The sequence below is a fragment of the Arachis stenosperma genome, chromosome 5 (assembly GCF_014773155.1).
Source record: "Arachis stenosperma cultivar V10309 chromosome 5, arast.V10309.gnm1.PFL2, whole genome shotgun sequence".
Lineage (NCBI taxonomy): Eukaryota > Viridiplantae > Streptophyta > Magnoliopsida > Fabales > Fabaceae > Arachis > Arachis stenosperma.
Genome location: NC_080381.1, coordinates 77,250,638 through 77,322,726, shown reverse-complemented (window position 1 = coordinate 77,322,726; position 72,089 = coordinate 77,250,638). Strand labels below are relative to the sequence as shown.

Here is a 72,089-nt window from a genome sequence, read left to right as displayed (position 1 = left end):
TGTTCTCTGAATGAATGCTTGAACAGTGCATATGTCTCTTGAATTTGTTGTTTTAAGAATGTTAAAATTGTTGGCTCTTGAAAGAATGATGGAAAAGGAGAACTGTTATTGAGGATCTGAAAAATCATCAAAATGATTCTTGAAGCAAGAAAAAGCAGTGAATACAAAAAAAAAATTTCGAAAAAAAAAGAGAAAGAAGAAGAAAAAAAAAGAGAAAAGGAAAGAAATAAAGTTGTGAACCAAAGCAAAAAGAGTGTGCTTAAGAACCCTGGACACCTCTAATTGGGGACTTTAGCAAAGCTGAGTCACAATCTAAAAAGGTTCACCCAATTATGTGTCTGTGGCATGTATGTATCCGGTGGTAATACTGAAAGACAGAGTGCTTTGGGCCACAGCCAAGACTCATACACTAGCTATGTTCAAGAATCAATATACTTAACTAGGAGAATCAATAACAATATCTGAGTTCTGAGTTCTTATAGATGCCAATCATTCTGAACTTCAAAGGATAGAGTGAGATGCCAAAACTGTTCGGAGGCAAAAAGCTACTAGTCCCGCTCATCTAATTGGAGCTATGTTTCTTTGATATTTTGGAGTCTATAGTATATTCTCTTCTTTTTATCCTATTTTGATTTTCAGTTGCTTGGGGACAAGCAACAATTTAAGTTTGGTGTTGTGATGAGCGGATAATTTGTACGCTTTTTGGCATTATTTTTAGTATGTTTTTAGTATCTTTTAGTTAGTTTTTAGTATATTTTTATTAGTTTTTAATTAAAATTCACTTTTCTGGACTTTACTATGAGTTTGTGTGTTTTTCTGTGATTTCAGGTATTTTCTGACTGAAATTGAGGGTCCTGAGCAAAAATCTGATCCAGAGACCAAAAAGGACTGCAGATGCTGTTGGATTCTGACCTCCCTGCACTCGAAGTGGATTTTCTGGAGCTACAGAAGCCCAATTTGCGCGCTCTCAACGGCATTAGAAAGTAGACATCCTGGGCTTTCCAGCAATATATGATAGTCCATACTTTGCCCAAGATTTGATGGCCCAAACCGGCGTAGCAATTCGGCCTCAGAAATTCCAGCGTTAAACGCCGGAACTGGCATAAAACTTGGAGTTAAACGCCCAAACTGGCATGAAAGCTGGCGTTTAACTCCAGAAAAGGTCTCTACACGAAATTGCTTCATTGCTCAGCCCAAGCACACACCAAGTGGGCCCGGAAGTGGATTTTTCTGTCATTTACTCATTTCTGTAAAACCTTAGGTGACTAGTTTACTATTAATAGGATCTTTTGACATTGTATCCGTACCTTATGACCTCATGACATTTTTACACGTTTCTTTGTGTACATTCCACGGCATGAGTCTCTAAACCCCATGGTTGGGGGTGAGGAGCTCTGCTGTGTCTTGATGGATTAATGCAATTACTACTGTTTCTTATTCAATCATGCTTGCTTCGATTCTAAGATATCACTTGTTCTTAACCCGGATGAATGTGATGACCCGTGACACTCATCATCATTCTCAATTATGAACATGTGCCTGACAACCACCTCTGTTCTATCTTAGATTGAGTAGATATCTCTTGGATTCCTTAACCAGAATCTTCGTGGTATAAGCTAGAACTGATGGCGGCATTCAAGAGAATCCGGAAGGTCTAAACCTTGTCTGTGGTATTCTGAGTAGGATTCAATGACTAAATGACTGTGACGTGCTTCAAACTCCTGAGGGCGGGGCGTTAGTGACAGACGCAAAAGAATCACTGGATTCTATTCCGGCCTGATTGAGAACCGACAGATGGATAGCCGTGCCGTGACAGGGTGCGTTGAACATTTCCAATGAGAGGATGGGAGGTAGCCACTGACAACGGTGAAACCCTACATACAGCTTGCCATGGAAGGAGCCTTGCGTGTTTGATGAAGAAGACAGTAGGAAAGCAGAGATTCAGAAGATGGAGCATCTCCAAAACCCCAGCCTATTCTCCATTACTGCAATACAAGTAACCATTTCATGTTCTTTTGCTTTTTACAATCAATCCTGATAATTTCTGATATCCTGACTAAGATTTACAAGATAACCATAGCTTGCTTCAAGCCGACAATCTCCGTGGGATCGACCCTTGCTCACGCAAGGTATTACTTGGACGACCCAGTGCACTTGCTGGTTAGTTGTGCGGGATTGCAAAAGTGTGATTGCAATTTCGTGCACCACAAGTGCACTGGGTCGTCCATGTAATACCTTACGTGAGTAAGGGTCGATCCCACGGAGATTATTGGTTTGAAGCAAGCTATGTTTATTTTATTATTCTTAGTCAGGATATCAATTAAAATTATCAGTTTGAAATAATTACTTGTTGTGCAGTAATGGGGAATATGTTGGGGTTTTGGAGATGCTTTGTCCTCTGAATTCCTGTAATGTAATATTCAACTCAATAGCATAATGCAAAGTTCCTTCCATGGCAAGCTCTATGTAGGGTGTCGCTGTTGTCAATGGCTACTTCCCATCCTCTCAGTGAAAATGGTCCAAATGCTCTATCACAGCACGGCTAATCAGCTGTTGGTTCTCGATCATGTCGGAATATAATCCATTAATTCTTTTGCATTTGTCATCACACCTAACACTCGCGAGTTTGAAGCTTGTCACAGTCATCCAATCCCAGAATCCTACTCGGAATACCACAGACAAGGTTTAGACTTTCCGGATTCTCATGACTGCCGCCATCAATCTGGCTTATACCACGAAGATTCTGGTTAAGGAATCTAAGAGATACTCATTCAATCTGATGTAGAACGAAGGTGGTTGTCAGGCACACATTCATAGATTGAGAAAGGTGATGAGTGTCATGGATCACCAACTTCTCCATAATTAAGCACGAATGAACATCTTAGATAGGAACACGCATGTTTGAATGGAAAAACATAAACAATTGCATTAATTCATCGAGACGCTGCAGAGCTCCTCACCCCCAACAATGGAGTTTAGAGACTCATGCCATCAAAGAGTATATAATTCAGATCTAAAAATGTCATGAGGTGCAAAATAAGTCTCTAAAAGTTGTTCAAATACTAAACTAGTAACCTAGGTTTACAGAGAATGAGTAAACTAAGATAATTGGTGCAGAAATCCACTTCTGGGGCCCACTTGGTGTGTGCTGGGACTGAAACTTAAGCCTCTCACGTGCTTGGGCTGTTTCTCGAGTTGAACGCCAGGTTGTAACGTGTTTTTGGGCGTTGAACTCCAACTTGTAACCTGTTTCTGGCATCGAATGCCAGACTACAACATGGAACTGGTGTTGAACGCCAGTTTACATCATCTATCTTAGTGCAAAATATGAACTATTATATAATGATAGAAAGCCCTGAATGTCTACTTTCCAACCCAATTGAGAGCGCGTCATTTGGACTCCTGTAGCTCCAAAAAATCCATTCCGAGTGCAGGGAGGTCAGGATCCAACAGCATCAGCAGTCCTTTTTCAGCCTAACTCAGATTTTTGCTTAGCTCCCTCAATTTCAGCCAGAAAATACTTGAAATCACAGAAAAACACACAAACTCATAGTAAAGTCCAGAAATATGATTTTTGCTTAAAAACTAATAAAATTCTATTAAAAACTAATTAAAACATGCTAAAATCTACATGAAAATACCCCCAAAAAGCGTATAAAATATCCGCTCATCACAACACCAAACTTATACTGTTGCTTGTCCTCAAGTAACTAGATAAATAAAAGAGGATAAAAAGAAATCAAGAAGCAATAATATCTCAGAGTTTTAAGTGAAGCTCATATTCTAATTAGATGAGCGGGGCTAGTAGCTTTTTGCTTCCAAACAGTTTTGGCATCTCACTTTATCCTTTGAAATTCAGAATGATTGGCATCCATAGGAACTCAGAATTCAGATAGTATTATTGATTCTCCTAGTTTAGTATGTTGATTCTTGAACACAGCTACTTTATGAGTCTTGGCCGTGGCCCTAAGCACTTTGTTTTCTAGTATTACCACCGGATACATAAATGCCACAGACACATAACTGGGTGAACCTTTTCAGATTGTGACTTAGCTTTGCTCAAGTCCCCAATTAGAGGTGTCCAGAGTTCTTAAGCACACTCTTTTGCTTTGGATCACGACTTTGACCACTCAGTCTCAAGCTTTTTACTTGGACCTGCATGCCACAAGCACATGGTTAGGGACAACTTGATTTAGCCGCTTAGGCCTGGATTTATTTCCTTGGGCCCTCCTATCCATTGGTGCTCAAAGCCTTGGATCCTTTTCACCCTTGCCTTTTGGTTTAAAGGGCTATTGGCTTTTTCTACCTCTTTTGCTTTTTTTTTTTGCAAATTACTGACTTTTCATTTTTTTTCGCAAGCTTGTTTTTCACTACTTTTTCTTGCTTCAAGAATCAATTTCATGATTTTTCAGATCATCAATAACATTTCTCTTGTTCATCATTCTTTCAAGAGCCAACAATTTTAACATTCATAAAATTCAATATCAAAAATATGCACTGTTCATGCATTCATTCAGAAGACAAAAAAGTATTGCCACCACATATAAATAATTAGAATTTTCTTTATTAAGAACTCGAAAAAATATTGCCTCTTTATTCTAAAAATCTACTATTTTATTCATGTTTGATGATGATGAGAAAAATAAATTATAGCTTAATTGGAGATAAAATCAAAATAGAGATACTAATTACTACTGCTAATATATAACTTCTAAGGTAAATTCATAATAAGAACAGTTATCACAGAGTTAAGGTAAAGATTAGGACTCAACAACCTTTATTTTGGGAAGTGGGTGTTTCTCTAGTCTGTGGGATGCTTGATCCTTCAAGAGATAATTTCTGACGCTTCAGTTCCTTCAAGTCACATCCTTGCTTTTCCTGCTCCCTTAGGTGCCATGATCTTGATGAGTTTTAGCTTAGTGATCATGGCAAATCACACCAAACTTAGAGGTTTGCTTGTCCTCAAGCAAAAGAAAGGATAGGAGAGGAATAGAGGGAGAGGCAATTTCGAAATTCAAAAGATATGATGAGTTGAAAAAGATTTGAAAAAGAGTTGGATTGGAAAAAGATTTGTGTTTATGGATTAAGATACATTTGATATTTTTGAAAAAGCTACACTACAACAAATAAGGGTTTTCGCAACGGTCAAAAATCGTTGTCGTAGATCGAAAAACCGTTCCCAAAACTTTAGGCAACGCTTTGGCAACGGTTTTTGACCTGTGGTATATGCGGCCGTTGCCAATGCTCAAAGGCAACGGTTTTTTACCTAAAGCAACAGTAACAAAAAAACCGTTGCCATAGTTACTGGTATAGACAACGGTTTTGACAACAATTTTTAAAGAACGGTTTAGAACCGTTACTGGATAGGCAACGGTTTAAAACCGTTCTCTTTCATGACGTAACGGTTTAAAACCATAACTGAATAGGCAACGGTTTTAAACTGTTATAGTTTTATTATTCACAAAGCCAACGGTTTTAAAGCGTTGCCATTAGTGTCATTTTTTGGCAACGGTTTTAATACCATTACCATTTTATAGTTGTCTTTGACAACGGTTTTAACACCATTGCCTTCTACGACTTTTAACAACGGTTTTTTGTAATATAATTCTTTATTTACAAGAGTTTTCTCATGAAAGAAATTAGTTCCAACTTTTTTTTAATTTAGTGTCAATAAATAACCTAAACCATTTGAATCAAATTACTAAAGAAAACTAATTGAATATTTACCATCAAATTTTACTTATAAAAATTGTTGTAAGATCCACAATTACATTATATCATTATTGCAAAATAACATAATACTAATCTATGTCATAACTACTTTTACTTATATCATCATCATTTTTCAAAATACAATAATACTATAGCCTAAAGATGGCAATTTCTTCATTTTTCTTCACCAAAGTTGGTGTGGTAACTCAGCTTGAGTGGACTCTCTTGGCTTCAATGGCAACTGCTCCATATAAAGAATTAGAAAGAATCTTAAATCTGATCTTTATCTGTATAAACATTTTTGGCAGATTAGAAAACCTGAATACTAAGCATTAAAAAGACAAACACAAAGTTATGTACCAACATGTCTGGATCATATAAATCATGGATTTGAAGCATCAATTGGGAACAGGAACTTGTAATAATTTCCAAGCTACTTGTTGAGAAAAAGTTTTACCTGTGTACTTCTTCTATGCAATATCCAAGCAACCGCATAAGATTTTTATGTCAAACATGGCCTGTAGCTTCCACTTCAACCCTGAATTCTTTCTTTCCTTGTCCCCTGTGAACTCAGTAACCAATTCAATTAGTTAGGTTGATGGAATTTGCCTTGGTTACTAGTCATGCCCCTTATCCACTTGAATACCATTTTACTTCAAGTCTTCAAGGTTAATTTCCATAGTTGGACGAGGTTGAAGACTTGGAATAAAAATTGGTTGTTACACTTGTGTAGTATTTCCAACCTAAGATTCTATATCAAATAAATTCTTGCTCAGCATCTGAAATAAGATCTAGAATTCAATGAGAAGTTGTGGGTAGTGGTACCAAATGAATATAGTAACATAGAAGTAAAGGAGAAATTAAAAAGAATATATTTTCACACCTGATCCTGCTTTTGCTCATCTATATTAGGAAGAGCTGAGCTTATACTATTAGGGCCCTGAATATCAGAACAAATTACTTAATGGTATAAAGTTCTAAAAATATATGCAGTAGACCAGACACAACGTACACAATTTATATGTGCAAAACTTACTGTCATCCCATTCATAAAGCTAGGATTAATAGATCCAAATTGAAAAGGAAATGACTTTGATGCATCTCCTATAAAAAATACATTTGATATTCAGAATACCTCAGTCTCAAGACTGACAATTAATAGCTACTAAGGAAAATATTTTAGCATAAAGAACTTTTACAAACCCAAGATACAAGTCATAAAATGTTGAGTTAATTCCACATAATTTCAAGGAAAAAACTCATCAGTCTTACACCATTCATCCAATTTAGTACTGCCTAAGCATCAAATCTTACACCAATTTCATAAAACAGATAGAACAAAAGTAGTAATAATAAATATACAAGATTGCAACACTAACCTTGGATTTTGGTTGAGTGGTTTAAAGAAATATCCCATATTTTAAGAACATTAAGCAAATTTAGATACAACAACAACAAAACCTTCTCATACTAGATAGGTTGGTTCCTAATTTTCAGATGCAAATGGCAAAGTAATATATTGGTCAAGCTTTTCACAGACACACTTTCAGTACAGTTTCCTGATGATTGATAATGTTAAGGAGTGAAGATAGTGAAAGAGATAGTTATTTATGTAAGAAGGTTCAGTATTAATCTAGAATTAAACCTGGAAATAGCATTTCTTGTGTAATTTGATTAGTATAGGACACTGAAAGGGATTCATTTAAGGATGAGTGATTTGAACATATTTTAAAGATACTCAAAGGTACCAAGATTACTACAGAATTTATTCACACTAAAACAATTGTTGAAAATATGACAATTTTAGTACTTGAAACTCTCTTGCACTATAATACTATATATATGATCCAATAAACTTTGTAGGCATTCTAAAATTAAAACTATTAAACTTTAAAAATAAATCCCCTACCTCAGAGTGTCGAACTAGCAGGAATTAATTGCGACGAACTTAATCCATGGCAACAGCAGCAACATTTCCGATCACTTTCCAGCAGTAGAAGCGGCACTGGCGCAGGGAAAAGGCAGGGCAGTTCAGACCAACGGCTCCAGCAACCTCCTCTGGCGAGTTCTGTCCCTTTCTCCATCGTTGTTTTGTATCGCAGTGAACCATTAGTAGCAGACGTCTCGATTGGTACCAGCGGCGAGTTCCAACAGTTGAGGATTGAATGAAGTTGCAGCGGTAAGGAAGACGTCCATGACAGCAGCAGCAACCCTCTTTTTGCGGTGACGGCAACAGAAGCATCGTTGGCGGTGAGTGTGACTCGACGGTGAGTGTGGCGGATTGGAAGAATATGGTGGTATTTGCGGCTCAGGGGAAGGCAGAACGGCGATAGCGATCGTGGCTCCAGTGAAGGTGACGGCTTCTTCTACTCATCGCGGTCCTTGGCTCGCATCTCCCCCATCTCAATCTCGGGCTTCCCTCAGCGACACAGAACTGACGGCGGCTCAGACGGCAGCGGTGACCTTGAAGCACGACGGCGACGAGGCGTTGGTGGCGGGACAGCTCTGTCGCAGACTCTGTCTCCCTCTCACGCATGTCGTTCTCTTCCTCACATCCGACTCTCTCTCTCGGTCACCCCTCTACCTTCACCTGACAATGACAACAACAACGGTGGAACCCTTCCTGGCGCCATCCCCTCCCTCGCTTCTCCTTCCTCTTCTTCTCCATTTCCCCCTCGAGCTCCCCCTGTTTCTCGTTTCTCCCCTTTTCTTTCCTTCTGTGTGTGTGAGTTGTGTTTAATTTAGGGCACAAAGGAAATTTGGGATAATAGGGTTTAAATTAAGAATTTTTAGAATTAGGATAAAATATATATAAGTAATATAATATTTTTTTATAAAATATTTGAGATCAAATAATAATTTAAGATTTGAATATAATATTGTAAAGATTATTTTTGGAGCATATAAAATTTTATTTACTAATATATTATTGACTTTAAATAATTATTTTTTATTTAAATTATAAAATAAACATACTAATCACATTTTATAAAATACAGTTTTAATCCGAGAATACCAATTATTTAGATTATATGATATAATTTTTTGTTATTTTTTTATTACTAAAATTTTAATTTTAATTTGTATAAAATAATTAATTATAATAAAAATTGTACATAACTATTAATTGTCTTAAATTTAAAGTATTTATAAAAACCAATTTAATCATTTCTAACATATTAATCTCTAAGAGTTCAATTTAATAAAATAAATCGTAATTTATTCATAATAAAAATTCTTTAAATTAAATTATCTAACACTTCCATTATTGAATTTTAATTTTAAATCACATGAAATAACTAATTATAAAAATTATATAAGATTATTAATTAACTTAACTCCATATATTAATAAAACTAATTTAATTACTCTTAAAAGATTAGTTTATAAAAATAAGGAGTTCAAAATAAAATAAGTCACAATTTATTTATATAATTATTTGAAATTATTTTTATTGGTATTGTTTAATTTGTATAATTATTTAAATAATATTAGAAAATTGTTGTTTCATAAACAATTGTTGTAATGGTTGTAAAACCGTTTTTTAAAATAGTCAAAGAGAACGGTTTTATTTTGTTAGTATAGCGTAATAAAAATTTTAACGTCAACAACAACACTGTAAAAACCATTGTCTAAGACCATCTAATAGAACGGTTTTAAAGTGTAGCATTTTGGCAACGGTTTTTATGCGTTTCTTTTGTATAATTATTTAAACAACAATAAAAAATCGTTGCTTAAATACAAATCATGGTAACGGTTATAAAACCGTTTTTTAAAGTAGTCAAAGAGAACGGTTTTAATTTGTTGCTACAAAATAATGAAAAATTGAATTCAACAGTAACACTATAAAAAACCGTTGTCTAAACTTATCTAAGAGAACGATTTTAAAGCGTTACAAAATTTGGCGTTGCTAAAGGCCATATTTGTTGTAGTGAAGGGATTTTAGAAATTAGGATAAAAAATTTTTTGGAATTGAAGGATGAGAGTTTGTAACATGTTTATGCAAGAAATCATGAATTGAAACGAAAAAAAATAAAAAATTTGAAGTAAAAACGAATTTACCTCCTCCCCACCATCCTGGCATTAAACGCCCAAATGCTGCATGTTTTGGGCGTTTAACGCCCATGTGCAGCTTCTCCTGGGCGTTCAACGCCCAGCTGTTGCTTCTTTCTAGCGTTGAACGCCAAGAAGTCCTTTGTCACTGGGCGTTTTTCTGAACGCCCAGGACGCTGCAAATTTGGCGTTAAACACCTAGAAGGTGCTTCTTTCTGGCATTCAACGCCCAGAAGATGCTCCTTTCTGGCGTTTAACGCCCAGATGGCTATCCTTACTGGCCTTGAACGCCCAGTGTGTGCTTCTTTTGGGCGTTCAACGCCCAAAACAGTTTTTACTAGCTTTTTCGCACCAGTGAGCTTCCTTTTTTGCTGTTTTATCCTCTAATTCCTTCTGTAACTCTGTGAACTTAAGCAGTTGCTATTTTACCTTGAAGATACTTGACATATACCTGTAAAAATTAATTAAGTAACAAATAATCTTTGTAAATGGCTGGGTTGCCTCCCAGCAAGCGCTTCTTTATTGTCTTTAGCTGGACTATTACTGAGCTTTAGTTAAGTCTCAGTTTTGAGCATTCTTGCTCAAAATTGCTTTCAAGATAATGTTTGACTCTCTGTCCATTAACAATGAAATTTTTGTTAGAATCATTATCCTGGAGCTCTACGTATCCATATGGTGACACACTTGTAATCACATATGGTCCTCTCCACCGGGATTTTAATTTTTCGGGAAATAATCTGAGCCTAGAATTAAATAGCAGAACTTTCTGCCCTGGCTCAAAGACTCTGGATGACAATTTCTTATCATGCCATCTTTTTGCTTTCTCTTTGTAAATTTTTGCATTCTCGAAAGCATTGAGTCTAAATTTCTCTAGCTCATTTAACTGGAGCAATCATTTTTTTCCAGCTAACTTGGCATTAAGGTTCAGGAATCTGGTTGCCCAGTAGGCCTTATGTTCTAGTTCCACTGGCAAGTGACATGCCTTTCCATACACAAGCTAGTATGGAGAGGTCCCTAAAGGGGTCTTGAATGCTGTTCTGTATACCCACAGAGCATCATCCAAGCTTCTTGCCCAATCCCTTCTACGGTTAATTACAGTCCGTTCTAGGATTCTTTTGAGTTCTCTATTTGAGACTTCAGCTTGCCCATTTGTCTGTGGGTGATATGGAGTGGCCACTGGTGCACGAAATTGTGATCTTTACTTTTCACAACTCAAACAATCCCCGGTAATGGCTCCAAAAACTTGGTGCTCAATACCATGGTCTAATCATAATTTCACAACTTCGCACAACTAACCAGCAAGTGCACTGGGTCGTCCAAGTAATAAACCTTACGCGAGTAAGGGTCGATCCTACGGAGATTGTTGGTATGAAGGTCACCTTTTAAATCTCAGTCAGGCAGATTCAAATGGTTATGGATGATTTATGAATAAAACATAAAATAAGGATAGAGATACTTATGTAATTCATTGGTGAGAATTTCAGATAAGCGTATGGAGATGCTTTGTCCCTTCCGTCTCTCTGCTTTCCTACTGTCTTTATCCAATCCTTCTTAGTCCTTTCCATGGCAAGCTGTATGTTGGGTATCACCGTTGTCAGTGGCTACAGTCCCGTCCTCTCAGTGAAAATGTTTAACGCGCTCTGTCAAAGCACAGCTAATCATCTGTCGGTTCTCAATCAGGTTGGAATAGAATCCAGTGATTCTTTTGCGTCTGTCACTAACGCCCAGCCTTCAGGAGTTTGAAGCTCGTCACAGTCATTCAATCCTTGAATCCTACTCAGAATACCACAGACAAGGTTTAGACCTTCCGGATTCTCTTGAATGCCGCCATCAATTCTAGCTTATACCACGAAGATTCTGATTAAGGAATCCAAGAGATAAACATTCAAGCCTTGTTTGCTTGTAGAACGGAAGTGGTTGTCAGGCACGCGTTCATAAGTGAGAATGATGATGAGCGTCACATAATCATCACATTCATCATGTTCTTGGGTGTGAATGAATATGTTAGAACAAGAATAAGCTGAATTGAATAGAAGAACAATAGAAATTGCATTAATACTCGAGGTACAGCAGAGCTCCACACCTTAATCTATGGTGTGTAGAAACTCCACCGTTGAAAATACATAAGAACAAGGTCTAGGCATGGCCGTGAGGCTAGCCCCCAAAGATGTGATCAAAAGATTCAAAGATCTCAAGATGATCAAAGATCCAAAGATGAAAACACAATAGCAAAAGGTCCTATTTGTAGAGAACTAGTAGCCTCGGGTTTACAGAAATGAGTAAATGACATAAAAATCCACTTCCGGGCCAACTTGGTGTGTGCTTGGGCTGAGCATTGAAGCTTTCATGTGTAGAGACTTTTCTTGGAGTTAAACGCCAGCTTTTGTGCCAGTTTGGGCGTTTAACTCCCATTCTTGTGCCAGTTCCGGCGTTTAACGCCGGGCAGTTTTGAGCTGATTTAGAACGCCAGTTTGGGCCATCAAATCTCGGGAAAAGTATGGACTATTATACATTGCTGGAAAGCCCAGGATGTCTACTTTCCAACGCAGTTGAGAGCGTGCCAATTGGGCTTCTATAGCTCCAGAAAATCCACTTTGAGTGCAGGGAGGTCAGAATCTAACAGCATCTGCAGTCCTTTTCAGCCTCTGAATCAGATTTTTGCTCAGGTCCCTCAATTTCAGCCAGAAAATACCTGAAATCATAGAAAAACACACAACTCATAGTAAAGTCCAGAAAAGTGAATTTTAACTAAAAACTAATAAAAATATAATAAAAACTAACTAAAACATACTAAAAACATACTGAAAACAATGCCAAAAAGCGTATAAATTATCCGCTCATCACAGCACCAAACTTAAATTGTTGCTTGTCCCCAAGCAACTAAAAATCAAATAAGATAGAAAGAAGAGAATATGCAATGAATTCCAAAAATATCTATGAAGATAAGTATTAATTAGATGAGCGGGGCTTTTAGCTTTTTGCCTCTGAACAGTTTTGGCATCTCACTCTATCCTTTGAAATTCAGAATGATTGGCTTCTATATGAACTCAGAATCCAGATAGTGCTATTGATTCTCGTAGTTAAGTTTGATGATTCTTGAACACAGCTACTTTATGAGTCTTGGCCGTGGCCCAAAGCACTCTGTCTTCCCGTATTACCACCGGATATATACATGTCACAGACACATAATTGGGTGAACCTTTTCAGATTATGACTCAGCTTTGCTAGAGTCCCCAATTAGAGGTGTCCAAGGTTCTTAAGCACACTCTTTTTTCCTTGGATCACGACTTCATTATTTTTTTCTTTTTCTTTTTCCCCTTTTTCTTTTTTTTTTTGTATTCACTGCTTTTTCTTGCTTCAAGAATCATTTTTATGATTTTTTAGATCCTCAGTAACATGTCTCCTTTTTCATCATTCTTTCAAGAGCCAATCATTCATGAACAAAAATATTGCAATCACATCAGAAACCAAAATATTGCAATCAGAAACCAAAATATTGCAATCACATCAAAATAATTAATCTGTTATAAAATTTAAAATTCATGCAATTCTTCTCTTTTTCAATTAAGAACATTTTTCATTTAAGAAAGGTGATAGATTCATAGGACATTCATAACTTTAAGGCATAGACACTAAGACACTAATGATCATAAGACACAAACATAGATAAATATAAGCATGATTTTTTGAAAAACAGGAAAATAAAGAACAAGAAAATTAAAGAACGGGTCCACCTTAGTGATGGCGGCTTGTTCTTCCTCTTGAAGATCTTATGGAGTGTTTGAGCTCCTCAATGTCTCTTCCTTGCCTTTGTTGCTCCTCTCTCATGATTCTTTGATCTTCTCTAATTTCATGGAGGAGGATGGAATGTTCTTGGTGCTCCACTCTTAGTTGTCCCATGTTGGAACTCAATTCTCCTAGGGAGGTGTTGATTTGCTCCCAATAGTTTTGTGGAGGAAAGTGCATCCCTTGAGGCATCTCAGGGATTTCATGATGAGTGGGATCTCTTGTTTGCTCCATCCTTTTCTTAGTGATGGGCTTGTCCTCATCAATGAGGATGTCTCCCTCTATGTCAATTCCAACTGAATAACAGAGGTGACAAATAAGATGAGGAAAGGCTAACCTTGCCAAGGTAGAGGACTTGTCTGCCACCTTGTAAAGTTCTTGGGCTATAACCTCATGAACTTCTACTTCCTCTCCAATCATGATGCTATGAATCATGATAGCTCGGTCTATAGTAACTTCGGACCGGTTGCTAGTGGGAATGATTGAGTGTTGGATAAACTCCAACCATCCCCTAGCCACGGGCTTGAGGTCATGCCTTCTTAGTTGAACCGGCTTCCCTCTTGAATCTCTCTTCCATTGGAGGCCCTCTTCACAAATGTCTGTGAGGACTTGGTCCAACCTTTGATCAATGTTGACCCTTCTAGTGTAAAGGTGTTCATCTCCTTGCATCATGGGCAAGTTGAATGCCAACCTTACATTTTCCGGACTAAAATCTAAGCATTTCCCCTGAACCATTCTAAGCCAATTCTTTGGGTTCGGGTTCACACTTTGATCATGGTTCTTGGTGATCCATGCATTGGCATAGAACTCTTGAACCATTAAGATTCCGATTTGTTGAATGGGATTGGTAAGAACTTCCCAACCTCTTCTTCGGATCTCATGTTGGATCTCTGGATATTCACTCTTTTTGAGTTTGAAAGGGACCTCGGGGATCACCTTCTTCAAGGCCACAACTTCATAGAAGTGGTCTTGATGCACCCTTGAGATGAATCTCTCCATCTCCCATGACTCGGAGGTAGAAGCTTTTGCCTTCCCTTTCCTCTTTCTAGAGGTTTCTCCGGCCTTAGGTTCCATAAATGGTTATGGAAAAATCAAAAACAATGCTTTTACCACACCAAACTTAGAAGGTTTGCTCGTCCTCAAGCAAAAGAAGAAAGAAGAGAGTAGAAGAAGAAGAAAATGGAGGAGATGGAGGAGGCTATGTGGTTCGGCCAAGGGGGAGAAATAGTGTGTAGGTTGTGTGAAAATGAAGGAGTGAAGATGGGTTTATATAGGAGTGGAGAGAGGGTGTATGGTTCGGTTATGAATGGGTGGGTTTGGGAGAGAATGTGGTTTGAATTTGAATTGTGAGGTAGGTGGGGTTTTATGAAGGATGTATGTGAGTGGTGAAGAGAAAGATGGGATTTGATAGGTAAGGGATTTTTGGGGAAGAGGTGTTGAGGTGATTGGTGAATGGGTGAAGAAGAGAGAGAGTGGTGGGGTAGGTGGGGATTCTGTGGGGTCCACAGATCCTAAGGTGTCAAGGAAAATTCATCCCTGCACCAAGTGGCGAGCAAAAATGCTCTTTATGCCAATTCTGGCGTTAAACGCCGGGCTGGTGCCCATTTCTGGCGTTTAACGCCAGCTTCTTGCCCTTTCCTGGCGTTTAACGCCAGTCTGGTGCCCCTTTTTGGCGTTAAACGCCCAGAATGGTGCCAGACTGGGCGTTAAATGCCCATTTGCTGCCCTTGATGGCGTTTAAACGCCAGTAAGGTTTTCCTCCAGGGTGTGCTGTTTTTCTTTCTGTTTTTCATTCTGTTTTTTTAGAATAGATTCGTAGACCAGGAGTACTGATCCGTTTTAAATTCAAACGCATTTTAGATGATCCTTTTCTATTTCTTCTATATGGTTATGAAATACCATTAACTCTATGTGTGTTATCAATATCTCTACGTGCGATTCGTTGATACAAAAACTTCTCGATGCTATTGCTATGGCCCTTTCCTTGTAGGACAACTTTATAGGAAAATAGGAAAGGGGCAGAATAAAAAAATTCATTATTATTCTCAGGAAAAATAGGATGCGTAAATAAAAAAAAAGATGGACCAACCTTTTCTTTGTCAAGAGTGGTATCCTTTATTCAAATTAAATTAATTTTTTTTATTTATTTGCTTTTTCAATTGATTTTGTGACTTTCCATGATTATCAACCTATAGAAAACATAAAATAACAAAGTAAAATAGATAAATATAACATTGGGTTGCCTCCCAACAAGCGCTTCTTTAATGTCAGTAGCTTGACAGTGGGCTCTCATGGAGCCTCACAGATGGTCAGAGCAATGTTGGAACCTCCCAACACCAAATTTAGAGTTTGAATGTGGGGGTTCAACACCAAACTTAGAAGTTGGTTGTGGCCTCCCAACACCAAACTTAGAGTTTGACTGTGGGGGCTCTGTTTAGCTCTGTTTTGAGAGAAGCTTTTCATGCTTCCTCTCCATGGTAACAGAGGGATATCCTTGAGCCTTAAACACAAGGGATTCTTCATTCACTTGAATGAACAATTCTCCTCTGTCAACATTAATCACAGTCTTTGCTGTGGCTAGGAAGGGTCTGCCAAGGATGATGGATTCATCCATGCACTTCCTAGTCTCTAGGACTATGAAATCAGCAGGGATGTAATGGTCTTCAATTTTTACCAGAACATCCTCTACAAGTCCATAAGCTTGTTTTCTTGAATTGTCTGCCATCTCTAGTGAGATTCTTGCAGCTTGTACCTCAAAGATCCCTAGCTTCTCCATTACAGAGAGAGGCATGAGGTTTATACTTGACCCTAAGTCACACAGAGCCTTCTTAAAGGTCAGGGTGCCTATGGTACAAGGTATTGAAAACTTCCCAGGATCCTGTCTCTTTTGAGGTAATCTCTGTCTAGTCAAGTCATCCAGTTCTTTGGTGAGCAAAGGGGGTTCATCCTCCCAAGTCTCATTACCAAATAACTTGTCATTTAGCTTCATGATAGCTCCAAGATACTTGGCAACTTGCTCTTCAGTGACATCTTCATCCACTTCTGAGGAAGAATACTCATCAAAGCTCATGAATGGCAGAAGTAAATCCAATAGAATCTCTATGGTCTCAGTGTGAGCCTCAGATTCCCATGGTTCCTCATTAGGGAACTCATTGGAGGTCAGTGGACGTCCATTGAGTTCTTCCTTAGTGGCGATCACTGCCTCTTCCTCCTCTCCAAATTCGGCCATGTTGATGGCCTTGCACTCTCTTTTTGGATTCTCTTCTGTATTGCTTGGAAGAGTACTAGGAGGGAGTTCAGTAACTTTCTTACTCAGCTGACCCACTTGTGCCTCCAAGATTCTAATGGAGGACCTTGTTTCAGTTATGAAACTTTGAGTGGTTTTGATTAGATCAGAGACCATGGTTGCTAAGTCAGAGTGGCTCTGCTTAGAATTCTCTGTCTGTTGCTGAGAAGATGATGGAAAAGGCTTGCCATTGCTAAACCTGTTTCTTCCACCATTATTGTTGTTGAAACCTTGTTGAGGTCTCTGTTGATCCTTCCATGAGAGATTTGGATGATTTCTCCATGAAGGATTATAGGTGTTTCCATAGGATTCTCTCATGTAATTCACTTCTTCCATTAAAGGGTTCTCAGGATCATAAGCTCCTTCTTCATATGAAGCATCCTTAGTACTGCCTGGTGCAGCTTGCATTCCAGACAGACTTTGAGAGATCATATTGACTTGTTGAGTCAATAATTTATTCTGAGCCAGTATGGCATTCAGAGTATCAATCTCAAGAACTCCTTTCTTCTGATTCGTCCCGTTGTTCACAGGATTCCTTTCAGATGTGTACATGAATTGGTTATTTGCAACCATTTCAATCAGTTCTTGAGCTTCTACAGGCGTCTTCTTCAGATGAAGAGATCCTTCAGCAGAGCTATCCAATGACATCTTGGATAGTTCAGACAGACCATCATAGAAGATACCTATGATGCTCCATTCAAAAAGCATGTCAGATGGACACTCTCTGATCAATTGTTTGTATCTTTCCCAAGCTTCATAGAGGGATTCTCCTTCCTTCTGTCTGAAGGTTTGGACTTCCACTCTAAGCTTACTCAATTTTTTGAGGTGGAAAGAACATTGCCAAGAAGGCATTGACTAGCTTTTCCCAAGAGTTCAGGCTTTCTTTAGGTTGTGAGTCCAACCATATCCTAGCTCTGTCTCTTACAGCAAAAGGGAATAGCATAAGTCTGTAGACCTCAGGGTCAACCCCATTGGTCTTGACAGTGTCACAGATTTGCAAGAATTCAGCTAAAAACTGATGAGGATCTTCCAATGGAAGTTCATGGAACTTGCAATTCTGTTGCATTAGAGAAACTAATTGAGGCTTAAGCTCAAAGTTGTTTGCTCCAATGGCAGGGATAGAGATGCTTCTCCCATAGAAGTCGGGAGTAGGTGCAGTAAAGTCACCTAGTACCTTCCTTGCATTGTTGGCATTGTTGTTGTTTTTGGCTGCCATGTCTTCTTCTTGTTTGAAGATTTCTGTTAGGTCCTCTACAGAGAGTTGTGCCTTAGCTTCTCTTAGCTTTCGCTTTAAGGTCCTTTCAGGTTCAGGGTCAGCCTCAACAAGAATGCTTTTGTCTTTGCTCCTGCTCATATGAAAGAGAAGAAAACAAGAAAATATGGAATCCTCTATCTCACAGTATAGAGATTCCTTGAGGTGTCAGAGGAAAAGAAGAATAAAAGGAAGAGGTAGAAGAATTCGAACTTATCAAGAAAGATAGAGTTCAAATTGTGCATTGAGGAGGAGTGTTAGTCCATAAATAGAAGGATGTTAGAAGAGGGGAAGAAATTTTCGAAAATAAATTAAAAAAATTTTAAAAACATTTTGAAAAATACTAATTGATTTTCGAAAACTAAGAATGGAAAAGAAATCAAGTGATTTTTTTGAAAAAGATTTTGAAATTAGAAATCAAAAAGATATGATTGAAAACTATTTTGAAAAATATGTGATTAATAAGATATGATTGAAAAGTTATGGTTTTAAAAAGACATGATTGAGAAGATATGATTTGAAAAACAAGTTAAAAAGATTTGATTTTGAAAATTAATGACTTGGCTAACAAGGAAAGATATGATTCAAACATTAAACCTTTCTCAACAGAAAAGGCAACATACTTGAATTGTTGAATCAAATCATTAATTGTTAGCAAGTATTTTTGAAAATGGAAAGAAATTGATTTTGAAAATATATTATTGAAAAGATATGATTTGAAAAAGATTTGATTTTGAAAAAATTTTGAAAACTTGAAAAACATTGGCATTAAAAACAAAATCTTCCCTCTTGTGCCATCCTGGCGTTAAACACCCAGAATGGTGCACATTCTGGCGTTTAACGCCCAAAACACTACCCTTTTGGGCGTTAAACGCCCAGCCAAGCACCTTGGCTGGCGTTTAAACGCCAGTTTTCCTTCCTCACTGGGCGTTTTGAACGCCCATCTTTTTCTGTGTAATTCCTCTGCTGTATGTTCTGAATCTTCAATTCTCTGTATTATTGACTTGAAAAGACACAAATTAAAAATTTTTGGATTTTTAATAATGAGGAATAATGAAACTAAGATTAAATAAACAATGCATGCAAGACACCAAACTTAGAAGTTTGTATACTATTGACACTAACAAAATGAGAATGCATATGAGAAACAACAAAACACTCAAGACAAGAGAATTTAAAGATCAGAGTAAGGAAATCATCAAGAACAACTTGAAGATCAATGAAGACACATGAATGAATTCGAAAAATGCAAGAACAACAGAAATATGCAATTGACACCAAACTTAAAATGAGACACTAGACTCAACAAGAAACATACAATATTTTTGGTTTTTATGATTTTGTAAATTTTTTTTATTTTTTCGAAAATTGAGTGAAAAAGAAAACAAAAGATATCGAAATTCTTAGTGAGAATTCCAGGAATCATGCAATGTTAGTCTAAAGCTTCAGTCTAAAGAAATTAGACATGGCTAGCCAAGCTTCAGTAGGACATTGCATTCAAGAGCTAAATTGATGAGAATCAATTAGCTTTGGTGATGATAATAACATCACCTTGAAACACTAGAATTCATTCTTAAGAACTCTGAAGAAAAATACCTAATCTAAGCAACAAGATGAACCGTCAGTTGTCCAAACTCGAAACAATCCCCGGCAACGGCGCCAAAAACTTGGTGCACGAAATTGTGATCTTTACTTTTCACAACTCAAACAATCCCCGGTAATGGCTGCAAAAACTTGGTGCTCAATACCATGGTCTAAACATAATTTCACAACCTCGCACAACTAACCAGCAAGTGCACTGGGTCGTCCAAGAAATAAACCTTACGCGAGTAAGGGTCGATCCCACGGAGATTGTTGGTATGAAGCAAGCTATGGTCACCTTGTAAATCTCAGTCAGGCAAATTCAAATGGTTATGGATGATTTATGAATAAAACATAAAATAAGGATAGAGATACTTATGTAATTCATTGGTGAGAATTTCAGATAAGCATATGGAGATGCTTTGTCCCTTCCATCTCTCTGCTTTCCTACTGTCTTCATCCAATCCTTCTTACTCCTTTCCATGGCAAGCTGTATGTTGGGCATCACCGTTGTCAGTGGCTACAGTCCCGTCCTCTCAGTGAAAATGTTCAATGCGCTCTGTCACAGCACGGCTAATCATCTGTCGGTTCTTAATCAGGTTGGAATAGAATCCAGTGATTCTTTTGCGTCTGTCACTAACGCCCAGCCTTCAGGAGTTTGAAGCTCGTCACAGTCATTAAATCCTTGAATCCTACTCAGAATAGCACAGACAAGGTTTAGACCTTCCGGATTCTCTTGAATGCCGCCATCAATTCTAGCTTATACCACGAAGATTCTGATTAAGGAATCCAAGAGATAAACATTCAAGCCTTGTTTGCTTGTAGAACGGAAGTGGTTGTCAGGCACGCGTTCATAAGTGAGAATGATGATGAGCGTCACATAATCATCACATTCATCATGTTCTTGGGTGCGAATGAATATCTTAGAACAAGAATAAGCTGAATTGAATAGAAGAACAATAGTAATTGCATTAATACTCGAGGTACAGCAGAGCTCCACACCTTAATTTATGGTGTGTAGAAACTCCACCGTTGAAAATACATAAGAACAAGGTCTAGGCATGGCCGTGAGGCCAGCCCCCAAAGACGTGATCAAAAGATTCAAAGATCTCAAGATGATCAAAGATCCAAAGATGAAAATACAATAGCAAAAGGTCCTATTTGTAGAGAACTAGTAGCCTCGGGTTTACAGAAATGAGTAAATGACATAAAAATCCACTTCCGGGCCCACTTGGTGTGTGCTTGGGCTGAGCATTGAAGCTTTCATGTGTAGAGACTTTTCTTGGAGTTAAACGCCAGCTTTTGTGCCAGTTTGGGCGTTTAACTCCCATTCTTGTGCTAGTTCCGGCGTTTAACGCTTTGCAGTTTTGAGCTGATTTGGAACGCCGGTTTGGGCCATCAAATCTCGGGCAAAGTATAAACTATTACACATTGCTGGAAAGCCCAGGATGTCTAATTTCCAACGCAGTTGAGAGATGGCCAATTGGGCTTCTGTAGCTCCAGAAAATCCACTTCGAGTGCAGGAAGGTCAGAATCCAACAGCATCTGCAGTCCTTTTCAGCCTCTAAATCAGATTTTTGCTCTGGTCCCTCAATTTCAGCCAGAAAATACCTGAAATCACAGAAAAACTCACAAACTCATAGTAAAGTCCATAAAAGTGAATTTTAACTAAAAACTAATAAAAATATAATAAAAACTAACTAAAACATACTAAAAACATACTGAAAACAATGCCAAAAAGTGTATAAATTATCCGCTCATCACAGCACCAAACTTAAATTGTTGCTTGTCCCCAAGCAACTAAAAATCAAATAAGATAAAAAGAAGAGAATATGCAATGAATTCCAAAAACATCTATGAAGATCAGTATTAATTAGATGAGCGGGGCTTTTAGCTTTTTGCCTCTGAACAGTTTTGGCATCTCACTCTATCCTTTGAAATTCAGAATGATTGGCTTCTATAGGAAATCAGAATCCAGATAGTGCTATTGATTCTCCTAGTTAAGTTTGATGATTCTTGAACATAGCTACTTTATGAGTATTGGCCGTGGCCCAAAGCACTCTGTCTTCCAGTATTACCACCGGATACATACATGCCACAGACACATAATTGGGTGAACCTTTTCAGATTGTGACTCAGCTTTGCTAGAGTCCCCAATTAGGGGTGTCCAAGGTTCTTAAGCACACTCTTTTTGCCTTGGATCACGACTTCATTATTTTTTTCTTTTTTTTCCCCTTTTTCTTTTTTGTTTTTTTTTTTTGTATTCACTGCTTTTTCTTGCTTCAAGAATCATTTTTATGATTTTTCAGATCCTCAGTAACATGTCTCCTTTTTCATCCTTCTTTCAAGAGCCAATCATTCATGAACAACAAATTCAAAAGACATATGCACTGTTCAAGCATACATTCAGAAACCAAAATATTGCCACCACATCAAAATAATTAATCTGTTATCAAATTTAAAATTCATGCAATTCTTCTCTTTTTCAATTAAGAACATTTTTTATTTAAGAAAGGTGATGGATTCATAGGACATTCATAACTTTAAGGCATAGACACTAAGACACTAATGATCATAAGACACAAACATAGTTTGCAAAGATAGTACATTCCATCTATGATCAATTTCTTTGATTGCTGCCTACTGTACTCTTTGGGTATGAACCTCACTGCCTTGTAGTTTGCAATGTCTGCAAACCATGGCACTTCCTGGATGGCAAAGAGTTGCTCATCCGGAAAGGTTTCAGAGATCTCAGTAAGAGGGAGGGACGCCCATTCTACTGGTTCTATTCGGGACAAGTGATTTGCTACTTGGTTCTCTGTCCCTTTTCTGTTTCTTATTTCTATATCAAACTCTTGCAGAAGCAACACCCATCTTGCAAAAGCATGATCAGTGTACACAATCACTTTTGATCCTACTAAATAGGATCTAAACTTGTCAATGGCGTAAACCACTGTAAGCAACTCTTTTTCTGTGATTGTATAATTCTTCTGTGCCTCATTTAAAACACAACTGGCATAGTAAATAACGTGCAGAAGCTTGTCATGCCTTTGTCCCAACACTGCACCAATGGCATGGTCATTGGCATCACACATTAATTCAAATGGTAATGTCCAGTCTGGTACAGAGATGATTGGTGCTGTGACTAGCTTAGCTTTCAGAATCTCAAACGCCTACAGACACTCCTTATCAAAGATAAATGGCATGTCAGCAGCTAGCAGATTACTTAGAGGTTTGGCGATTTTTGAAAAATCATTTATAAACCTCCTATAGAATCCTGCATGCCCCAGAAAGCTTCTGATTGCCTTAACATTGGCTGGTAGTGGTAATTTTTCAATTACCTCTACCTTGGCTTGATCCACCTCTATTCCCCTGTTCGAGATTTTGTGCCCAAGGACAATTCCTTCAGTCACCATAAAGTGACATTTTTCCCAGTTTAAAACCAGGTTAGTCTCTTGGCACCTTTTTAGAACAAGTGCTAGATGGTCAAGACAGGAGCTGAATGAGTCTCCAAATACTGAAAAGTCATCCATGAAGACTTCCAGAAATTTTTCCACCATATCAGAGAAAATTGAGAGCATGCACCTTTGAAAGGTTGCAGGTGCATTGCACAAGCCAAATGGCATCCTTCTGTATGCAAATACTCCATCCAGGAAGCAGTAGTATTCATGACCTGCTAGTCTTTCCAGCATCTGGTCTATGAATGGTCAAGGAAAATGATCCTTTCTGGTGGCTGTATTGAGCCTTCTATAATCAATACACATACGCCACCCTGTAACTGTTCTTGTAGGAGCCAGTTCATTTTTTTCATTAGGAACTACTGTCATGCCACCTTTCTTAGGGACAACTTGGACAGGGCTTACCCAGGGGCTATCAGAAATAGGATAAATGATCCCAGCCTCTAGTAATTTAGTGACCTCCTTCTGCACCACTTCGTTCATGGCTAGATTCAGCCGCCTTTGTGGTTGAACCACTGGCTTGGCGTCACCTTCCAATAGAATCTTGCGCATGTATCTGGCTGGGCTAATGCCCTTAAGATCACTGATGGACCACCCAAGAGCTGTCTTGTGAGTCCTTAGCACTTGAATTAGTGCTTTCTCTTCCTGTGGCGCTAAGGTAGAGCTCATGATTACAGGAAAAGTGCACCTTCTCCCAGAAATGCATATTTCAGGGATGGTGGTAATGGTTTGAGCTCGGGTTTAAGAGGTTTCTCCTCTTCCTGAGGGATTTTCAGAGGTTCTATCATTCTCTCTGATTCCTTCAGATCAGGCTGAACATCTTTAAAGATATCCTCTAGCTCTGATTCGAGACTCTCAGTCATATTGACCTCTTTTACCAGAGAGTCAATAATATCAACACTCATGCAGTCATTTGGGGTGTCTGGATGCTGCATAGTTTTGACAACATTCAACTTGAACTCTTCCTCATTGACACTCAGGGTTACTTTCCCTTTTTGGACATCAATAAGGGTTCGGCCAGTTGCTAGGAAAGGTCTTCCTAGAATGAGAGTTGCACTCTTGTGCTCCTCAATTTCCAGCACCACAAAGTCAGTAGGAAAGGCAAATGGCCCAACCTTGACAATCATGTCTTCAATCACGCCTGATGGGTATTTAATGGAGCAATCAGCAAGTTGAAGACATATCCGGGTTGGTTTGACTTCTTCAGTCAAACCAAGCTTTGTGATAATAGATGCAGGTATTAGGTTGATACTTGCCCCAAGATCACATAGAGCTTGCTTGGTACAAGTACCCTCTAATGTGCATGGTATCAAATCCTTCTTATGACTGCACTGCATTCTTCAGTGAGGTAAACTTTTTCAGTTTCCCTCCAATCCTTCTTATGACTTAAGATCTCTTTCATGAACTTAGCATAACAGGGTATTTGCTTAAGTGCTTCTGCAAACGAAATCTTTATTTCAAGAGTCCTGAGATAGTCTGCAAAGCGGGCAAATTGCTTATCCTGTTTTGCTTGGCGGAGTTTCTGAGGATAAGGCATTTTGGCCTTGTATTCCTCAACCTTAGATGCTGTAGGTTTATTGCCTACAGATGTGGGTTGGGAAGCCTTTTTAGAAGGGTTATTATCAGCACTTGTATGTGTCTGATTCCCCATTAGCGTTTGAATGCCAGGGGTGGAAGCTGGAGTGGCGTTAGACGCCAACTCCTTACCTGTTTCTGGCATCTGAACGCCAGAACTATGCTTCCTTTGGGCGTTCAATGCCAATTCCTTGCTTGTTTCTGGCATTGAACGCCAGGACTGAACATGGTCTGGGCATTCAGCGCCAGCTTCCCACCCATTTTCTGGCGTTTGAATGCTAGAATTATTCCTCTCTGGGCTCTTACTGTCCTCAGAGGGATTTTGGGTAGTTTGCTCATTTCTTGGCTTCCTGCTATCTTGATGTGATGTTTTTAATGTTTTCCCACTTCTTAATTGAACTGCTTGGCACTCTTCTGTTATTTGTTTTGATAGCTGCTGCTCTGTTTACTTCAACTGTACTTCCATATTCATATTAGCCATTCTTGTTTCTTGTAATATCTCCTTGAATTCGGCTAACTGTTTTGTTAGAAAGTCTAATTACTGATTGAATTCCATATCTTGTTCTGCAGGACTGAGTTCAGCAGTCATTGTTTTAGCTTCTTCTTTCATGGAAGATTCATGATGACATGTCATCATATACCCATTTTCTATGCTTTTTCATACAAGAAATTGATGATTTGTGCTTAAATATTGAATGCTTTTTGTACTTAAATGATATATTTTCTTGATATTTTAATTTTATAAATCTTGTAGGAAATAAGAAGAAAAAGAAGCAAAGAAGCACAAAAAAAGAGGAAAAAAGAGCTTTGGGGTACATTTTGAAGTTGGGTACACTTTGGAGCCTTAGGCCACGCTTTTAAAAGCGTGGCCCATGACCAAATCAAGAAAGGAAGCAGCCAGCACGCACACGATCCTGCCCTTGCCAAGGGCAGGGCAGAATTGTGATGCAAAGTATGGTTGGAAGCAAAATTTTCGCTAAGTTAAAATCTGGCCGCACACAGCATGACCATGCCTACTTCAAAGGGCTATAACTTGAGCTACAGATTCCGATTGATGTGCTTCCAGTTGCGTTGGAAAGCTGACATTCAGAGCTTTCCAACGATATATAGAAATCCATATTTGGCGTCCAATTGAGGCAGGAACGAAAGGCATCTTTAAGGGCCAAAAACAAGCGAAAATAAACCAAAATGCTTCCACCAAGGCTCGAAGAGGGAGACACACGGAACCTCATTTTTGAAACTCTGCCCTGCCCTTGGCACGGGCAGGGCAGCATCTTGTGTGTGGCAGCACCATGCGCGCACCAAGCAACAAATTTGGCGCACCAATTTCCTCCCCTGGCAGCACCAACGTGCGCACTCCTCGTCCCTGGCGCACCACAATTTTTTGCCCTGCCCTTGGCACGGGCAGGGCAGCGTTTTGCAATCCTGGCAGCACCATGGCCGCACCAACTCGCATCAACACACACCAAGGCCGCACCAACCTCATGCACCATGCACCAAATTTCTGCCCTGCCCTCCACAAGGGCAGGGCAGCCTCCTGGAGCAACATTTTGGGCCAAAAATCAACCAAAATTCAATTTAATTCAATTCCTCACCAAATTGAATCAAGGCCAACCAAACCCATTTCTCCTCAAATCCAAGGCAAGCAAAGCCCACTCAACATGACTCAAAGGCACATGGATCAATTAAATTAGGATTTTCATTTTTGTAATTTGTTTTAATTTCATTTTCATTTTTCATTTTGTTGCCTATATAAAGGCATCAATTCCATCTTTGTAGGGGAGCTCTTTCCTTTATTTTCTTTTTCTGTCTTAAATCTGGGATTGAGAGTGAAGGAATTCTGTTTCCCTCTTGGTCTAAGATTTCTCTTGTTCTTCTTCTGCAAATTTTCAAGTGAATTGCAATTTGAATCAAAGTTCTCTTACTGCTTTCATCTTTAATTTTCCTGCATCTTGTTTGCTGTTGGATCAAGGAAGGGATTGAGATCTAGACTTGTTTTCTAGTCTCTTTGATTCCCTGAGATCTTGTCTCTTTAAATTTCAAAATCAAGCTGAGTTACCTTCTGTGTTGCTTCTTCAAGCAATTTTCCATTTCTGTTTAAATCTACTTCACTTATTCCATCTTTTAATTCTCTGCTTGATTGCTCTTTACTTTTTCTTGTTGAAGTTTTAATTCCCAGCACCCAATCCCTTTTACTTTTCATGCAATTTAATTATTCTGCCATTATTCTAAGTGCTGCTTATTGCTTTCCTTTAAATTTCCTGCACCCAATCCCCTTTACATTTCCTGCAATTTACATTTCTTGTCATTTAAATTTCTGCAATTTACATTGCTTGTTCTTTAAGCTTCCTTCCTATTTACATTCTATCATTTACAATTCTTGTCCATTTACTTTCTGTTGGCTACACTTCACACAATTAACTCAATGTTAGCTTGACTAAACTAATCACCCACTAAAATTGCTTGATCCATCAATCCCTGTGGGATCGACCTCACTCTAAGTGAGTTATTACTACTTGATGCGACCCGGTACACTTGCCGGTTGGATTTGTGTGTTGGAAATTTGTTTTTCCACAAAAATACCATCACGTTTTTGGCGCCGTTACCGGGGATTGATTAGATCAACAATGATTAAGTGGGTGAGAAGTCTAGATCAAGCATTTTCTTTATTTTTGTTTTCTGTTTTAGTTTGAAACTAAGGTGTTTGAGTTATTGCCTCACTAAGAAATTCTTTCTATATGACATGAATTTCAAATTTCATTGATGTTTATAAAATACAAATGGAGTTCAACTCATCTTATGGTCAAACAAAATTTTATGGGATATCACCCACCATCACCAATCTCTAATGGTGGTTGGGAATATCACCAGGAAACTTCAAATTCTGGGCACTCCAATTCATGGAGCTATGCTTCAGAACCACAAGATGAGAAAGAAAATCATATGGGATATTTCCCTCCACCACAAAATGATGCAAGTCATGATTCTAACAGTGGCTGGGAAGGGAATTCTAGTGCTCCATATGATATTCATCCAAAGACATTATCACTTGACCATACTTCAACAGAAAGCCCCTTTCAAAGCTCACCACCCACACAAACTTCCATGAACCACTCAAGGCTCTCAAAGCTTGAGTCCATGTTCAAAAATATGAGGAGGAGACAATGAAAGTCTGGAAAGAACAAGAAAACTTCGTCAAAAACATGGAAGTGCAGCTAGCTCAAGTGGTGAGTGCAATGAAGAAGGAGGAAAAACAAGAGGAAGAGGCTATTGCATCAAGTGAAATTGCAAAGAAGGAAGAGGTGGTTGGAAATGAAACTGCACTTGAGATGAAAAGGGAACATGAACATTCACAACCCTCACAAACTTCCCTTAAATCTGTGATCGAAAAATATGAAGAGGAGATGAAGAAATCTTGGGAAGAACAACAAACCTCCTCCATAAAAGGACTATTAAGTCAAATGTTGGGTGCAAGGGAGGAAGTGGAGGAGCAAGAAAGTGAGGAAGTCATTCCAAACTCAAGTGAAGCAGAGAAGTACATAGAAGAAAAACTCATGGAACCACCAATGCAAAAAGCCCTGGATGAATACAAAACTCCAATAATCACACAGCAACCAAATCTTGAACTCAAAGAAGTGAAGGCAACTAACAAGAGCACCAATTCTGTCCCTAATCCAGCAAGCAAGATCAATCAAGCCATTTGCAAAAGGAAGCTTGCTGAGGAAAGGCCAAGGCAAGGGACAGTAGCTGAATCTTCTCCCCATTTGAGGTCATTCCTCTTAACAAACTGGAAGAAGAGGAAGAAAGTGAAGAGCAACATGTCAAGCTAATGACACTAAAAGAGCACTTGTTGGGAGGTAACCCAACCGTAGGTACATTTCTTTTTATGCTTTGTTTAAATTCAATAAATTAGCATATGGTTACATTCTAAGTTTGGTGTTGCCATGCAACACATTTTCAATCTTTTTGGATGATTGCATCAAATCAAAAATGAGAGTGACGCACCAAGATTCTAAGTTTGGTGTGCCACTTATTTTTTCTATGCAATTCATTCAAGCAACACCACTTGTTTACATAACCATAATGCCGCTGCAGTGTTATTTTTTTTTTTAGACAATTTTAGTTTTCTTGATTGTTTTAGTCATTTCCTTGTTTTTAATGCTTTCTTTTATTAACTGTGTTTGTTAATACATCACCCAAACATCATTACTCATGATATATTCTTCACTTGGTGATTGTATTCAACAAATAACAGTTTCTTTTGTTTAGTTTTAGTTCAAATAAATTGACATATGGTTGCATTATAAGTTTGGTGTTGCTATGCAACAAAATTTGGTTCCAATGCTTACTAGATACTTGCATTAATTTCGAGTGAAAGTGTCACACTAAGTTTGGTGTGCCACTTATTTTTTTTATGCAATGTATCATGCACACCCTCTTATGTTTGCAATCAAAATGTCTTTGTCTCTTGTGCCTTGATTGTTATCTTTAATTTTGCTTGCCTAAACACATATGCTACTGACATCCTTTTGTGTGAGACATTCATGATCCATTTTAGACCCCACCACCATTGTTCCAATTGTTGCTTAAGGAAGAGCAAGCATTCTGATTTGGTATGGGAAAGAGAAGAATGGGAGGAAAATGACAACAATAGAGAAGATGGACTACAAGGTTGTAAAGTTCCTTTTCCTCTCATTTGTTTCTAGCACTTTAAATTGCATGATTGTCACATTATCTTCTTTGTATGCATGTGTGGTATGAATAAGCATAGCTTGAATTTGATTTAAAATATGTTGTTGTGACATTATGACTACCAACTTGAGTTTTGTGAATTCAAAAGCAAAAAGCATCATGATCATAAACAAACAAGGAATTAAAGAAGAATTTAGCATGTGCATACAAGTATTGGAAAGCTAGTGTGATTGATTGTTGCTCAATTGCATTGGATTTTATTTAATTGAAGTTTTTCATCTAGTACATTTTGTGAAATCTTTTGAAATCATGAAAACCTTGAAGAAGCAAATACAATTAAAGCAAGAAAAGAAAAAGGGAAAGAATGAGAAAGCTGAAGGCTCTGAGTACCAATGGCAATTTATTTGTTAAGTGCTTGTGGTGTTTATGTATCAAGCCAAATGCTTGAAAACAAAACACTTAGAAGTCAAGGCTAGGCTCAAGTGCAAAAGCACTCCCTCAAAGCTCAAGGCTCTGAGCATCAATGATTAGAGAGTCAAGAAAAGAAAAGAAAAAAATGAGCTTAATGAAGTCCTCTAATTAAATGCTTGTGGTGCTTATGTATCAAGTGGTAATACTTGAAAACAAAGCATTTAGAAGTCGTAGCTTTGTTATTAACTCATGGGGCAAAGCACCCAAAAGGAGAAAAAAAAAATCAAAAGCTTGTTTCAAGGGAGAATTATAAGAAAATGATTTCATAAAATAAGCTAGATAGAAGCATCAATCATTTACATCTCTTTTGTAATTATAGCATGCATAGAAAACTAGCTTGCCATGAACATTGAGTTGCTATTCTTCTTACCTTGGATTGTCAATCTTTATTGCATGATTCTTTTCTTGCTTGGGGACAAGCAAGATTTAAGTTTGGTGTTGTGATGACATGTCATCATATACCCATTTTCTATGCTTTTTCATACAAGAAATTGATGATTTGTGCTTAAATATTGAATGCTTTTTGTACTTAAATGATATATTTTCTTGATATTTTAATTTTATAAATCTTGTAGGAAATAAGAAGAAAAAGAAGCAAAGAAGCACAAAAAAAGAGGAAAAAAGAGCTTTGGGGTACATTTTGAAGTTGGGTACACTTTGGAGCCTTAGGCCACGCTTTTAAAAGCGTGGCCCATGACCAAATCAAGAAAGGAAGCAGCCAGCACGCACACGATCCTGCCCTTGCCAAGGGCAGGGCAGAATTGTGATGCAAAGTATGGTTGGAAGCAAAATTTTCGCTAAGTTAAAATCTGGCCGCACACAGCATGACCATGCCTACTTCAAAGGGCTATAACTTGAGCTACAGATTCCGATTGATGTGCTTCCAGTTGCGTTGGAAAGCTGACATTCAGAGCTTTCCAACGATATATAGAAATCCATATTTGGCGTCCAATTGAGGCAGGAACGAAAGGCATCTTTAAGGGCCAAAAACAAGCGAAAATAAACCAAAATGCTTCCACCAAGGCTCGAAGAGGGAGACACACGGAACCTCATTTTTGAAACTCTGCCCTGCCCTTGGCACGGGCAGGGCAGCATCTTGTGTGTGGCAGCACCATGCGCGCACCAAGCAACAAATTTGGCGCACCAATTTCCTCCCCTGGCAGCACCAACGTGCGCACTCCTCGTCCCTGGCGCACCACAATTTTTTGCCCTGCCCTTGGCACGGGCAGGGCAGCGTTTTGCAATCCTGGCAGCACCATGGCCGCACCAACTCGCATCAACACACACCAAGGCCGCACCAACCTCATGCACCATGCACCAAATTTCTGCCCTGCCCTCCACAAGGGCAGGGCAGCCTCCTGGAGCAACATTTTGGGCCAAAAATCAACCAAAATTCAATTTAATTCAATTCCTCACCAAATTGAATCAAGGCCAACCAAACCCATTTCTCCTCAAATCCAAGGCAAGCAAAGCCCACTCAACATGACTCAAAGGCACATGGATCAATTAAATTAGGATTTTCATTTTTGTAATTTGTTTTAATTTCATTTTCATTTTTCATTTTGTTGCCTATATAAAGGCATCAATTCCATCTTTGTAGGGGAGCTCTTTCCTTTATTTTCTTTTTCTGTCTTAAATCTGGGATTGAGAGTGAAGGAATTCTGTTTCCCTCTTGGTCTAAGATTTCTCTTGTTCTTCTTCTGCAAATTTTCAAGTGAATTGCAATTTGAATCAAAGTTCTCTTACTGCTTTCATTTTTAATTTTCCTGCATCTTGTTTGCTGTTGGATCAAGGAAGGGATTGAGATCTAGACTTGTTTTCTAGTCTCTTTGATTCCCTGAGATCTTGTCTCTTTAAATTTCAAAATCAAGCTGAGTTACCTTCTGTGTTGCTTCTTCAAGCAATTTTCCATTTCTGTTTAAATCTACTTCACTTATTCCATCTTTTAATTCTCTGCTTGATTGCTCTTTACTTTTTCTTGTTGAAGTTTTAATTCCCAGCACCCAATCCCTTTTACTTTTCATGCAATTTAATTATTCTGCCATTATTCTAAGTGCTGCTTATTGCTTTCCTTTAAATTTCCTGCACCCAATCCCCTTTACATTTCCTGCAATTTACATTTCTTGTCATTTAAATTTCTGCAATTTACATTGCTTGTTCTTTAAGCTTCCTTCCTATTTACATTCTGTCATTTACAATTCTTGTCCATTTACTTTCTGTTGGCTACACTTCACACAATTAACTCAATGTTAGCTTGACTAAACTAATCACCCACTAAAATTGCTTGATCCATCAATCCCTGTGGGATCGACCTCACTCTAAGTGAGTTATTACTACTTGATGCGACCCGGTACACTTGCCGGTTGGATTTGTGTGTTGGAAATTTGTTTTTCCAGAAAAACACCATCAATTCACTACTTAGGTACAGATGCTGATTTCTGGCAACTGTATCAATAAGCTCTTGAGCTTCTTCAATTGTTTTTCTCATATGTATAGATCCACATGCTGAGTGGTCTAGAGAAATCTGAGCTCTCTCTGTAAGCCCATAATAGAAGATGTCTAACTGCACCCACTTTGAAAACATTTCAGAGGGACATTTTCTTAGCATCTCTCTGTATCTCTCCCAAGCATCATAAAGAGATTCATTATCTCCTTGTTTGAAGCCTTGGATGCTTAGCCTTAGCTGTGTCATCCGTTTTGGAGGAAAATAGTGATTCAGGAATTTTTCTGACAGCTGTTTCCATGTCTTTATGCTGTCCTTAGGTTGGTTATTTAACCACCTCTTAGCTTGATCTTTTACAGCAAATGGAAACAGTAATAATCTGTAGACATCCTGATCTACTTTCTTATCATGTACTGTGTCAGCAATTTGTAAAAATTGTGCCAGAAACTCTGTAGGTTCTTCCTGTGGAAGACCGGAATAGTGGCAGCTTTGCTGCACCATGATAATGAGCTGATGATTCAACTCAAAGCTACTAACTCCAATGGAGGGTATACATATACTACTCCCATATGAAGCAGTAGTGGGGTTAGCATATGACCCCAGAGTCCTTCTGGACTGTTCATTTCCTCTTAGATCCATGATGGAGAAAGGGAGATGTTGTGAATTGGAGATAAATATGATTAAATATATATATATATATATATATATATATATATATATTAATTTTTTTCGAAATTAAAAAGAGAATAAAATAGAATAATAATTAAAAAAATAGGAGTAAGTTTGAAAATTAGAAAAACAAATAACAGAAAATTGGCAACTAAAATACTTAATTAATTAAATAATATTGAAAAAGATATGTCTTAAAATTGAAGATACTTATGAGAAAATAATTAATAGAAAAATATTTGAAAAAAGAAATGATTTTTTTTTTACTTGACAACTAAGATATGATAAGATAAAATTTTGAAATTGAAATTTGAAAAATAAAAAAAATTCGAAAATATGCTTAAAAATAGTTAGAAAAGATATTTTTTTGAATTTTAAATTTTATGATGAAAGAGAAAAACACACAAAAGACACAAGACATAAAATTTTTAGATCTAATACTCCTTGTTTTCGAAAATTTTTGGAGGGAAAACACCAAGGAACACCAAACTTCAAAATTTTAAGATCAAAACACAAAGAAGACTCAAGAACACTTTGAAGATTCACAAGAACAAAAGAAAGAACACCAAACTTAAAATTTTTAGAAAACTTTAATAAGATTTTCAAAAATTATGAAAAGATTAACAAGAAAACACCAAACTTAAAATTTTAAAAAGTTTTAAAAAGAAGATACCCAATTGCCAAGAGCATAAGCTAACGCTCTAGCCAACTGAGCTATAAATTTAATGTGTTTTTAAAGATGTATTATATTTATAGATAAAAAAAATAAAATAAAAAAATTTTTTTTTTGAAAACTATTATTTTGAAATTGCACAAGGAAAACACGAAAACACACGAAATTGGGAAAAACAAAGATCAAACAAGAAAAATAAACAAGAACAACTTGAAGATCGAGGAAGAACAAAGAACACTTAATTCAAAAATTTAAAGGAAAATATAAAATATGCAATTGACACCAAACTTAGAACAAGACACTAAACTCACGAAAAATTAAAAATAAAAAAATATATTTTTAAAAAATTTTTGAAAAGAAATTAAAGGACTCAAATTTAATGACTCTATAGCATCAATACTCTATTCCTAATCTAAGCAACAAAATAAACCTTTAGTTGTTCAAACTCAAACAATCCCCGGCAACGGCGCCAAAAACTTGATGCACAAAATTTTAATCCCAATATCAAAATCAAGATTTCTTATGATCTCGTACCACTAACCAGCAAGTGCACTGGGTCGTCAAAGTAATACCTTACGTGAGTAAGGGTCGATTCCACGGAGATTATTGGTTTGAAGCAAGCTATGTTTATTTTATTATTCTTAGTCAGGATATCAATTAAAATTATCAGTTAGAATTATTGGAAAAATAAAAGAGCGTGAAATAATAACTTGTTGTGCAGTAATGGGGAATATGTTGGGATTTTAGAGATGCTTTGTCCTCTGAATTCCTGCAATGTAATATTCAACTCAATAGCATAATGCAAAGTTCCTTCCATGGCAAGCTCTATGTAGGGTGTCGCTGTTGTCAATGGCTACTTCCCATCCTCTAAGTGAAAATGGTCAAAATGCTCTGTCACAGCATGGCTAATCAGCTGTTGGTTCTCGATCATGTCGGAATAGAATCCATTGATTCTTTTGCGTTTGTCATCACGCCCAACACTCGCGAGTTTGAAGCTCGTCACAGTCATCCAATCCCAGAATCCTACTCGGAATACCACAGACAAGGTTTAGACTTTTCGGATTCTCATGAATGCCGTCATCAATCTGGCTTATACCACGAAGATTCTGGTTAAGGAATCTAAGAGATACTCATTCAATCTGATGTAGAACGAAGGTGGTTGTCAAGCACACGTTCATAGATTGAGGAAGGTGATGAGTGTCACGGATCACCACCTTCTCCATAATTAAGCGCGAATTAACATCTTAGATAGGAACACGCACGTTTGAATGGAAAAACATAAACAATTGCATTAATTCATCGAGATGCTGCAGAGCTCCTCACCCCCAACAATGGAGTTTAGAGACTCATGCCGTCAAAGAGTATATAATTCAGATCTAAAAATGTCATGAGGTGCAAAATAAGTCTCTAAAAGTTGTTTAAATACTAAACTAGTAACCTAGGTTTACAGAGAATGAGTAAACTAAGATAATTGGTGCAGAAATCCACTTCTGGGGCCCACTGGGTGTGTGCTGGGGCTGAAACTTAAGCCTCTCACGTGCTTGGGCTATTTTTGGAGTTGAACGCTAGGTTGTAACGTGTTTTGGGCATTGAACTCCAACTTGTAACCTGTTTCTGGCGCTGGACGCCAGACTGCAACATGGAACTGGCGTTGAACGCCTGTTTACGTCATCTATCTTCGCGCAAAGTATGAACTATTATATATTGCTGGAAAGCCCTGGATGTCTACGTTCCAACCCAATTGAGAGCGCGTCAATTGGACTCCTGTAGCTCTAAAAGATCCATTCGAGTGCAGGGAGGTCAGGATCCAACAGCATCCGCAGTCCTTTTTCAGCCTAACTCAGATTTTTGCTCAACTTCCTCAATTTCAGCTAGAAAATACTTGAAATCACAGAAAAACATACAAACTCATAGTAAAGTCCAGAAATTTGATTTTTGCTTAAAAACTAATAAAATTCTATTAAAAACTAATTAAAACATGCTAAAATCTACATGAAAATACCCCCAAAAAGCGTATAAAATATCCGCTCATCACTCGCACTTCTTCCTTAAACACTTTGTTGTCTTCAACTTCTCTGCATAAGCTTTCAAGTAGAGCCTCAATCTTTGAGAGCTTGTCATCTGTTAATGATGGTGGGTTGAGATTAGGAGGTTGAGAAGGTTGGTTAGATGGATGTTGGTAATATCTCTGTGAGGTGTTTTGATGAGTTGCATTGTTGTTGGAGTTGAGGTTGTGGCATCTCTGATCTTGCCCTTGGTCTTGTTGATTTCCCCATCCAAAGTTCGGGTGATTTCTCCATCCAGAGTTGTAAGTTTTGGAGTATGGATCATGGACTTGTCTAGGTGAGTTTCCAACATAGTTGGCTTGCTCCCAGTCACCATCTTCTCCTATGTTTACTCCTTCTTGAGCTGATGATGAGGTGATGGTTGCTGCAACTTGGTTCTCCTCCACCTTCTTGGTAAGATCTGCTAGCTGCTTGGTGATCATCTTATTTTGAGCTAACAATGTATCCATGTGGTTCAGCTCCATTCCTCCTCTGGTGTTACTTCATTCGGAGGCATAGAAGTAGTCATTTCCAGCAACTGTTTCAATGACATCTATGGCTTCTTCAATGGTTTTCTTCTTGTTTAGAGAGCCTCCTGATGAATGATCCACAGCCTTCTTTGACTCATAGGAAAGACCTTCATAGAAGATGTGAAGTTGAACCCATTCATTGAACATCTCTAGTGGGCATCTTCTTGTTAGGTCTTTGAATCTCTCCCATGCTTTATAAAGTGTCTCACCATCTTGTTGCCTGAAAGTTTACACCTCAGCTCTCAACCTGTTGATCCTTTGAGGAGGGTAAAACCTTGCCAAAAACTTGTTCACCACTTCTTTCCAATTTGTTAAGCTCTCTTTTGGGAAGGATTCAAGCCATTTGGATGCCTTGTCCCTGAGTGAAAAAGGGAACAAGAGCAACCTATAGACATCTGGATGGACTCCATTGGATTTCACAGTGTCATAAATCTTTAGGAAGGTGGTTAAATGTTGATTGGGGTCTTCTTGAGCACTTCCTCCAAATGAACAATTGTTCTGAACAAGAGTGATGAGCTGGGATTTTAGTTCGAAATTGTTGGCATGTATGGTGGGCTTCTGAATACTGCTTCCACAGTTTCCTGGATTAGGATTGATATAGGAGCCTTGAACTCTCCTTTCTTACCCAGCACGGTTTGCATGGCCCTCTCTGGCATGATTATGAGCTTCTTCTTCATGATTGTTCTCCAAATTCTCTTCCATGTTGGGTTCAAAATACTCTTCCTCTTCTTCCTTAGCACCAATAATTCTTTTCCCTCTTACTTCCCTTCTTAGTCTCTAAAGGGTCCTTTCAGGTTCTGAATCAAAGGATGTTGAAACTCCTTCTCTTCTCCCTGTCATACAATAGAAAGATTGCACAACAGGAGATAAAATGAAGAAACTATTCTTGTTAGAGTAATTGTTAGTGTGAGTGAGGTAAATTATCAAACAGTTAGTGGGTTAGTGAGCAGAATTGTAATCAACAAGGAAAGAAAGAACGAAAAATTAAAGAGGGTGCAGGGGATGAGGAAAAATTAAAATGAACTAAAGAAAGTTGACTGAATTAAATAAACGAAACAAAAAATGCTCAATCTAGTGATCTTCAAACTTAATCATTGTTGATTCAAAATCAATCCCCGGCAACGGCGCCATAAACTTGATGCATGAAAATTTGTCTCTTAACAAATTTTCCTTCGGCAAGTATACCAAATTGTCGTCAAGTAAAACTCACAATAGAGTGAGGTCGAATCCCACAAGGATTGATTGGTCAAGCAACTTTAGTTAGAAGAATATGCTAGTTGAGCTAGACAGAATTTAGATTGAGAACTTACAGAAATTTAAATGACTAGAAAGTAAATAATAGAAATTAAAGTGCAGAATCTTAAATGGGTATTTGGGGTAATGAGCATGAAAAGAAATGGCAGAAAGTAAAGAGAATGGGTAAGATCAGAAATGGGGTAATCATTGGGTTCAGGAGATGTTGCATCCTCCAGATCAAGTTCATTCTCATCTCTTCCTCAATCAATGCATTCATTGATCTCCTTGGCAATCTTAAGTGATTGGATCCCAATTCCTTGGCAATCCAATCTCTCTAAGCTTGAACAATTGCCCAATTCCTTGATTTAATTTCTCATGGGAAGAGATGAAGTGTGGTCACTGATTATACCACATGTATTTCTAAATCAAAGTTTTGGGAGGATTACATGTTACTATATCCGCCCAAACCCCAATTTGGTCCAAGATGAGAAAGCATTTCTAGCATGATCTCCTTATCCCTTTTCTAAGGCTCAAAGGAGATCCAATTATGGATAGTTTCTTTTCCAAGACAACTAACCAATTGAATTAAGATCGGAAGCTTTCTAGTAAGATCAAGAGAAAAGAAAGAAGAAGAAGAATGAAAACTATAATTGATCCATTAAATTACAACAGAGCTCCCTAACCCAATGAAAGGGGTTTAGTTGTTCATAGCTCTAGGAATGAAAAATGGCAAAAAAGAAAAATCCATGCTAAAAGTGCAGAAAAGTAAATCTATAGAGAGTAGTTCCCAAAAGTGCCAAGCCTCTCTATAGTTCAAAACTACTCCTATTTATACTACTCCTCTTGATCTTCTAGTGAGTTCTTTAAGTCTTGGATGTGGGCTCTGGATCTTGAGTTGAAGCAGTTCTCATCTTTAGTGGGCCCAGCTTGTAGAGAAATATGAATTAGGCTTGGTATTTAGTGAGATTAACGTTGAGTACCATTGTGGGTTTGAGAACGTTAGTGGCATTCAGTTTTTCCACTAACATTCCCCCCTTATGTACCTACGTTAACTCCAACGTTAGTGGTCTTAACGTGACCACTAACATTGCCTTTTCAATTTTTAGCCAACGTTATTGGGACTCACTTTTCCCAATAACATTGGCTTATACCCCTTCACGAACATTAGTGGGAATCACTTTTCCCATTAACGTTGCTTGGTGCCTTTTCTTCCTACGTTAGAGTTCACATTAGTGTAGCTAACGTGACTCTTAACGTGGGTGTGTCTCACCTTCGAGATCGTCAGTGACACTCACCTTTGTCACTAACGCTCCAAATGCCCAAATTCCAGACGTTAGAATTCATGTTAACTAAGTTAACGTGGCTCTTAACGTAGTAGTGATGCCATCTTCCAACGTTAGTGACAAAAGTGAGTGTCACTAACGTTGGCTCTTTGATCTCAACTCCACGTTAACTTTCACATTAATGGTCTTAACGTGAAAGTTAACGTAGGCAATGCTAGTTGGTCCAACGCTAGTGACAAAAGTGAGTGTCACTAACGTTGGCTTTTGTTTTCCTCTTCCACATTAGAGTTCACGTTAACTAAGTTAACGTGACTCTTAACATGGATCATTGCCAAGTTTTCCAACGTTAGTGGTGTTCACTTTTACCACTAACGTTGGAGGAAAACGTTATTGGTGTTCACGTTTTCTCTTAATGTTGGAGTTCCCTTTTTCTTCTACGTTAACTACCACGTTAACTTAGTTAACGTGGCAAGTAACGTGAGCTTTGGATGGCTTCGCAGGCGTTATTGGTGATCACTTTTCTCATTAACGTTGCAAGTTTTTCACCATTCCACGTTAGTGTTCACGTTAACTAGGTTAACGTGAATACTAACGTGGTTCTTCCTTGCTTCCTTTGCCTTGAAATCAAGCAATTAAGTGCATCAAAGCTCTAGCCAAAGTCATGAGATTATGCATCATCAGTTTATCATGCAATTCTAGCAAAATACTCATGAAATCATGCAAAGTTCACAATAGTTGCTTGAATCAAGGTGTCAGTATATTTTCATCCAAAACTTGCCTTATTCACTAAGAAAATGCATGAAACTACCCTAAAACAGTAAAGAAAAGGTCAGTGAAACTGGCCTAGATGCCCTGGCATTAGAAATAAGGAAAACTAACCCTCTCCTCGGGGTCGGGAGGCACCAGCTCATAATTCTTATCTTGGTCCCTATTACTACAAATCCTATGATGCCTCCTAAGTTGCACACAATATTCAGAATCAACTACAGAGACACACATCAAAATAATGGAATCCAGCCAGTGAGACATGCCATCCGGGACCTCAGTAGACATTTCAACAATGTTCTTTCAGAGGGACATGGGTCAAATATTCCTATAGTAAAAAAGAGAAAAAATGGGTTTCTAACCACACAGCTCAGATAAATATGTAAACAACTCGGATAAAAATAGGCGAACATTATGAGTCGGATACAGCAATAAAAAGGGAAAACCCGAGGACTCACACCAAGGTCTAGGGGAACCCTTTGGAGGCAATAGCACGACAAGAACCCAGAAGGAAGAGAAACGGCAGTTTAAGCCCGAAAACACCTCTTCACAGAAGGCACAAAAGGATCAATCCCTCTCTGGCAAAAAATGTTACACACGAAACAACAAGAAAGCTATCATCAACAAATCGATCGCACAGAAATCACCAAAAGATACAACCTTTGAACAAGATGTAGTTTATCATTTCAAAGCCACAAATAAAATTTAAGGAAAAAGATCTACGCATAAAGAAGTCATGCAAAGGAGACAAGCGATAAAACCAAAAACCCTAGGCGCACACCACAGCAACGCAGAAAAGATTTAAACTTTCCAAGACAAACCCAAACAAGGTCAAAACGTTTTTACACAAACAAAGAAATGATACAGAAAGAGTGGTGTGGAAAGTAGAAAGAAAGGAAGAAAAACCAACCTGCAGAGGAGAGCTGATGATAACTACCCAGGAGACCGAAGCAATGACGAAACCACGCCAACAGTCACTTTTCATGCGAAGGATAGGGAAAACACGAAAATAGAAAGATTTGAGAGCAAGAGAACAAAGCACCAGCAAAAAAAAGTTAGAGAGAAAGTGAAAAGAAGAAAATGAAGCAAAGCTTTAAAAATTCAAAATGAAAGATACAAAGAGGGAAATGAAGGAAACGGAAAAAAAGGGAGTTAATGAGTTTTTAAAAGACTTTGCACATTTCCAAGAAAAGCGCAACGCGTGTTGCAAATAAAAAGGAAATGCTTCGCATTCAAGTCCTAATAGGAGTTCTACAAATGGAATCAACGAAAGATGCTCGAGCCCGGCTTTCGCAAAAAAGTGGGTTAAAGTCTGAATAGCACAACCTCAAAGGGAAAGACCGAGTTCAAGCAGGGGCACTGTTCATACCCGGGGTCGAGCTATGTGACCCGGGCTGATTAAAGACGGAGCTACTGATCTCGTCAGGTCAGGTTCCCTGACCTCTTCTAGAAAAGAGGTCGGCTAAATCGACTAAAGGCCCAAAAAATGGGACACAGCCCAGTCTAAAGGCAGCAAAAGCCTAGAAAAGATAAGAAGATTCCCCTTAAAGATAAGATGACTTCACTCAAAGATAAAATAAAGATAACTATCTTATCTCTAAAGAAGATCACTCCATACTACTATAAATACACTGGAGCACCCAGGTATAACTCATACTCTGACTCTACTAAAAACCTACTTAAAGCCCATGCTAACTTAAGCATCGGAGTCTCTTGCAGGTACCACCACCCTCCGGTGATGAAGGATCAGCAGCACCACCATGTCCAACAAGTCAGACGCAACAGCTCTGGCCGCCACCGTAGATCTCGTTCGAGATCGACCTATAGTTTCAGGTAACCCTCGAAACAGATAATAATATGCTTAATTTAGTTAATAGATATAATGGTATTATTATTGTGTCTAATATTATTGTTGCATGATGCATAAATTTTAATGCAGATGTACTGGACGGTGAAAACTACAGATAGAGCAGGGGCTTCTTCAGGTTAGTGCATAGTTTTTAATTAATTTACATTTTTTTGTCTATTCTTGTTGGAAGATAACAATTAAGCAAACAAATTAATAATAATAACTCCAACATTAATTACTGTTGATTCCATTCTTTTTCTCTAATATACTTTTTTTTCTTTTCTAAGCATGAATTAGGGTAATCTTATGTATATGATAATAGATCATTGGGTGACACATCTGAAGACATAATGTTTGACATAAACTCACCATCAACAAGGAGGTTTGATCTATCTGTTAACAATTAGGGCCATTATCCTATACAAAACATTTAGAATTTGAGTTCTTTTATAGGATACCAATATCTTTTTGAATTAATAACTACAATTGAATCACATTTTTTTCAGATATCAATTATTAAGGACAAATAATGAATTAATACCACTAACATCCTGAATTGTTATACAGAAAGACTAAATGCACGTAAAAGATTAGTCACCATGGATTTATATATGATAAAAAGGTGAGTGAGGATATATGCAGTGTGTATTAAATTGTTGGGTTGACAACTGATTTTGATCGGAAGATGGCAGAACCTATGATGGCCCATTACACAGGGAATGGATGGTTCTTTCATTGAACACAAGGAGAGTGCAATTTTTTGGTGCCATCAATAAGCCGATCCTTATTTTGGATCATGCGAAGCCAAATAGCTTCTTGATAACCTTGAGAATGTGCTGGCCAATGAGCCTGTTGTTGTTAAAATAGGGCAACACATAGTTGAAGTGAAACCTCAAGTACACAATAATAAAAGTTTATTGCATTTTTGGTATTTTAACTGTGTTCTGATGCATGATGGGGATATTTGTTAAATAATGGTTATGCTATTTTATAATCTAAGATGTAGGTGTGAGTAAGGGTATAGTTGTGGAGAATCTAATCTCAAACATGAGGAGTGATGGTAAATCACCAGATTTTTTGTTGTGCATTGGGGATGATTGATCAGATGAAGACGTGTTCGAAAGCATTGCTCGTTCAGTTTCTAATCTATCACTTCCAACAATATCACAAGTGTTTGCATGCACGGTTGGCCAGAAACCAAGCATGGCAAAGTACAATTTGGAGGATACTAGCGAAGTTATCAAGATTGTTGCTTTTTTTAAGGGATTGAAATGGGTTGAAGAAGTGAATTTACATCCCAAAAAAGGTTAAGAAGTCAATCTTCAAAAGAGAGAAACAATGATTCCACAAATCATGAAGCGCGACAATCTATTTTCATGATAGTTAATAAAGTGAAGGCTACATATGTAAAACATTATGATATTTGACTGCTACTATGCATGAAGAGGATATGTTATAATTGAGTTTAGGTTTTGAATTTTTCACCCTAATATTATGTAATTTTGTAAATTTGATTATGTTTCCATGTAAAACTTATGCAATTTTGTAATAAAAAGTAAAAATAGTTAGCTGATGAAAAATCTAATGTATTACAATGAATATTATGGAAGTTTTAAAATAATGAGGTTTTAAATATTTTATGATTATTATGGCGGTTTTAATGGAAATTACGGCAGCGATTAGGTTTTTGCCATTTTTTGAAATTGTGGCGGTGTGTAACTGCCATGCATCAAGTATGGGGAATAACGGCGGTTTAAACCGCCGTTTTAAACAATCCAACAATGACCATTTTAACCTGATTAAAATGGCGGTTTAGGCACCGTTTTAACCCAACTTAAAAATGGCCGTTTTAACCAGGTAATTGATGTGCTATAAACTTGATAGCTACGATTTTAGGAAATTGCACGATTGGCAAAAATTCCTTCCGGCAAGTGCACCGGTTATCGTCAAGTAAAAACTCACAATAGAGTGAGGTCGAATCCCACAAGGATTGGTTGAGTGAGCAATTCGGATTAGAAGTGTGTTCTAGTTGAGCGGAATCAAGATTTAGATGAGAATTGCGGAATGTAAAATTGGCGGGAAACGTAAATGGCAAGAAATTGAAAGTGCAGAATCTTAAATTGCATGAATTAAAGAGCGAGAAGCTAAATTGCTGAAATTAAAAGGGGATCGGGGTGATTGCATGAATTTAATTGCAGAATGTAAAGAGAAAGTGATAGATCAGAAATGGGGAATTCATTGGGTTTCAGGAGATATTGAGATCTCCGAATCAAAACATTTTCATCCCTTCCTCAATGGTGCGCGAAATTGTGAACAATACTTTTCACAACTCTCATAATCCCTGGTCATGAACTCCAAAAACTTGGTGGTTCAATTCCATGGCATTACACAACTTCGCACAACTAACCAGCAAGTGCACTGGGTCGTCCAAGTAATACCTTACGTGAGTAAGGGTCGATCCCACGGAGATTGTTAGCATTGAAGCAAGCTATGGTCATCTTGTAAATCTTAGTCAGGCAAACTCAAATGTATATGATGATGAACGAAAATAACATAAAAGATAAAGATAGTGATACTTATGTAATTCATTGGTAGGAACTTTAGATAAGCGCATGAAGATGCCTTCCCTTCCGTCTCTCTGCTTTCCTACTGCCTTCATCCAATCCTTCTTACTCCTTTCCATGGCAAGCTCGTGTAGGGTTTCACCGTTGTCAATGGCTACCTCCCATCCTCTCAGTGAAAGCGATTGCATATGTCCTGTCACGGCATAGCGGAATTCAGCTGTCGGTTCTCGGTCAGGCCGGAATAATATCCATCGATACTTTTGCGTCTGTCACTAACGCCCCGCCTGCTAGGAGTTTGAAGCACGTCACAGTCATTCAATCATTGAATCCTACTCAGAATACCACAGACAAGGTTTAGACCTTCCGGATTCTCTTGAATGCCGCCATCAGGTCCTGCCTATACCACGAAGATTCTGGTTAAAGAATCCAAGAGATATTCACTAAGCCTTGGTTGCTTGTAGAACAAGAATGGTTGTCAGTCACCTTGTTCATAGGTGAGAATGATGATGAGTGTCACGGATCATCACATTCATCAAGTTGAAGAACAAGTGATATCTTAGAACAAGAACAAGCGGAATTGAATGGAAGAACAATAGTAATTGCATTAATACTCGAGGTACAGCAGAGCTCCACACCTTAATCTATGGTGTGTAGAAACTCCACCGTTGAAAATACATAAGAACAAGGTCTAGGCATGGCCGAATGGCCAGCCTCCCAAAGTGATCAAAAGATCTAAAGAAAAAGGTTCCAAAGATCCGAAGATTTTTAATACAATAGTAAAAGGTCCTACTTATAGAAAACTAGTAGCCTAAGGTGTACAGAAATGAGTAAATGACATAAAAATCCACTTCCGGGCCCACTTGGTGTGTGCTTGGGCTGAGCAATGAAGCATTTTTCGTGTAGAGACTCTTCTTGGAGTTAAACGCCAGCTTTGGTGCCAGTTTGGGCGTTTAACTCCCATTTGGGTGCCAGTTCCGGCGTTTAACGCTGGAATTTCTTGAGGTGACTTTGAATGCCAATTTGGGCCATCAAATCTTGGGCAAAGTATGGACCATTATATATTTCTGGAATGCCCAGGATGTCTACTTTCCAACGCCGTTGAGAGCGCGCCAATTGGGCTTCTGTAGCTCCAGAAAATCCACTTCGAGTGCAGGGAGGTCAGAATCCAACAGCATCTGCAGTCCTTTTTGGTCTCTGAATCAGATTTTTGCTCAGGTCCCTCAATTTCAGCCAGAAAATACCTGAAATCACAGAAAAACACACAAACTCATAGTAAAGTCCAGAAAAGTGAATTTTAACTAAAAACTAATAAAAATATACTAAAAACTAACTAGATCATACCAAAAACATACTAAAAACAATGCCAAAAAGTATATAAATTATCCGCTCATCACAACACCAAACTTAAATTGTTGCTTGTCCCCAAGCAACTGAAGATCAAATAAGATAAAAAGAAGAGAATATGCAATGAATTCCAAAAACATCTACGAAGATCAGTATTAATCAGATGAGCGGGGCTTTTAACTTTTTGCCTCTGAATAGTTTTGGCATCTCACTCTATCCTTTGGAATTCAGAATGATTGGCTTCTTTAGGAACTCAGAATCCAGATAGTGTTATTGATTCTCCTAGTTAAGTATGATGATTCTTGAACACAGCTACTTATTGAGTCTTGGCCGTGGCCCAAAGCACTCTGTCTTCCAGTATTACCACCGGATACATACATGCCACAGACACATAATTGGGTGAACCTTTTCAGATTGTGACTCAGCTTTGCTAAAGTCCCCAATTAGAGGTGTCCAGGGTTCTTAAGCACACTCTTATTGCCTTGGATCACAACTTTATTCTTTCTTTTTCTTTCTTTTTCTCTTTTCTTTTTCTTCTCTTTTTTTTTTCGTCTCCTTTCTCTTTTTTTTTTGTATTCACTGCTTTTTCTTACTTCAAGAATCATTTTTATGATTTTTCAGATCCTCAGTAACATGTCTCCTTTTTCATCATTCTTTCAAGAGCCAACATTCATGAACCACAAATTCAAAAGACATATGCACTGTTCAAGCATACATTCAGAGAACAAAAGTGTTGCCACCACATCAAATTAATTAAACTATTATAAAATTCAGAATTCATGCAATTCTTTCCTTTTCAATCAAGCACGTTTTTATTCAAGAAAGGTGATGGATTCATAGGACATTCATAACTTTAAGGCATAGACACTAAGACACTAATGATCACAAGACACAAACATGGATAAACATAAGCATAAAATTCGAAAAACAGAAGGATAAAGAACAAGGAAATCAAAGAACGGGTCCACCTTAGTGATGGCGGCTCTTTCTTCCTCTTGAAGATCCTATGGAGTGCTTGAGCTCCTCAATGTCTCTTCCTTGTCTTTGTTGCTCCTCCCTCATGATTCTTTGGTCTTCTCTAATTTCATGAAGGATGATGGAGTGTTCTTGATGCTCCACCCTTAGTTGTCCCATGTTAGAACTCAACTCTCCTAGGGAGGTGTTTAGTTGCTCCCAATAATTTTGTGGAGGAAAGTGCATCCCTTGAGGCATCTCAGGGATCTCATGATGAGAGGGTCTCTTGTGTGCTCCATCCTTTTCTTGGTGATGGGCTTGTCCTCATCAATGGGGGTATCTCCTTCTATGTCAACTCCTACTGAATAACAGAGGTGACAAATGAGATGAGGGAAGGCTAGCCTTGCCAAGGTGGAAGACTTGTCCGCCACTTTATAGAGTTCTTGGGCTATAACCTCATGAACTTCCACTTCTTCTCCAATCATGATGCTATGAATCATGATGGCTCGGTCTAGAGTAACTTCGGACCGGTTGCTAGTGGGAATGATTGAGCGTTGTATGAACTCTAACCATCCTCTAGCCACGGGCTTGAGGTCATGCCTTCTCAATTGAACCGGCTTTCCTCTTGAATCTTGCTTCCATTGTGCGCCCTCTTCACATATGATTGTGAGGACTTGGTCTAACCTTTGATCAAAGTTGACCCTTCTTGTATAAGGATGCTCATCTCCTTGCATCATAGGCAAGTTGAACGCCACCCTTACACTCTCCGGACTAAAATCCAAGTATTTCCCCCGAACCATAGTGAGATAATTCTTTGGATTCGGGTTCACACTTTGGTCATGGTTCTTTGTGATCCATGCATTGGCATAGAACTCTTGAACCATCAAGATTCCGACTTGTTGAATGGGGTTGGTGAGTACTTCCCAACCTCTTCTTCGGATCTCATGGCGGATCTCCGGATATTCACCCTTTTTGAGTGAAAAGGGGACCTCGGGGATCACCTTCTTCAAGGCCACAACTTCATAGAAGTGGACTTGATGCACCCTTGAGAGGAATCTATCCATCTCCCATGACTCGGAGGTGGAAGCTTTTGCCTTCCCTTTCCCCTTTCTAGAGGTTTCTCCGGCCTTGGATGCCATAATGGTTATGGAAAAATGAAAAAGCAACGCTTTTACCACACCAAACTTAAAATGTTTGCTCGTCCTCGAGCAAAAGAAGAAAGAAGATAGTAGAAGAAGAAGAAATGAAGAAGAGGGAGATGGTGGTGTGTTCGGCCAAAGAGGGGGGAAAGTGGTGTTTAGGTTGTGTGAAAATGAAGGGTTGAAGAAGGGTATATATAGGAGAGAGGGGGGGTAATGGTTCGGCCATTATGGGTGGGTTTGGGAGGGAAAGTGGTTTGAATTTGAAGGGTGAGGTTGGTGGGGATTTATGAAGGATGGATGTGAGTGGTGAAGAGAAAGATGGGATTTGATAGGTGAAGGGTTTTTGGGGAAGAGGTGTTGAGGTGACTGGTGAATGGGGGAAGAAGAGAGAGAGTGGTGGTGGGGTCCTGTGGGGTCCACAGATCCTGTGGTGTCAAGGAAAAGTCATCCCTGCACCAAGTGGCATCAAAATTCATGTTTTGAGCCATTTCTGGCGTTAAACGCCGGGCTGGTGCCCATTCCTGGCGTTTAACGCCAGGTTCTAGCCCTTTTCTGGTGTTTAACGCCAGTCTGGTGCCCCTTTCTGGCGTTAAACGCCCAGAATGGTGCCAGACTGGGCGTTAAACGCCCAACTGCTAGGCTTACTGGCGTTTAAACGCCAGCAGCATCTTCCTCCAGGGTGTGCTGTTTTTCTTCCTGTTTTTCATTCTGTTTTTGCTTTTTTCATTGTTTTTGTGACTTCTTATGATCATCAACCTACAAAAAAGATAAAATAACAAAAGAAAATAGTTAACTATAAAACATTGGGTTGCCTCCCAACAAGCGCTTCTTTAATGTCATTAGCTTGACAGAGGACTCTCATGGAGCCTCAGAAATACTCAGAACCGTGTTGGAACCTCCCAACACCAAACTTAGAGTTTGAATGTGGGGGTTCAACACCAAACTTAGAGTTTGGTTGTGGCCTCCCAACACCAAACTTAGAGTTTGACTGTGGGGGCTCTGCTTGGCTCTGTTTTGAGGGAAGCTCTTCATGCTTCCTCTCCATGATGATAGAGGGATGTCCTTGGGCCTTAAACACAAAGGATTCTTCATTCACTTGAATGATTAACTCTCCTCTATCAACATCAATTACAGCCTTTGCTGTGGCTAGAAAGGGTCTGCCAAGGATGATGGATTCATCCATGCACTCCCCAGTCTCAAGGACTACGAAATCAGTAGGGATGTAATGGTCTTCAACTTTTACCAAAACATCCTCTACAAGTCCATAGGCTTGTTTTCTTGAGTTGTCTGCCATCTCTAGTGAGATTTTTGCAGCTTGCACCTCAAAGATCCCTAATTTCTCCATTACAGAGAGGGGCATGAGGTTTACACTTGACCCTAAGTCACACAAGGCCTTTTTGAAGGTCATGGTGCCTATGGTGCAAGGTATAGAAAACTTCCCAGGATCCTGCCTCTTTTGAGGCAGTTTCTGCCTAGACAAGTCATCCAGTTCGTTGGTGAGCAAGGGAAGTTCATCTTCCCAAGTCTCATTTCCAAATAACTTGTCATTTAGCTTCATGATTGCTCCAAGGTATTTAGCAACTTTCTCTTCAGTGACATACTCATCCTCTTCAGAGGAAGAATACTCATCAGAGCTCATGAAAGGCAGAAGTAAGTCCAATGGAATCTCTATGGTCTCATTTTGAGCCTCAGATTCCCATGGTTCCTCATTGGGGAACTCATTAGAGGCCAGTGGACGTCCAGTGAGGTCTTCCTCAGTGGCGTCCTCTGCCTCCTCTTCCTTCCAGGGTTCGGCCATGTTGATGGCCTTGCACTCTCCCTTTGGATTTTCTTCTGTATTACTTGGGAGAGTACTAGGAGGGAGTTCAGTAACCTTCTTACTCAGCTGACCCACTTGTCCTTCCAAATTCCTAATGGAGGACCTTGTTTCAGTCATGAAACTTTGAGTGGTCTTTATTAGATCAGAGACCATTGTTGCTAAGTCAGAAGTACTCTGCTTAGAACTCTCTGTCTGTTGCTGAGAAGATGATGGAAAAGGCTTGCCATTGCTAAACCTGTTTCGTCCACCATTATTGTTGTTGAAACCTTGTTGAGGTTTCTCTTGATTCTTCCATGAGAAATTTGGGTGATTTCTCCATGAAGAGTTGTAGGTGTTTCCATAGGGTTCTCCTAGGTAATTCACCTCCTCCATTGAAGGATTCTCAGGATCATAAGCTTCTTCTTCAGATGAAGCTTCCTTAGTACTGCTGGGTGTATTTTGCATTCCAGACAGACTTTGAGAAATCATATTGACTTGTTGAGTCAATATCTTGTTCTGAGCCAGTATGGCATTCAGAGTGTCAATCTCAAGAACTCCTTTCTTCTGACTAGTCCCATTGTTCACAGGATTTCTTTCAGAAGTGTACATGAATTGGTTATTTGCAACCATTTCAATTAGTTCTTGAGCTTCTGCAGGCGTCTTCTTCAGATGAAGAGATCCTCCAGCAGAGCTATCCAAAGACATCTTGGATAGTTCAGAGAGACCATCATAGAAAATACCTATGATGCTCCATTCAGAAAGCATGTCAGAAGGACATTTTCTGATCAATTGTTTGTATCTTTCCCAAGCTTCATAGAGGGATTCTCCATCCTTCTGTCTGAAGGTTTGGACTTCCACTCTAAGCTTACTCAATTTTTGAGGTGGAAAGAACTTTGCCAAGAAGGCATTGACTAGCTTTTCCCAAGAGTCCAGGCTTTCTTTAGGTTGAGAATCCAACCATATTCTAGCTCTGTCTCTTACAGCAAAAGGGAATAGCATAAGTCTGTAGACCTCAGGGTCAACCCCATTAGTCTTAACAGTGTCACAGATTTGCAAGAACTCAGCTAAAAACTGATGAGGATCTTCCAATGGAAGTCCATGGAACTTGCAATTCTGTTGCATTAGAGAAACTAATTGAGGCTTAAGCTCAAAGTTGTTTGCTCCAATGGCAGGGATAGAGATGCTTCTCCCATAGAAGTCGGGAGTAGGTGCAGTAAAGTCATCCAGCACCTTCCTTGCATTGTTGGCATTGTTGTTTTCGGCTGCCATGTGTTCTTCTTCTTTGAAGAATTCGGTCAGGTCCTCTAAAGAGAGTTGTGCTTTAGCTTCTCTTAGCTTTCGCTTCAAGGTCCTTTCAGGTTCAGGGTCAGCTTCAACAAGAATGCCTTTGTCTCTGCTCCTGCTCATAAGAAAGAGAAGGGAACAAGAAAATGTGGAATCCTCTATGTCACAGTATAGAGATTCCTTGAAATGTCAGAGGAAAAGAAGAGTAGAAGACAGAAGTAGAAAATTCGAACTTATCAGAAGGAATGGAGTTCGAATTTTGCATTAAGGGATAGTGTTAGTCCATAAATAGAAGGATGTGAGGAGAAGGGAAGTAATTTTCGAAAATTAAGTGAAAGATTTTGAAAATATTTTTGAAAAACATTACTTGATTTTCGAAAATGAAAGTGGAAAAGAAATAAAATGATTTTTGAAAAAGATTTTGAAATTAGAAATCAAAAAGACTTGCTTGAAAACTATTTTGAAAAAGATGAGGTTAAGAAGATATGATTGGTTTTAAAAAAATGTGATTGAGAAGATATGATTTGAAAACAATTTTAAAAAGATTTGATTTCAAAAAATTAATTACTTGGCTATCAAGAAAAAATATGATTCAAACATTAAACCTTTCTCAACAGAAAAGGCAACATACTTGAGATGTTGAATCAAATCATTAATTGATAGTAAGTATCTTTGAAAAAGGAAAGAAATTGATTTTGAAAACATTTGATTGAAAAGATATGATTTGAAAAAGATTTGATTTTGAAAAACTTTGAAAACTTAAAAAAAATTTGATTTGAAAACAAAATCTTCCCCCTTGTGCCATCCTGGCGTTAAACGCCCAGAATGGTATCCATTCTGGCGTTTAACGCCCAAAACTATACCCTTTTGGGCGTTAAACGCCCAACCAGGTACCCTGGCTGGCGTTTAAACGCCAGTCTGTCCTTCTTCACTGGGCGTTTTGAACGCCCAGCTTTTTCTGTGCAATTCCTCTGCTGTATGTTCTGAATCTTCAATTCTCTGTGTTATTGACTTGAAAGGACACAAATAAAAAATATTTTTGGATTTTTAATAATAAAGGATAATCAAAATGCAACTAAAATCAAATAACAATGCATGCAAGACACCAAACTTAGCAGTTTGTATACCACTGACACTAACAATATGAGAATGCATATGAGACACACAAAATACTTCAAGTCAATAGAATTCAAAGATTAGAGCACGGAAATCATCAAGAACATTTTGAAGATCACTAAGACACATGAATAAATGCATGCAATTGACACCAAACTTAGGATGAGACACTAGACTCAAACAAGAAATTTTTGGATTTTATGATTTTTTTTATTTTTTTTTTTTTTTTGTGTTTTTCGAATATTAAGTGGGAAAAGATATCAAAATTCTTAATGAGAATTCCAGGAATCAGTGCAATGCTAGTCTAAGACTCCGGTCCAGGAATTAGACATGGCTTCACAGCCAGCCAAGCTTTCAAGAAAGCTTCGGTCCAAAACACTAGACATGACCAAAGGTCAGCCAAGCCTTAGCAGATCACTGCTCCAAAAGCAAAATTGATGAAAATCAACAAGCTTTTGTGGTGATAAGTTGAAACCTCGGTCCAATCAGATTAGACATGGCTTCTCAGCCAGCCAGATTTCAACAAATCATCATGAAACTCTAGAATTCATCTTCAAGAATTTCGAAAAAAATAAATACCTAATCTAAGCAACAAGATGAACCGTCAGTTGTCCAAACTGAACAATCCCCGGCATTGTTACCAAAAGCTTGCTCAAAACTTGAACAATCCCCGGCAACGGCGCCAAAAACTTGGTGCGCGAAATTGTGAACATACTTTTCACAACTCTCATAATCCCTGGTCATGAACTCCAAAAACTTGGTGGTTCAATTCCATGGCATTACACAACTTCGCACAACTAACCAGCAAGTGCACTGGGTCGTCCAAGTAATACCTTACGTGAGTAAGGGTCGATCCCACGGAGATTGTTAGCATTGAAGCAAGCTATGGTCATCTTGTAAATCTTAGTCAGGCAAACTCAAATGTATATGATGATGAACGAAAATAACATAAAAGATAAAGATAGTGATACTTATGTAATTCATTGGTAGGAACTTCAGATAAGCGCATGAAGATGCCTTCCCTTCCGTCTCTCTGCTTTCCTACTGCCTTCATCCAATCCTTCTTACTCCTTTCCATGGCAAGCTCGTGTAGGGTTTCACCGTTGTCAATGGCTACCTCCCATCCTCTCAGTGAAAGCGATTGCATATGTCCTGTCACGGCATAGCGGAATTCAGCTGTCGGTTCTCGGTCAGGCCGGAATAATATCCATCGATACTTTTGCGTCTGTCACTAACGCCCCGCCTGGTAGGAGTTTGAAGCACATCACAGTCATTCAATCATTGAATCCTACTCAGAATACCACAGACAAGGTTTAGACCTTCCGGATTCTCTTGAATGCCGCCATCAGTCCTGCCTATACACGAAGATTCTGGTTAAAGAATCCAAGAGATATTCACTAAGCCTTGGTTGCTTGTAGAACAAGAATGGTTGTCAGTCACCTGTTCATAGGTGAGAATGATGATGAGTGTCACGGATCATCACATTCATCAAGTTGAAGAACAAGTGATATCTTAGAACAAGAACAAGCGGAATTGAATGGAAGAACAATAGTAATTGCATTAATACTCGAGGTACAGCAGAGCTCCACACCTTAATCTATGGTGTGTAGAAACTCCACCGTTGAAAATACATAAGAACAAGGTCTAGGCATGGCCGAATGGCCAGCCTCCCAAAGTGATCAAAAGATCTAAAGAAAAAGGTTCCAAAGATCCGAAGATTTTAATACAATAGTAAAAGGTCCTACTTATAGAAAACTAGTAGCCTAAGGTGTACAGAAATGAGTAAATGACATAAAAATCCACTTCCGGGCCCACTTGGTGTGTGCTTGGGCTGAGCAATGAAGCATTTTTCGTGTAGAGACTCTTCTTGGAGTTAAACGCCAGCTTTGGTGCCAGTTTGGGCGTTTAACTCCCATTTGGGTGCCAGTTCCGGCGTTTAACGCTGGAATTTCTTGAGGTGACTTTGAACGCCGGTTTGGGCCATCAAATCTTGGGCAAAGTATGGACTATCATATATTGCTGGAAAGCCCAGGATGTCTACTTTCCAACGCCGTTGAGAGCGCGCCAATTGGGTCTCTGTAGCTCCAGAAAATCTACTTCGAGTGCAGGGAGGTCAGAATCCAACAGCATCTGCAGTCCTTTTTGGTCTCTGAATCAGATTTTTGCTCAGGTCCCTCAATTTCAGCCAGAAAATACCTGAAATCACAGAAAAACACACAAAACTCATAGTAAAGTCCAGAAAAGTGAATTTTAACTAAAAACTAATAAAAATATACTAAAAACTAACTAGATCATACCAAAAACATACTAAAAACAATGCCAAAAAGTATATAAATTATCCGCTCATCACTCAACCAATGCATTCATTGAATTTTGCTTGGCAATCTTATATGATTGGATCCCAATCCCTTGGCTCACCAATTCTCTCTAAAAACAAACAAATTCCCAATCCCTTGGTTTAAATGTTCATAAGAAGAGATGATGCTCAATCACTGATTATACCACACAGTTTCATGAACCACAATTTGGTAGGATTACATGTCACAATATCCATCCAAACCCCAATCCAATTCACTGTGAGAAAGCTTCTCTAGCATGAATCCTCCATTCCTTTCCCAAGGTTCCGAAGGATTCAATTATGGATAGTTCTTTCCCAAGACAACTATCCAATAGAATTAGATCGAGAAGCTTTCTAACAAAATTCAAGAGAAAAAGATTGAAAGAAGAAGATAAAAACTATATTGATTCATTGATTACATAGAGCTCCCTAACCCAATGGAAGGGGGTTTAGTGAGTCATAGCTCTGAATTCAATTACAAAAGTATGAAAACTAGAAAAATGATCCCCAAAAGTCTCTAAAAGTCCTTTCAAACTTAAATTCTATCCTATTTATACACTTTCTAAATTGAGCTTCTGTTGTGTTTCTTGGGCTTTGGGGCCTTTCCCTGATTTCCTTTTGCTTTGGGTTTATGATCCATAATCCTGATGAGGCTGATCCAATTCTGCAACATTCATTGAGCCAACTTAGTGATAATCAAGTAATGACACATGACTCAACAAACTGAAATTCCAGACTCATCAATTCTTCAGGCCCAATCCCATAAACCATGATATTCAATTGGGTTTCATACCAGAGTACGTTTAAGTTAATGTTGTGCTCAAATGCTAACTTAAACTGCAATATCTTGGCCCAGAAACCCTTTTCAAATTGTGGCGTTTAAGTTGCAGTTTAAGCTAAACTGCAACTTAAACGTTGGACACTCCTGGAGGTGATATAAGTCGAACACGTTTAAGCTTCAGTTTAAGGTTAACTGAAGCTTAAACGTGGAAAAATGGAATAAGGCAACCTGGAGGGTGGAATGTCGAACACGTTTAAGCTTCAGTTAAGGTTAAACTGAAGCTTAAACGTGGAAATGGAGGGAAGCCATCCTGGAGGGTAAAGGTCGAACACGTTTAAGCTCCAGTTTAAGCTTAAACTGGAGCAAGCTCCAGTTTAAGCTTAAACTGGAGCTTAAACTCCACATGTGATATTCAAGCTTCCTTTATTGATTTGTTGCTTCCTTGCCTAGCCTCTTCTTCCCTGAAATCATCCAAACAACTGCATCAAAGTCTTGCAAAATTTCATGAGAAATCTTTCATTCATAGCATTCAAGTAATAACTAAAACTCATGAAATTTGCATCAAAATCATACTGTTTGGATGGTTTATTGCTTGTTATTCATTTAACCATTCTTGGTTACTTTAAGCTCAAGAAATGCATAAACAACTAAAAACAGAAAAATGCTAGTGAAACTAGCCTAAGATGCCTTGGCATCACAACACCAAACTTAATACTTGCTTGTCCCTAAGCAAGTCCTGAGTTATTTGAGAAGAAAGTATGAAACCGAAAGCAATTACATTGGCTATATTAGCAAGCATTTGAAGTTCATCAGAAGGGTTTTATGCAGAAAGTTGCAGCATCACTTTTTCATTCTTATCAGGTAAAATTATCATTTTTTTCATTGCATCCATCAAACACTGCTATGGCCTCTTGTTATTCTTATGTCTTTGGCACTTTTCCCTTCTTTGTTTTTCTTTTTCTTAGAGCTCCTTTGCTCCTTGTTTGCTCAGTGTCATGTGTTGCACAAGCCTTTGGCATTTTCTTTTTCTTATCAGTGCACTACACATATCCACTACAGGCATTTTAGTTCACATTTCTTCTTGAGACATTGGTGACAGCACCTCTTTGTGTGACTCTTATCAGTGCACTACACATATCCACTACAGGCATTTTAGTTCACATTTCTCTTGAGACTTGGTGACAGCACCTCTTTGTGTGACTAAATGTTTTGTATTTAGGTTGCTCTTGATAATGGACTTTTGGCTGATAATCCCGGGTTAGTTAACCCAAGTTACCAAGTGTTGAAACACTCCTCAGAACCTATTCATCCAAGCATATCCTTAATACATAAACACCACAGGCATTTGTCTCAGAAGTTCAAACCATTGGTGCCTAGCTTATTTTCTCAATTTTTTGCTTTTTGGTTGCCCTTTTTCAGTGGCTTTTTCTTCTTCTTTTTCTTTCTTTTTCATGGCCAAACATTTATTCAACAAGATCCATAGACAGTATTCAAACTTCTACACAAAAATGATAATTCTACACTCAATTTCCAGTGATCTGACTAAACAATCAAGCATGCATACCACCACTTAATTCTACTGATTTGTCACTAATTGAGCCAAGTTATTTTGTTCAAACTTTTCTTTTATTTTTGGAAACAGAACAAGCATGGCAAGCATTTGTTTAAGAAGGTGAAGTTATCCAAACACCTAGGCATTCACTTTATTCAAAGCAGTAAACCAACACTCATACTAAAAACTTCACATTCCAGAAAGATTCAACAATTACAGTTTAAACCAGAACAAGCATGCTTTTGTTTGCCTTTTAAAGAATGGTCAAGGAACAACACCACCTTGTGAAATTTCTTGTTTTCTCTTTTTGCCAGGAAACAATTTGATTTCTCCTTCTTCTCCTAGTTGTTGCTTCATGTTCTTTCTAAGATCCTTGTTTCCTTTCCTGCAAGAGTGATGAAGTTGCTTGCTTCTCAAGCACTTGAATGGTTAGCTCAACTATGTATGGGCAAGTGTCTGAGTCTTAAGTTGGTGTGTGAACACCAAACTTAGTCTCCTACTTACTCCTCTGTTCTTTGAATCCTTGAATTCTCCTTGGAATGAAGTTGCTGCTAAGGATTTTAAGCATTTCTGTGATTGCTTAGAATGGTTGTTCCTTTCATATAATTCAAAGGTTGTTGTGTTCAGTTGATCTGTATGGTGGAACACCAAACTTAGAGTCACACATTCCCCTTTGAATTATTGATCCACGAATTCATTGTTTGGTGTGAAACACCAAACTTAATTCTTTGCAATGCACAGAAACTACTTCACCTTTTTATTGAAACAAATAAAAGAAACAGCAAGGGAGTATTACCTCAGGTTGGGTTGCCTCCCAACAAGCGCTTCTTTAACGTCATTAGCTTGACGGTCAGCTTCAGTTGAGGTGATATTTAACCTTGTCCTTTTCCTCCACATCTCCCAAGTAATGTTTGAGTCTTTGACCATTCACAGTGAAGGTTCGTTGTGACTTTTCTTCCATGATTTCTACTTGTCCATATTGGGAGACCTTGGTGACAAGGAATGGTCCAGACCACCTTGATTTTAGCTTCCCTGGAAATAGCTTCAGCCTAGAATTGTAGAGCAATACTTTTTGTCCCTCTTCAAATTTCCTTGGGGCTATGTTGCTGTCATGCTTCTTCTTTGCTCTTTCTTTGTAAATTTTGGCATTCTCATAAGCTTCAGCTCTGAATTCTTCCAACTCTTGAATTTGCAACATCCTTCTTTCTCCAGCAGCTTTGTTGTCCAAGTTCAAGAGTTTCAAGGCCCAGAATGCCTTGTGCTCCAACTCCAGTGGCAAATGGCAAGCTTTTCCATATACTAGTTGGTAAGGGGACATTCCAATTGGTGTTTTGAAAGCTGTCCTATATGCCCAAAGAGCATCATCTAGCTTAATCGACCAGTCCTTCCTTGAAGTTCCCACAGTCTTTTCCATGATTCTTTTGAGTTCCCTATTAGATATTTCGGCTTGCCCACTTGTCTGTGGATGGTATGGTGTGGCTACCTTGTGTTTAACTCCATATTTTAGAAGCAATGCCTCTAATGGTTTGTTGCAGAAATGGCTTCCTCCATCACTGATGATTGCTCTTGGAACCACAAAACGGCAAAAAATGTGTTTTCTGAGGAAGTTCATGACTACCTTATTATCATTGGTTGGAGTTGCTATTGCTTCAACCCATTTGGAGACATAGTCTACTGCCACAAGAATGTAATTATTTGAGTATGAGGTGGGAAAGGGTCCCATGAAATCTATCCCCCATACATCAAACAATTCAAGTTCCAGAATGAACTGTTGTGGCATTTCATTTCTTCTTGGCAGGTTCCCCGCTTTCTGGCATTCATGGCAGTGCTTCACTAGTTCCTTTGCATCTTTGAAGATAGTGGGCCAATAAAAACCACACTGCAAAACCTTAGCTGCTGTTCTTTCTCCTGCAAAATGTCCTCCATAAGTGGAGCCATAGCAGTCCCATAAGACTTCCTTTCCTTCTTCCTCTGATATGCATCTTCTGAGTATGCCATCCGAACATTTTTTGAACAAGTATGGTTCGTCCCAGATGAAGTATTTGGCATCATTTACCAATTTCTTCCTTTGATGCTTGTTAAATTCCAACAGCAAACTCCCAGTGGCCTTGAAGTTTGCTATGTCTGCAAACCAGGGTGCTTTGTGAATTACCATGAGTTGTTCATCAGGAAAGCACTCATTTATATGTGTGCTTTGTGTGCTTTGTGTGCTTCCTTCTTCACATGGTATCCTTGATAAATGGTCTGCCACCTTGTTCTCTACACCCGTCTTGTCTTTGATTTCAATGTCAAATTCCTGCAACAAAAGAACCCATCTAATAAGTCTTGGTTTGGATTCTTGTTTAGCAAGTAAGTATTTTAAAGCTGAATGATCAGTGAAGACAATGACTTTAGATCCAATGAGATAGGATCTAAATTTGTCAAATGCAAGACTATTGCCAAGAGTTCTTTTTCAGTGGTTGTGTAATTCCTTTGGTTATCATTCAAGACTTTACTGGCATAATAAATCACATGTACCAAATTGTCTTTCCTTTGTCCTAACACTGCCCCAATAGCAAGGTCTGATGCATCACACATCAGTTCAAAAGGTAAGTTCCAATCAGGTGGGGCAATGATAGGTGCAGAGGAAAGTTTTTGCTTCAAAAGTTCATAGGCTAGCATGCAATTTTTATCAAATACAAAGGGTGTATCAGAGACAAGCAAGTTACTCAAAGGTTTGGCTATTTTAGAAAAGTCTCTAATAAACTTTCTGTAAAAGCCAGCATGTCCCAAAAAACTCCTAACTGCCTTGACATTACTTGGTGGAGGTAGTTTTTCAATGAGTTCCACCTTAGCTCTGTCCACCTCAATGCCTCTATTAGAGATTTTGTGGCCAAGGACTATTCCTTCTGTGACCATGAAATGACACTTTTCCCAATTTAATACTAGGTTGGTCTCTTGGCATCTCTTAAGCACCAAGGCAAGGTGGTGTAGGCAGCTAGGAAAAGAATCTCCAAACACAGAAAAATCATCCATGAAAACCTCAATAAATTTTTCAATCATGTCCGAAAAGATGGACAGCATGCATCTTTGGAAAGTGGCAGGTGCATTGCACAATCCAAAGGGCATGCGTCTATAAGCAAAAACTCCATATGGACAAACAAATGATGTTTTCTCTTGATCTCTTGGATCAACTACTATCTGATTATAGCCTGAGTATCCATCCAGAAAGTAATAGTAAGCATGTCCTGCAAGCCTTTCAAGCATCTGATCCATGAATGGGAGTGGGAAATGATCTTTTCTGGTGGCTTCATTGAGCTTCCTGTAGTCTATGCACATCCTCCACCCAGTGACAGTTCTTGTGGGTATGAGTTCGTTCCTCTCATTTGGCACCACAGTTATGCCACCTTTTTTGGGAACTACATGGATGGGACTAACCCATGGGCTATCAGAAATGGGGTAGATTACCCCTGCCTGCCATAACTTCATGACCTCCTTTTGTACCACTTCTTTCATGACGGGATTCAATCTTCTCTGAGCTTGAATGGAGGGTCTAGCATCCTCTTCTAACAAGATTTTATGCATGCATATGGATGAACTTATCCCCTTCAAATCAGCTAGGGTCCATCCAATGGCATCTTGATGAGTTTGTAGCACCTTGATCAATTCTTCTTCCTGTTCTTGGCTCAGGGCAGAGCTAATGATAACAGGATGGCTCTCATCACTACCCAAGTATGCATACTTGAGATTAGGGGGCAATGCTTTGAGCTCAGGTTTTGGTGCTTCCTTCTCTTCTATCACTCTCTCTGGCATGCTTGGCATGGTTGTTTCAGCAGCCTTGATGTCACTAACTTCAATATCCTTGGTGAACTCCTCCTCTGCCACTTCCTTTGTTGTTTCCTCAAAGGTTTCTTGTACTGCAATGTCCACTACATCCACCCTCATGCATTCCTTTAGTGATTCTGATGGATAGCTCATTGCCTTGAATACGTTAAACACCAATTGCTCATCATGTAGTCTAAGAGTGAGTTCACCCTTTTGGACATCTATGATGGCTCCAGCAGTAGCCAGGAAGGGTCTTCCCAGGATTATCGAAGCTTTGGCTTCTTCCTCCATATCTAACACCACAAAATCAACAGGAAATATAAAATCTCCCACTTTCACCAACAAATCCTCAACTATCCCATGAGGGAATTTAAAAGTTCGATCTGCCAATTGGAGAGCCATTCTTGTTGGTTTGGCTTCCTCAATCTTCATTCTTCTCATCATTGTTAGAGACATCAAATTGATACTGGCCCCTAAGTCACACAAGGCCTTCTCCACCATGACTTCTCCTATGATGCAGGGGATTTGGAAACTGCCTGGATCTTTCAATTTCTGAGGCAATTTGTGTTGAATGATGGCACTGCATTCTTCAGTCAACAACACAGTTTCCTCATTTCTCCAGCTTCTCTTCTTGGTCATTAATTCCTTTAAGAATTTTGCATAGAGTGGCATTTGCTCTATTGCCTCAGCAAACGGAATGTTGATTTGAAGCTTCTTGAAAATCTCCAAAAATCTAGAGAATTGGCCATCCTTTTCACTTTTCATCAAACGTTGAGGATATGGTGCTTTAGGTGTATAAGGCTTCAGGACCTCTTTTTCTTTTTCTTTTGTTGCAGACGGTGTAAAAGATTGTCCCTGTTCCTTGTCTCTCACATTTTCCTTTGCTTCATCCTCTGTGGTTTCCTTTGAGATCTCCTTTAGCTTCTTTCCACTTCTGAAGGTTATGGCCTTACATTCTTCCCTTGCAATAGCCTTGGCAGCATGAAAAACGCTTGGCCCAGGGGTTTGCTTAGACAAATACCCAATTTGATTTTCTAGCTTCTGGATGGCAGCTCCTTGGTTTTGCAAGTTAGAATTTACTTCTTCCTTAAAGGCCTTCAATTCGGTTATGTCTTGACCCATGGTTGCAAGCATTCTTTCTATCCTGTTTAATTGATCTTGAAATTGTTTGTTCGGATTAGGTTGGGCAGGTTGATTATTTTGGCCATGATATGGTGGTTGGGAGTAAGTGTTTTGTGTGGCTTGGTATGATCTTTGGTTGGAGTTTTGGTATGTGGAATTGTTATGTTGGTTGGGGTTGTAAGGTTTGTGGTTTTGTGGTTGGGTTTGCTGGTTTCCCCACCCAAAGTTTGGGTGGTTTTTCCAGCCTGGGTTGTAAGTGTTGGAATGTGGATCATATGGTTGCCTTTGTTGATTTCCCACATAGTTGGCCTCTTCCCAATCACCTCCTTCAGTGCTTACCTCCTCTTGATCTTGTGTGTGTATTGCAGCCACTTGATTTGTTCCTAATTTCCTGGTGAGCTCTGCTAGTTGCTTGGCAAACACCTTGTTTTGGGCTAGAATTGTATCAACATGGTTCAGCTCCATGACTCCCTTAGTGTTGTGTCTCTCTGAAGCATAGTAGTACTCATTCTCAGCCACTGTCTCAATCACTTCAATGGCTTCTTCCACAGTATTTTTCCTGTTCAATGAACCTCCTGATGAATGGTCTACAGCCTTCCTTGATTCATAAGAAAGTTCATCATAGAAAATATGCAATTGCACCCAGTCATGGAACATGTCCGGTGGGCATTTCCTTGTCAACTCCTTGAACCTTTCCCATGCCTCGTAGAGAGTTTCACCATCTTGTTGTCTAAAAGTCTGAACCTCAGATCGAAACCTATTGACCTTTTGTGGGGGGTAGAAACGTGCCAGAAACTTGCTTTCCACCTCATCCCAGGTTGTTAGGCTTCCCCTTAGGAATGATTCCAGCCACTTAGCTGCCTTGTCCCTAAGTGAAAATGGGAACAAGAGCAATTTATAGGCATCTTCCTGGACTCCATTGGACTTCACAGTGTCGCAAATTCTCAGGAATTTTGTGAGATGTTGGTTTGGATCTTCATTAGCACTCCCACCAAATGAACAATGATCCTCCACCAGTGATATTAGCTGTGGTTTGAGTTCAAAATTGTTGGCCTGAATGGGTGGTTTTTGAATGCTGCTACCACAATTCCCAGAGGTTGGGTTTATGTATGAACCAAAAACCCTCCTCTCGGGAATGGCATTGTTTCCATCAGCTCTCTCATGGTTGTGAACTTCTCTATCCATGTTGAGATCTAGAGCTTCCTCAAAATTGTCCTCAGATTCTCCTTCAGATTCTTCTTCTCCCAGTACTCTCTTCCCTCTTGCTTCCCTTCTAAGTTTATGAAGGGTCCTCTCTGGTTCGGTATATGGATAAGTTGATGTCTCTCCTCTCCTACCTGTCATACACGAACACAGCACAGGCAACAAACAAGTGAAATACTCTTGGTTAATGGAAGAGTATGGTTAGAGCAGTTGAGGAATTAATTCAAATAGTTAGTGGGTCAGTGAGTTAGTTGCTTGAATTTAAAGGCATAAAGAAAGAAAGCAAGTAACAGAGTGCAGAAATTAAAATTCAACAAGTAACTTGAACTGAATTAACAAAACAAGAAAAATGCTCAATCTAGTTAACTTCCAATTTGAGAATTGTCAATCGAAAACCAATCCCCGGCAACGGCGCCATAAACTTGATGTGCTATAAACTTGATAGCTACGATTTTAGGAAATTGCACGATCGGCAAAAATTCCTTCCGGCAAGTGCACCGGTTATCGTCAAGTAAAAACTCACAATAGAGTGAGGTCGAATCCCACAAGGATTGGTTGAGTGAGCAATTCGGATTAGAAGTGTGTTCTAGTTGAGCGGAATCAAGATTTAGATGAGAATTGTGGAATGTAAAATTGGCGGGAAACGTAAATGGCAAGAAATTAAAAGTGCAGAATCTTAAATTGCATGAATTAAAGAGCGAGAAGCTAAATTGCTGAAATTAAAAGGGGATCGGGGTGATTGCATGAATTTAATTGCAGAATGTAAAGAGAAAGTGACAGATCAGAAATGGGGAATTCATTGGGTTTCAGGAGATATTGAGATCTCCGAATCAAAACATTTTCATCCCTTCCTCAACCAATGCATTCATTGAATTTTGCTTGGCAATCTTATATGATTGGATCCCAATCCCTTGGCTCACCAATTCTCTCTAAAAACAAACAAATTCCCAATCCCTTGGTTTAAATGTTCATAAGAAGAGATGATGCTCGATCACTGATTATACCACACAGTTTCATGAACCACAATTTGGTAGGATTACATGTCACAATATCCATCCAAACCCCAATCCAATTCACTGTGAGAAAGCTTCTCTAGCATGAATCCTCCATTCCTTTCCCAAGATTCCGAAGGATTCCAATTATGGATAGTTTCTTTCCCAAGACAACTATCCAATGGAATTAGATCGAGAAGCTTTCTAACAAAATTCAAGAGAAAAGATTGAAGAAGAAGATAAAAACTATTATTGATTCATTGAATTACAATAGAGCTCCCTAACCCAATGGAAGGGGGTTTAGTGAGTCATAGCTCTGAATTCAATTACAAAAAGTATGAAAACTAGAAAAATGATCCCCAAAAGTCTCTAAAAGTCCTTTCAAACTTAAATTCTATCCTATTTATACACTTTCTAAATTGAGCTTCTGTTGTGTTTCTTGGGCTTTGGGGCCTTTCCCTGATTTCCTTTTGCTTTGGGTTTATGATCCATAATCCTGATGAGGCTGCTGATCCAATTCTGCAACATTCATTGAGCCAACTTAGTGATAATCAAGTAATGACACATGACTCAACAAACTGAAATTCCAGACTCATCAATTCTTCAGGCCCAATCCCATAAACCATGATATTCAATTGGGTTTCATACCAGAGTACGTTTAAGTTAATGTTTGTGCTCAAATGCTAACTTAAACTGCAATATCTTGGCCCAGAAACCCTTTTCAAATTGTGGCGTTTAAGTTGTAGTTTAAACTTAAACTGCAACTTAAACGTTGGACACTCCTGGAGGTGATATAAGTCGAACACGTTTAAGCTTCAGTTTAAGGTTAAACTGAAGCTTAAACGTTGGACACTCCTGGAGGTGATATAAGTCGAACACGTTTAAGCTTCAGTTTAAGGTTAAACTGAAGCTTAAACGTGGAAATGGAATAAGGCAACCCTGGAGGGTGGAATGTCGAACACGTTTAAGCTTCAGTTTAAGGTTAAACTGAAGCTTAAACGTGGAAATGGAGGGAAGCCATCCTGGAGGGTAAAGGTCGAACACGTTTAAGCTCCAGTTTAAGCTTAAACTGGAGCTTAAACGTGGAAATGCAAAACGCAACCCTGGAGGAGAATGGTCGAACACGTTTAAGCTCCAGTTTAAGGTTAAACTGGAGCTTAAACGTGGAAATGGCTCCCTGGTGCTTTCAATTCTGGCGTTTAACTTCCAGTTTAAGGTTAAACTGGAGGTTAAACGCCACTTTCAGCCTTTCCTCAGCTTTCATGATTTTGGCGTTTAAGCTCCAGTTTAAGCTTAAACTGGAGCTTAAACTCCACATGTGATATTCAAGCTTCCTTTATTGATTTTGTTGCTTCCTTGCCTAGCCTCTTCTTCCCTGAAATCATCCAAACAACTGCATCAAAGTCTTGCAAAATTTCATGAGAAATCTTTCATTCATAGCATTCAAGTAATATAACTAAAAACTCATGAAATTTGCATCAAAATCATACTGTTTGGATGGTTTATTGCTTTGTTATTCATTTAACCATTCTTGGTTACTTTAAGCTCAAGAAAATGCATAAAACAACTAAAACTAACAGAAAAATGCTAGTGAAACTAGCCTAAGATGCCTTGGCATCAGTAATCATGGTGGTTTTTCAAAAATCGCCGTAATAACCAAATGGCGCTTCAAGTTTTTCTTGAGCGCGTTCAAGGTAATAATGGCAGTTTAAACCGCGGTAATACCCCTAAAAAACCGCTGCTTTAACCAAAATTTTTTGTAGTTAACAAACAAACAATCTCAAGTAATATACAAACAAATGCAGTTAAATCCTACTGGTCTTGAGCTCACGTGTTAGTTAAATTGTTAGATCTCGACACATCTGGTAGTTAATCAGGATATGGTCTCTTTGTTTCGTATCCCCAAGAGGACTACATCAAGGGAGTCTATCCTGCCACCTTCTCCTAGAGATATCATAAGGGGGAACACATCAAGAGAGAGTGCCTTACCATCTTTTCTTGAGAGGTCGTGCCATATAAAACGAAAGAGAGTGCCTTTTCACCTTGCAACAGGAGAGAATGTAAGGAAAAACATCGAGGGAGAGTGCCCTACCACCTTTTCCATGTCTAACAAAATACAATCAAAAGAGAATGTGGGAGAATAAATCGAGAGAGAGTGTCCTACCACCTTTTTCACATCCAACATACACAATCAAGAGAGAATATGGGGGAATAAATCGAGGGATAGTGCCCTACTACCCTCCCTATATCTACATCGCAACTCCGCAAGAGAATTTGGAGGAATAAAATCGACGAAAAGTTCCCTACCACTTTTCCCATATCATTGACAAGTCAATATTCAAATTTCAATCATAATCATATTTATCACAAGATTAATAATTCTCAAGTCCTGAGCAGGATAAAATCACCGTCATCATCGTGGGTGGGACAAACCACCATCTCCATAACATTGATATCTCATTTAACAAGTTTTTATCAAGGAAAGATTCAATAAAACTCATTATACCTATTCCTAACATATTCAAAGCCTTTAAAATGGTTATTAAACTTCATATGGAGGTTACATATTGTTACAAGCTCGCTAGAAAGGGTTAACAATTCAAAATAACCTTTTTTAGAAAATCTGCATATTGGTGCATACGTAGGTTTCGTGTGTATGCCCGGAATCTAACTCAATTCCTTGAGGGTTAGTGAATGATGTGTAAGTAGGCTAGTTGTGTACACGCATAACCTAGTTTTGCTACCCTTGCTGCAAAATTTGCAGAATTCAGTTTAAACTACAATTTTTTAAATTAATATAAAATTTGTTTTGACTCTATTCTTCGACAGTATTAAACTAGACATCCCTAATTCATTTCAAAACAAGTTTCATAAATTTTCAGGTTCGGAGCACCAAGTTATGGCCCTCCAAAATTGAGATAAAAATCTGCCATAGTGCAGACCTTTTCTACACCATTTAAAAATTCCCAAATTCTTTTCACCAAAAAGGTTGAAAAGTCATTTTATTTCCCCAACCATAATCTTCATTGAAACATAATCATTTAGTTTTGAACAATTACTTTAAACCGCTAAAATGTTTCAAAAATGTAATCCTTTTTATAGTTAATCAAAATAAAATAAGTTAATTCTTCGATCCACTTTAATTACTTTAGATTTCACTAAAACTCCACAAAACATAATTTTTTAGTTTGAAGCAATCAAGTTAGACCTCAAGACAAAGTCTCTAGCCTTTATTAAGATAATACATGTTTCCATTATTCTTATCATTCAATTTTATTCAAACTCTTATAAAATTTTCAACAAAACTTCCCTTAAAACTCGGACTTTTTCACCCTTCAAGGGTTTCATAATTTTGATTAATTCACCAATCCTTCCGGCAGCAACTTTTTGAAACAAAGGATTCTCAATACTCAATTTATCATAATTTCTATCAAATTTTCAATAAACCACTACCGCAACAATACTAACTTAAAGAAATAAACATAATCAAGAATTCTAGTAACCATATTAGAAAACCAATCACAATATATAACCACAAACATACCAACTTCTTTAATTAGTCTAAAAAAGTAGCTATAATCTATTTGAGCATTTAATCAATCACACTTCTCTAGCACAATCTAATTTAATCCATAAGATTCGCACAATTACTAAAAATACATTTTTTACATCGATATTGATTTAAAATAATTTTTTGAAATAAAATCAATGTAAGAAAAATCTCCTATCTCAAACGTAACTCAACTACGCGACTGAACCAACAGCAATAACATAATTCTGACAACAACAACAGTACTAGCCATTTCGATGACTCCCTGCAGTAGCAACAGCTATAAACACAGCATGTGATCACGGTAACTCAACCCTACAATATTAACACCTCAAAATTTTTAACAAACTAATATCATAACACTAACGGCGAAGGTTTTGGAACAAGAATACTTACTGCAATCTGACAGAAATAACGGAAAGCTAGGGCGAGGAAGAACAGTGGCGGTGGCTGCTTCGGTTGGCACCTTTGGTGGTGCAATGGCTCAGAGATGATGCAGCACTCAGTGGTGAGCTCCAATCGACAACAGCGTGGTAACAGAGCACGACGACAGTGAGACATCCCTCCTTCCCCCCTTCGAGCTCCTCGGTGGCAACATAATAGTTCATACCGACTCTAGAGGCGAAGATAGTGAGGTTCCCTTCCAACGGCGATGACAATCTTGACGGCAACGGCTGCAGCGGCGTTGTCCTTCGCATGTGTGCTCTCTCTCTCTTCACATTCTAAATCTCTCAACACCTCCCTCTCTTCTGCTCATGCTCGACAGTGACGACGGCTCCAAACTTCACTGGCGCCGTCTCTCCTTTCCTCCTCTTCTTCTATCCCTCTATCTTCTCTGTCTCCCGTTCTCTCTTCTCTCTACGAGAGTTTGTGTGTGTGTTTCATGAGTGAGGGTGGGTAGAGGGTGAGTGGCAGCCAAGAATGAATGTTAGAGTTTGGGTGAGAGTGTGTGTGTAACATCCTAAGTTTTTGAAAATTAAATAGTTAAATTATTTATGAATTATTATATTTGTTGAGATTCTATTTTTAAGAAAACTATTTTACCAAAAGAAATTAAATAGAATTTTATGATTATTAAAGTTTAACTTAATTATATTTATTCTATTAATTTGAACTATTTCTCAAAATTTATTTTATTAAGCAAAATTAAATTGATTTTTATAATTATTATCATTTGAACTTGGATAAATTAAGGTTATTATATAATTTTTTTATAATAAGATATTTTCCATAATTAATTTTATAATAACTAGAATTTAAATTAATTAGAATTTTTATATAATTTTTATTATAACATGATATTTCTAGAAAGGATAAAATTATTATTATTACTATTATTAATATTTTTTTTGCTTTGATTAAAATAAAGTTTAGCTAATATTATTATTATCGAGTTCAAAATTGGCCGATATGAGTAAATATCGGTACTTCTCGGTGAACGTAGCTTTGGTAATACTTTACCGTATATCTCTTATTGTTAATGTTGATAATGTCATTTATATTAGTAACTAATATATATTATTACTTGTGTTTTAATATATCCAGTTTTCCTAATTATCTGTTTAAGATATTTATAACTTGAATCACTGACTCAGCAGCTCCAAAATGTGACACGTGTCCCCTTCTTGCCACTATATCATCATCATGTTCTTCTTTCATTTCCATTCAGTGTAAACAAGAGAGAAAAGAGAGGGAGAAACCGTGAGTGAGAGAATAGAGATTTCATGGAAGCCATAAACCTTCGGTATCCGATTTCTTGAGATCCGTAACTCTAATAAAAAATCTAATCTGATAAAAGTGTTCGTATCCTCCTCTCTACACATTGGCGTCACTTTTTTTCGGTAGAAGTTGACAGTGACATAGCTCCCCTTCTCCTTGAGTTCGACGAATTAGAGTTCTAGGAGGCACAAACGATTTCTGACGTTTTCTTCTTCAATAGCTCGGTCAAAAAGCTCATCCAGAGTTTTCGTTGTTTTGATTTCATATGGAGGTAGGGTTTTGGTAAATTTATAATAATTAAATATGAATTTGATAAGTGAATGTTTGTTTCATGGATTATTGATTGAATTTGACTGAATTTATGTTAAATTTTTGTAATATATTGATATTTATGATCAGTTTGGGGTTTGGTCAGTTTAAGTGCAGTCAAAAACCAAATTATTTTGATGAATTTAGGGTTGGAATGTTGTTGGTAATCAAGTAAAATTGGTGAGATTTGATGATGACTTTGAGATTTAATAAGAAATAAATTGATGACATGCTTTGAGATATGGAAATAGTTTGATTTTGGAAGCGGTTGGATTTTTAATTGGTTTAATTTTATAATTTCTTTTATATTAGAAATGATTTTAATTTATTGGAAACAATTTGAAAGAATTTGAGTAATGGTTTAGATGGGACCTGAGAAGGGTGCCAAAGTCTGAGTTTTAAGGGAGATACTGCCGAAATTTTGTTATAAAATTTAAGACTTTGTTTGAAATGTTATTTAAAAAAAAAGATTGGATTCGAGAAATTGTATTATTTAATTTTTGATTTACTAAGAAGATAGTAATGTTTCGAGTTTAATTCATTAAAGAAAAGTACATGTTTTGAATTTGATTTATTTAGAAAAGAATTATTTTACGATTTTAAATTATTTAAGAAAAGTATTATGTTTTAAGGTTGATTTAAATATGAAAAGGGCTTATGTTTTGAATTTGACTTAAGAATTTCATTCGGAGGAGTTTAAGTGAACTTTAAAAGTAATTAAATTTTGATTGAATGATTTCGTTTTGCGACGTTTTGGAAAAAAGTTAAAGAATTAATTTTACGAATAAAACTGGGGTTGGTTTTGGTTTTGGTTTTGAAATTGGTTCGGAACTCTTGATTTGGATGATTTGGTTTTGATTTGATTTAGAAATTTTATTTGATTAATTAAATTTAAGAAAACAATGATTTTTAAGGATTTCTAATGAACTTAAGAAAATGAGATTGGTTGTTACTGCCCTAAAGTCTATAGACCTTGCTAAGGACTTTAACTAATAAATGGTTTTCCTTTGTCTTTTGAAACTAGAATTGGTTTAAGTAAAATTGTTTTAAAGGTTTTGGTGAATGTTACAAAGAGGTAATTTTGGTTTTAAAAGAAAAAGAAAATATAAATTGGCATGTGTGATTATGGAAAGGTCCCGAGAGGGTGACGATAGTATGGTTAAGGTGCCGAAGGATAAATGTAAATAAGCTGTGGGCTTTGTTTGTAACGACCCAACTTCCAGAACGTCATGATCGTACCGAAAGTAAGGCGTTACCAACCTGCTTTCCTTTATTAACTATTTACTATTGAGCCTCTAGTTCGATATTGCGATCCAGTTTTAGTAAAAATACCAGAAAAATTTTGTTTTTATTCCTTAAAGACATGTATCAAGGATAAACATTGCAAATAGTAATAACAATCACAGAGGTATTATTATTAGTAATTCTTATACATAAGAAGTCATATAAACCCAAATACAATACCTACCCCTCTGATAAAATAAAACTTCAAAGGAAAAGAGCGAGGGGACTCTATGAAAGCAATTAAAACCATAAAGGAAGCCTACTAATCGCTCGCAGCTTCAAACGGAGTCTTCGAACCTGTGTCACTGAAAGGGTGGAAGAATTTTGGGGTGAGAACAAACCACACGTTCTCAGTAGGGAATGGGAATGCCGTAAAAGTAATGAAATAGAATGCAAATAATTAATATACTCAAGGAAACTATAGTTTTGTCAAACTCTTTTTGGAAATACAACTCTTTTGGTTTTACTTTACTAATTATTTACCTCTTTCAAAAATCTAAACTCAAAACAAATTCCAAAATATAAAACTGGTCACTTTAAGCATTTTTTTCAACCTCATAGATAATTTTCATTCACAACATCAATTCTTAATCATCATCATACATTCACCAACTAATAGCACTAACAAAAGATTCAATTCAGCACACAAACAAGTCACAACAAGGCAAACAGCACAATCACAGAGAAGTACAACGAGCAAACCCAATCAAATGCAAATGCACACACAAGGATGATGCATGTCTATCCCTAGTGCAGGTAATGAGCTCATTTGTCGGTTACATACCCGCTCCCGACGTTACCCAGCAACCTTTGTCTGGATAAGGCTTTCCTGTTGGCAATAACCACTGCGAGCAACCTTTGTCTTGCAGGGTATCCACTGCAAGCAACCTTTGTCTTGCAGGGCGGCACTTATTAGCCAATATACGCCCAACACACTGTAAGCAACCTTTGTCTTACAGGTGCAACAACACACTCACTGTAAGCAACCTCTGTCTTACAGGAGCACTCTAATCTTGATACCTCTGTAAGCAACCTCTGTCTTACAGCAAAGCATTATAGCAAGGTATCCCAGGAAAGCGTTCTCAGTGGTCGTACCACCATCTATCTGACTGCTTTCACAAGCAACAAATCAATATCTCTTGGGTTGCCTCAAGCAACAAATGACCTTTCAACAGGTCCTCTGCTTTTTATTCTCTTTTATAATCATAAATACGCAAGCGGGACAAAACCCACGTCCTTGCCAACAATCTCATAAACTAAATACCTTTCCTCAAAAGAATCTGTGTAATTATCATCATAAATTATCATTCTCATTATTCATTTCTAGTTACATATTCTTACACAACATCTCTCTCTTTCTTTGTTCAATCATGTTGTACAAACCTCAGATTTTACAAAATTTCGGCAGCACCTCCCCTAAAACTCGGACTTAGCCACCCTTACGGGTTCCCTCTTTCTCAACAAATCACAGCCCTTTTTCAGCAGTTGCCACAACAATATATATTCTCAACAACATTTGATAATAGTATAGAAAATCTATTTCTTAAATTCCAACACCACTTGGCAGCCTAATTTCCATTTTGTTTTTAAAATATCAAATGAATTCGGAATCACGCAAACTTTATATCCATGCGACCGTCTCGAATTAAGCTTTCTATTAAATTAAAATTCATAATTTTTCGCTGACTCTAGCTTCAGGAATATAGGCAAAACCGTGACTGCTCTGCAGTGTTTTAAAACCAGAAAACAGCAGCAGCATACAACATTCGAAATTTCATATAAAATCCAAATTAAATCCAACTACCTTCAAAATTAATGTGGTTAAACATAACTCATCCAAATTTCTTTCTCAATTGGTTTCAGGACCATTCCAT

General features: G+C 38.1%; 2 non-coding genes and 1 pseudogene across 2 annotated transcripts; all 3 read left to right on the top strand.

The window, feature by feature from the left end:
- Positions 1-42,044: 42,044 nt before the first annotated feature.
- LOC130980916 (probable alpha,alpha-trehalose-phosphate synthase [UDP-forming] 9) lies at positions 42,045-42,670 on the top strand (annotated as a pseudogene).
- Positions 42,671-49,920: 7,250 nt separating this feature from the next.
- LOC130984853 (small nucleolar RNA R71) lies at positions 49,921-50,028 on the top strand. Its single transcript, XR_009088759.1, has one exon. It is a non-coding gene; the product is annotated as a small nucleolar RNA R71 (small nucleolar RNA).
- Positions 50,029-61,813: 11,785 nt separating this feature from the next.
- On the top strand, positions 61,814-61,917 carry LOC130983989 (small nucleolar RNA R71). Its single transcript, XR_009087952.1, has one exon. It is a non-coding gene; the product is annotated as a small nucleolar RNA R71 (small nucleolar RNA).
- The last annotated feature ends 10,172 nt before the right edge of the window (positions 61,918-72,089 follow it).